A 70,819-nucleotide genomic window follows, 5' to 3' on the forward strand; every position below is an offset into this window, starting at 1 on the left:
CGGCGGCTTCGCTCGCAGGCCGGCTTGGAACAGCGTCAAACGCTGTTTCCGAGCTCTCCACAGGCAGAGAAGCTGTTTGCAGCACGGCAAGTGCTTCTCCTAGCCTGGGGAAGCGAGCAAACGCCGTTTGGCCGCGCCGAGTGCACTCTCCGGCGCTTCGCTCGCAGGCCGGCTTGGAACAGCGTCAAACGCTGTTTCCGAGCTCTCCACAGGCAGAGAAGCTGTTTGCAGCACGGCAAGTGCTTCTCCTAGCCTGGGAAGCGAGCAAACGCCGTTTGGCCGCGCCGAGTGCACTCTCCGGCGCTTCGCTCGCAGGCCGGCCTGGAACAGCGTCAAACGCTGTTTTCCGAGCTCTCCACAGGCAGAGAAGCTGTTTGCAGCACGGCAAGTGCTTCTCCTAGCCTGGGAAGCGAGCAAACGCCGTTTGGCCGCGCCGAGTGCACTCTCCGGCGCTTCGCTCGCAGGCCGGCCTGGAACAGCGTTCAAACGCTGTTTCCGAGCTCTCCACAGGCAGAGAAGCTGTTTGCAGCACGGCAAGTGCTTCTCCTAGCCTGGGAAGCGAGCAAACGCCGTTTGGCCGCGCCGAGTGCACTCTCCGGCGCTTCGCTCGCAGGCCGGCCTGGAACAGCGTCAAACGCTGTTTCCGAGCTCTCCACAGGCAGAGAAGCTGTTTGCAGCACGGCAAGTGCTTCTCCTAGCCTGGGAAGCGAGCAAACGCCGTTTGGCCGCGCCGAGTGCACTCTCCGGCGCTTCGCTCGCAGGCCGGCCTGGAACAGCGTCAAACGCTGTTTCCGAGCTCTCCACAGGCAGAGAAGCTGTTTGCAGCACGGCAAGTGCTTCTCCTAGCCTGGGAAGCGAGCAAACGCCGTTTGGCCGCGCCGAGTGCACTCTCGGCGCTTCGCTCGCAGGCCGGCCTGGAACAGCGTCAAACGCTGTTTCCGAGCTCTCCACAGGCAGAGAAGCTGTTTGCAGCACGGCAAGTGCTTCTCCTAGCCTGGGAAGCGAGCAAACGCCGTTTGGCCGCGCCGAGTGCACTCTCCGGGCGGTTCGCTCGCAGGCCGGCCTGGAACAGCGTCAAACGCTGTTTCCGAGCTCTCCACAGGCAGAGAAGCTGTTTGCAGCACAGCAAGTGCTTCTCCTAGCCTGGGAAGCGAGCAAACGCCGTTTGGCCGCGCCGAGTGCACTCTCCGGCGGTTCGCTCGCAGGCCGGCCTGGAACAGCGTCAAACGCTGTTTCCGAGCTCTCCACAGGCAGAGAAGCTGTTTGCAGCACGGCAAGTGCTTCTCCTAGCCTGGGAAGCGAGCAAACGCCGTTTGGCCGCGCCGAGTGCACTCTCCGGCGCTTCGCTCGCAGGCCGGCCTGGAACAGCGTCAAACGCTGTTTCCGAGCTCTCCCAGCAGAGAAGCTGTTTGCAGCACGGCAAGTGCTTCTCCTAGCCTGGGAAGCGAGCAAACGCCGTTTGGCCGCGCCGAGTGCACCTCTCCGGCGCTTCGCTCGCAGGCCGGCCTGGAACAGCGTCAAACGCTGTTTCCGAGCTCTCCACAGGCAGAGAAGCTGTTTGCAGCACGGCAAGTGCTTCTCCTAGCCTGGGAAGCGAGCAAACGCCGTTTGGCCGCGCCGAGTGCACTCTCCGGCGGTTCGCTCGCAGGCAGGCTGGAACAGCGTCAAACGCTGTTTCCGAGCTCTCCACAGGCAGAGAAGCTGTTTGCAGCACGGCAAGTGCTTCTCCTAGCCTGGGAAGCGAGCAAACGCCGTTTGGCCGCGCCGAGTGCACTCTCCGGCGCTTCGCTCGCAGGCCGGCCTGGAACAGCGTCAAACGCTGTTTCCGAGCTCTCCACAGGCAGAGAAGATGTTTGCAGCACGGCAAGTGCTTCTCCTAGCCTGGGAAGCGAGCAAACGCCGTTTGGCCGCGCCGAGTGCACTCTCCGGCGCTTCGCTCGCAGGCCGGCCTGGAACAGCGTCAAACGCTGTTTCCGAGCTCTCCACAGGCAGAGAAGCTGTTTGCAGCACGGCAAGTGCTTCTCCTAGCCTGGGAAGCGAGCAAACGCCGTTTGGCCGCGCCGAGTGCACTCTCCGGCGGTTCGCTCGCAGGCCGGCCTGGAACAGCGTCAAACGCTGTTTCCGAGCTCTCCACAGGCAGAGAAGCTGTTTGCAGCACGGCAAGTGCTTCTCCTAGCCTGGGAAGCGAGCAAACGCCGTTTGGCCGCGCCGAGTGCACTCTCCGGCGCTTCGCTCGCAGGCCTGCCTGGAACAGCGTCAAACGCTGTTTCCGAGCTCTCCACAGGCAGAGAAGCTGTTTGCAGCACGGCAAGTGCTTCTCCTAGCCTGGGAAGCGAGCAAACGCCGTTTGGCCGCGCCGAGTGCACTCTCCGGCGCTTCGCTCGCAGGCCGGCTTGGAACAGCGTCAAACGCTGTTTCCGAGCTCTCCACAGGCAGAGAAGCTGTTTGCAGCACGGCAAGTGCTTCTCCTAGCCTGGGAAGCGAGCAAACGCCGTTTGGCCGCGCCGAGTGCACTCTCCGGCGGTTCGCTCGCAGGCGGCCTGGAACAGCGTCAAACGCTGTTTCCGAGCTCTCCACAGGCAGAGAAGCTGTTTGCAGCACGGCAAGTGCTTCTCCTAGCCTGGGAAGCGAGCAAACGCCGTTTGGCCGCGCCGAGTGCACTCTCCGGCGCTTCGCTCGCAGGCAGGCTTGGAACAGCGTAAAACGCTGTTTCCGAGCTCTCCACAGGCAGAGAAGCTGTTTGCAGCACGGAAAACGCTTCTCCTAGCCTGGGAAGCGAGCAAACGCCGTTTGGCCGCGCCGAGTGCACTCTCCGGCGCTTCGCTCGCAGGCCGGCCTGGAACAGCGTCAAACGCTGTTTCCGAGCTCTCCACAGGCAGAGAAGCTGTTTGCAGCACGGCAAGTGCTTCTCCTAGCCTGGGAAGCGAGCAAACGCCGTTTGGCCGCGCCGAGTGCACTCTCCGGCGCTTCGCTCGCAGGCCGGCCTGGAACAGCGTCAAACGCTGTTTCCGAGCTCTCCACAGGCAGAGAAGCTGTTTGCAGCACGGCAAGTGCTTCTCCTAGCCTGGGAAGCGAGCAAACGCCGTTTGGCCGCGCCGAGTGCACTCTCCGGCGCTTCGCTCGCAGGCCGGCCTGGAACAGCGTCAAACGCTGTTTCCGAGCTCTCCACAGGCAGAGAAGCTGTTTGCAGCACGGCAAGTGCTTCTCCTAGCCTGGGAAGCGAGCAAACGCCGTTTGGCCGCGCCGAGTGCACTCTCCGGCGGTTCGCTCGCAGGCCGGCTTGGAACAGCGTCAAACGCTGTTTCCGAGCTCTCCACAGGCAGAGAAGCTGTTTGCAGCACGGCAAGTGCTTCTCCTAGCCTGGGAAGCGAGCAAACGCCGTTTGGCCGCGCCGAGTGCACTCTCCGGCGGTTCGCTCGCAGGCCGGCTTGGAACAGCGTCAAACGCTGTTTCCGAGCTCTCCACAGGCAGAGAAGCTGTTTGCAGCACGGCAAGTGCTCTCCTAGCCTGGGAAGCGAGCAAACGCCGTTTGGCCGCGCCGAGTGCACTCTCCGGCGGTTCGCTCGCAGGCCGGCTTGGAAAAGCGTCAAACGCTGTTTCCGAGCTCTCCACAGGCAGAGAAGCTGTTTGCAGCACGGCAAGTGCTTCTCCTAGCCTGGGAAGCGAGCAAACGCCGTTTGGCCGCGCCGAGTGCACTCTCCGGCGGTTCGCTCGCAGGCCGGCTTGGAACAGCGTCAAACGCTGTTTCCGAGCTCTCCACAGGCAGAGAAGCTGTTTGCAGCACGGCAAGTGCTTCTCCTAGCCTGGGAAGCGAGCAAACGCCGTTTGGCCCCGCCGAGTGCACTCTCCGGCGCTTCGCTCGCAGGCCGGCTTGGAACAGCGTCAAACGCTGTTTCCGAGCTCTCCACAGGCACAGAAGCTGTTTGCAGCACGGCAAGTGCTTCTCCTAGCCTGGGAAGCGAGCAAACGCCGTTTGGCCGCGCCGAGTGCACTCTCCGGCGCTTCGCTCGCAGGCCGGCTTGGAAAAGCGTCAAACGCTGGTTTCCGAGCTCTCCACAGGCAGAGAAGCTGTTTGCAGCACGGCAAGTGCTTCTCCTAGCCTGGGAAGCGAGCAAACGCCGTTTGGCCGCGCCGAGTGCACTCTCCGGCGCTTCGCTCGCAGGCAGGCTTGGAACAGCGTCAAACGCTGTTTCCGAGCTCTCCACAGGCAGAGAAGCTGTTTGCAGCACGGCAAGTGCTTCTCCTAGCCTGGGAAGCGAGCAAACGCCGTTTGGCCGCGCCGAGTGCACTCTCCGGCGGTTCGCTCGCAGGCCGGCTTGGAACAGCGTCAAACGCTGTTTCCGAGTTCTCCACAGGCAGAGAAGCTGTTTACAGCACGGCAAGTGCTTCTCCTAGCCTGGGAAGCGAGCAAACGCCGTTTGGCCGCGCCGAGTGCACTCTCCGGCGCTTCGCTCGCAGGGCAGGCTTGGAACAGCGTTAAACGCTGTTTCCGAGCTCTCCACAGGCAGAGAGGCTGTTTGCAGCACGGCAAGTGCTTCTCCTAGCCTGGGAAGCGAGCAAACGCCGTTTGGCCGCGCCTAGTGCACTCTCCGGCTCTTCGCTCGCAGGCAGGCTTGGAACAGCGTTAAACGCTGTTTCCGAGCTCTCCACAGGCAGAGAGGCTGTTTGCAGCACGGCAAGTGCTTCTCCTAGCCTGGGAAGCGAGCAAACGCCGTTTGGCCGCGCCGAGTGCACTCTCCGGCGGTTCGCTCGCAGGCCGGCTTGGAACAGCGTCAAACGCTGTTTCCGAGCTCTCCACAGGCAGAGAAGCTGTTTGCAGCACGGCAAGTGCTTCTCCTAGCCTGGGAAGCGAGCAAACGCCGTTTGGCCGCGCCGAGTGCACTCTCCGGCGGTTCGCTCGCAGGCCGGCTTGGAACAGCGTCAAACGCTGTTTCCGAGCTCTCCACAGGCAGAGAAGCTGTTTGCAGCACGGCAAGTGCTTCTCCTAGCCTGGGAAGCGAGCAAACGCCGTTTGGCCGCGCCGAGTGCACTCTCCGGCGGTTCGCTCGCAGGCCGGCCTGGAACAGCGTCAAACGCTGTTTCCGAGCTCTCCACAGGCAGAGAAGCTGTTTGCAGCACGGCAAGTGCTTCTCCTAGCCTGGGAAGCGAGCAAACGCCGTTTGGCCGCGCCGAGTGCACTCTCCGGCGCTTCGCTCGCAGGCCGGCTTGGAACAGCGTAAAACGCTGTTTCCGAGCTCTCCACAGGCAGAGAAGCTGTTTGCAGCACGGAAAACGCTTCTCCTAGCCTGGGAAGCGAGCAAACGCCGTTTGGCCGCGCCGAGTGCACTCTCCGGCGGTTCGCTCGCAGGCCGGCCTGGAACAGCGTCAAACGCTGTTTCCGAGCTCTCCACAGGCAGAGAAGCTGTTTGCAGCACGGCAAGTGCTTCTCCTAGCCTGGGAAGCGAGCAAACGCCGTTTGGCCGCGCCGAGTGCACTCTCCGGCGGTTCGCTCGCAGGCCGGCTTGGAACAGCGTCAAACGCTGTTTCCGAGCTCTCCACAGGCAGAGAAGCTGTTTGCAGCACGGCAAGTGCTTCTCCTAGCCTGGGAAGCGAGCAAACGCCGTTTGGCCGCGCCGAGTGCACTCTCCGGCGCTTCGCTCGCAGGCCGGCTTGGAACAGCGTCAAACGCTGTTTCCGAGCTCTCCACAGGCAGAGAAGCTGTTTGCAGCACGGCAAGTGCTTCTCCTAGCCTGGGAAGCGAGCAAACGCCGTTTGGCCGCGCCGAGTGCACTCTCCGGCGGTTTGCTCGCAGGCAGGCTTGGAACAGCGTCAAACGCTGTTTCCGAGCTCTCCACAGGCAGAGAAGCTGTTTGCAGCACGGCAAGTGCTTCTCCTAGCCTGGGAAGCGAGCAAACGCCGTTTGGCCGCGCCGAGTGCACTCTCCGGCGGTTCGCTCGCAGGCCGGCCTGGAACAGCGTCAAACGCTGTTTCCGAGCTCTCCACAGGCAGAGAAGCTGTTTGCAGCACGGCAAGTGCTTCTCCTAGCCTGGGAAGCGAGCAAACGCCGTTTGGCCGCGCCGAGTGCACTCTCCGGCGGTTCGCTCGCAGGCAGGCTTGGAACAGCGTTAAACGCTGTTTCCGAGCTCTCCACAGGCAGAGAGGCTGTTTGCAGCACGGCATGTGCTTCTCCTAGCCTGGGAAGCGAGCAAACGCCGTTTGGCCGCGCCGAGTGCACTCTCCGGCGCTTCGCTCGCAGGCAGGCTTGGAACAGCGTTAAACGCTGTTTCCGAGCTCTCCACAGGCAGAGAGGCTGTTTGCAGCACGGCAAGTGCTTCTCCTAGCCTGGGAAGCGAGTAAACGCCGTTTGGCCGCGCCTAGTGCACTCTCCGGCGCTTCGCTCGCAGGCAGGCTCGGAACAGCGTTAAACGCTGTTTCCGAGCTCTCCACAGGCAGAGAAGCTGTTTGCAGCACGGCAAGTGCTTCTGCTAGCCTGGGAAGCGAGCAAACACCGTTTGGCCGCGCCTAGTGCACTCTCCGGCGCCTCGCTCGCAGGCAGGCTTGGAACAGCGTTAAACGCTGTTTCCGAGCTCTCCACAGGCAGAGAAGCTGTTTGCAGCACGGCAAGTGCTTCTCCTAGCCTGGGAAGCGAGCAAACACCGTTTGGCCGCGCCTACTGCACTCTCCGCCGGTTCGCTCGCAGGCAGGCTTGGAACAGCGTTAAACGCTGTTTCCGAGCTCTCCACAGGCAGAGAGGCTGTTTGCAGCACGGAAAGTGCTTCTCCTAGCCTGGGAAGCGAGTAAACGCCGTTTGGCCGCGCCTAGTGCACTCTCCGGCGCTTCGCTCGCAGGCAGGCTTGGAACAGCGTTAAACGCTGTTTCCGAGCTCTCCACAGGCAGAGAAGCTGTTTGCAGCACGGCAAGTGCTTCTCCTAGCCTGGGAAGCGAGCAAACGCCGTTTGGCCGCGCCTAGTGCACTCTCCGGCGCCTCGCTCGCAGGCAGGCTTGGAACAGCGTTAAACGCTGTTTCCGAGCTCTCCACAGGCAGAGAAGCTGTTTGCAGCACGGCAAGTGCTTCTCCTAGCCTGGGAAGCGAGCAAACGCCGTTTGGCCGCGCCGAGTGCACTCTCCGGCGGTTCGCTCGCAGGCAGGCTTGGAACAGCGTCAAACGCTGTTTCCGAGCTCTCCACAGGCAGAGAAGCTGTTTGCAGCACGGGAAGTGCTTCTCCTAGCCTGGGAAGCGAGCAAACGCCGTTTGGCCGCGCCGAGTGCACTCTCCGGCGCTTCGCTCGCAGGCCGGCTTGGAACAGCGTCAAACGCTGTTTCCGAGTTCTCCACAGGCAGAGAAGCTGTTTACAGCACGGCAAGTGCTTCTCCTAGCCTGGGAAGCGAGCAAACGCCGTTTGGCCGCGCCGAGTGCACTCCTCGGCGCTTCGCTCGCAGGCAGGCTTGGAACAGCGTTAAACGCTGTTTCCGAGCTCTCCACAGGCAGAGAAGCTGTTTGCAGCACGGCAAGTGCTTCTGCTAGCCTGGGAAGCGAGCAAACGCCGTTTGGCCGCGCCTAGTGCACTCTCCGGCGGTTCGCTCGCAGGCAGGCTTGGAACAGCGTCAAACGCTGTTTCCGAGCTCTCCACAGGCAGAGAAGCTGTTTGCAGCACGGCAAGTGCTTCTCCTAGCCTGGGAAGCGAGCAAACGCCGTTTGGCCGCGCCTACTGCACTCTCCGGCGATTCGCTCGCAGGCAGGCTTGGAACAGCGTTAAACGCTGTTTCCGAGCTCTCCACAGGCAGAGAGGCTGTTTGCAGCACGGAAAGTGCTTCTCCTAGCCTGGGAAGCGAGTAAACGCCGTTTGGCCGCGCCTAGTGCACTCTCCGGCGCTTCGCTCGCAGGCAGGCTTGGAACAGCGTTAAACGCTGTTTCCGAGCTCTCCACAGGCAGAGAAGCTGTTTGCAGCACGGCAAGTGCTTCTCCTAGCCTGGGAAGCGAGCAAACGCCGTTTGGCCGCGCCTAGTGCACTCTCCGGCGCCTCGCTCGCAGGCAGGCTTGGAACAGCGTTAAACGCTGTTTCCGAGCTCTCCACAGGCAGAGAAGCTGTTTGCAGCACGGAAAGTGCTTCTCCTAGCCTGGGAAGCGAGCAAACGCCGTTTGGCCGCGCCTAGTGCACTCTCCGGCGGTATGCTGCAGGCTGGCTGCGAACAGCGGCTGGGCGCGGTTTCCGTGCTGCCCACAAGCAGAGAAGCTCCTCCAGCACCGAAAGTGCATTTTCGGGGCTGGGAAGCAAGATTTCACTTATTCATTATCTGCAGTGCGCTTACCTGCTCGGCGTGCTTTGCGGCGGCTGAGATCCTCGAGGAGCGGCAGACACGCGTCTCCCGGGCCGGGAAGCGTGGCCTCGCTGTTTCGTCACTTCCGGTGCTCCTGCCGTGCGTGCAGCGCTGTGCAGAGGCGGAGGAGCTCGAGGAGCGGCGGCCACGCCTCTCCGGGGCCGGGATTGGAGAAGTCGCTTGTTCGTCACCTGCCGTGCGCCTGCCGTGTTCGGCGCGCTCTGCAGTGGTAGAGAAGCTCGAGCAGCTGCGGCCGCGCGTCTCCTGGGCCAGGAAGCGAGAACTCGAGCCCGATGAGGAGTGTCTGCTTCTGCTTTTAACTTGTGGAAAGTTCAAAGCCTGTGGCTGTAAAATTAGCAGCAATACTGGTGCCTTCTTTTATCGCTCAAGGTCACTGGCCAGCAGGGAACAAGAAGTGTCCCAGGACTTGTTGGTGCCCTGCCAGAGAGAGAAGCAGCAAATGGTGTTGAGAGAATTTCTGGGAGTGCATGTGGGATCCTGCTTTTCTTGACAGCTTGAGAAATGATCTGAACAGAAAAAAATATCTTTCTTTTTACAGGAGAATCTGATGTGGAACATGGGACCAGGATGACTTGCTGTGACTTCTTGAAAGCTGGAAAGAAGGCGATGTTAATCTTTTTGGCTAGAGGCAAAGTGTCTGCAAAGCCTTGGAAGAAGCCTATGCCAGGTAAGTGAGGACACGAACAGGAAAACACCTGGAGGCTGTGATGTGATTTCACGGAGGGTTATGGATTCCTGTCTCAAATGTCCATGTGTCAGTAGGGCTGGATCCAAGTGCCCTGGTGGAGAGGCAGGGTTGTCCTGCATTCCAGCTTTTTAGTGGCTGGAGTTTTGCCCAAGGAAGAGCAGCATCCTGATTTTGCTGCCATGTTCAGCCAGCACAGAGCTGTTGGGTGCCTCCGTCCAGGAGCAGCAGGAGCCTGGATTTCTGTCCCTGGGATTGCCTTGCTGTCCAAGACGAGGGCTGAAGGTGAGGGGCAAGGCAGCGCTGGGAGCTCTGGGAGTCAGGAGTGCCAGGCCTTTCATCTCCTGGTGCTGCTCAGGTGTTCACCAGAGGGTTTTTTTGACGGCCTTTGGCTTTCTGGATGGAAGCAAAAGGGTCCTTTCCCCTCCCTGCCTTCTGTCATTCCCAGGTCAGCCCCTGCTCTTTGCTGGCAGGCTAAATAGCCTCAGGAGTGGGCCGAGGAAGTGCTGCCTGATCTGTGAGGTTCCACAGGAGATGGGAGCAGGCTTTGCGCAGAGGTTCAAGCACCTTGGGACTTCCTGAAGGCCTGAGGCCTGAAGCAGAGTCTTGAGGCAAAGCTGACCTCTGGGTGAGCCTTCAACCCAGATGTTGTGTTTGTATCCTGTCGGCAGTGCGGTAGCCAGGATCATTAGTGTTCTGGGCTAGGTCCGTGCTCATTAGTGAAACATGGCTTGACCTTTCTGTGTTCAGAGGCCGGACAGGGCCCTGAGATGAGTCCTGTGGCCTTGTTGGGAGGAGCGGGGCCAAAGGCAGCTCCTGCATTGCTCCTGAAGCCCTGGCCAGGCTTTGGGGCGACGCCGGAGGAGGCTGAGCCCAGCTGTTCCCGCTGTGGGAGTTGTGTGCGCCTGTTTATTGCAGCATTTGCCCGACCTGGGCCCTGTCCCGGCACAGCCGGAGCCTCTTGGCCTGCGGGCGGACGCACCCGCGGGAATTGCCAGTTCTGGGGGGGCTCTCCAGGGCTGGGTTGTGACAGGGGATTCCCAGCTGCTGGGGGTGAGGCTCAGGGTCCCTGGTGCTGGATCTCAGTCCCTGTAGGTCACCTTGGGTAGCAGTGCTGGGGAGCATTGCTGAGCTTCTCCTTGGGAGGTTCTTGGCTGCTCTGAGCTGTCGCCAAAGACCCTGAGCTCCTGAGGTTGGTGTCTGTGTCTTTGGTGCTGACCCTGCCCCCTGGCCAAGTTACTTTGGAGGGTTTGAAGGGTCTAGGGCTGAGTGCCCTTTGGGCAGTTTGCTGCCAGTCTGGTGTGCTCCTGGAAGTGCCGCTGACCTGCCAGGACTGAGGAGCTGCTGGCTGGGTGCTGCTTCTGTTCTGCAGTGGGAGCAGGTAGCCACAGGGATACAGGGGGAAAATGGGCTGCTGAAATGAAGGAAACAATATGCTTCTAACAGCAGCTACTTTCTTGTGTACATAAAGCTACAGTTCCAGTTTCTAGCACTACTCTTCATGGGTACAGGTGTCTCTCTCAGTCGGCTAAGTTATTTCTCCATCACGCAGGCAGGCAGGAAGGCAGGAACGCACGCACGCATCTTTCAGGGCACTTAATTGGTTAAGTGTCCATCACCGTGCTATGTGTCTCCTATCTGAGTTCTGCATTTCTTGGAGAGGCTTTCCTAGGCTCTTATTTTCAGAGCTGTTGTTGTTCCTGTAGCCTTGATGAATTCCTGCGAACTCTGGAAAAGAAGACTGCAGGTGTCATCTTCACTACAAACAGTTTGGCTGATACAGGGAATGGCCCAAGTTATTCAGATACATTGCTACACCGGGAGGGCTTAGAGAGAAACCTGGAGATGGGTTGTGGAAGCCTGAAGTGGGATCTTCTCCCCTGCCGACCCTTGTGTAAGAGACGGTCCGAAGATCCCTCATCTGCCTCACGACCATCGTCAAGGACAGAGACTGAAACCCCTAAAAGGGACTTGAAAATCTCAACACAGGAGTTCTGGCCTGGCTGAGGTGGGATGGTGGCCAAGTGCTGCCTGCAGGTGTGTTTGATGGAAAACACCCAGCACCCATATGGGAACATCAGAACCTGAGCAGAAACAATGGGCAAGTCACGGTGAAGTGACCGCGCCTGCTGACACTGCACCTGCTGACTTGGACTGGTTGACACTGTACCTGCTGATGACCGACTTGTTCTGGGTTCTCTGAATGAACACACTGCAATGATTTCCCCCAGCTGTTTGGCCAACTGCCTGTCGCTTCGGAGAGGACTATAAAAACCCTGGAGACTCCCGCTCACTTTTGAGATCTCCCCACTGGAGAAGATCGCGTCTATAGGCATCTTCAAAAGCCTCGAGGACTCGACCCTCCATGTTGGTAGCTATAATCCCCTTCCCCTCTTTTTCTGTCTTTCTTACTATTCTCCTTTTCTCTCCCCACTATCGCATTTGTTGGCACTAAATAAAGGTGCATTTGTGATTGAGTAAACTGAGTTTGTCCCCCGCTGTGTCTTTTGCGCTCTGAGATCCCTAAAACGAACCATCACGAACCCCGCTTGTGTGAGCGGATCGTGACAAGTTTGCATGTGAATAAGTTCATTTGTGTACCTTTTCCGCTCTCCCTCACCCCCCATTTCGAGCCGGTGTCCATTTTGAAACTGTCTCCTTCCCGTGGGGCCGTGCTCCCGCTGCTCCCCTCACAGCCCTGATGGCGACACGCAAACCAGAGAACTCCCTGGGACTGCAGTGCCCACAGGAGGTGGAGTGGACGCCTAAAAACCCCTAGGGCCGGTGAGCCATTAGCCAGACAGGACTCCAAACTACCCCAGTGAGCAGGGAGAACATGGGGCTGCTTGCTGGGGCTCCGTGTCTTGTCGCCATAAGTCAGATAGTGCCCTCTCTGCGTGACTGCCCTCGGCTTGTCAACGAGCCTGTGCTTTCCTGCGGCTCTCGTGGGGACGCAAGCCCCGGCTCTGTCGGGCACCTGGCAAAGCTGTTTCACCTCCTCGTCCTCATCGCTCCAGGGAGCAGTGGCGGTGTGTGTGACCCCTTGGGTTCCCCGCCCAAAGCTGTCCTAATACAGGCATTTAAAGGGAGATTTGTCTCCTGGCCCACTCATAACAGGTGTGGTCTCACTTGGATGTGCCTGCAGTCCTGGAAGCTTGACTAATCCTTTTTCTGCCTCATTTGGACCTTGAGGTTGTTTCATGGTGGTCTCACTTTCATGTGTCTGCAGTTCTAGAATGTTGGCTACCCTTTTTTCTCCTAGAATTAAACTTTGAGCTTGTTGGGGGGTGGTCCCACTTTGATATATCTGCTGTCTAGGTAGCTTGACTGCCCTTTTTTCTCCTACATTTGGACCCTGAGCTTGTTTGTTGGCATCTCACTTTCATGTGTCTCTGCTCCTGGAAGCTTGACCACCTGATATTCTTCTGCAGATAAAACTGGAATTGGTTTGGGGTGGTCTCACTAATGTATGTCTGCAGTCATGGTGGTTTGAGTACCCTGTTTTCTCCAAAAACTGGATCTTGAGCTTGTTTAGGGGCTCTCCCTTTCATGTGTCTGCAATCCTGGAAGACAGACTACCCGTTTTTCTCTTAGAAATTGGTTTTGAGCTTGTTTGGGGGTGGTCTCACTTCCATGTGTCCTGCAGTCCTGGAAGCTGGACTACTCACGTTCTCTTCCAAATCCACCTGGGCCTCGTTGGCTGCTGTATTTGGGGAGTGCAGGTACCATGTACTGTTGACACATGGATGGTTTCATCTGCTCAGGGGGGTTGTTCTCTGCGAGCAAACAGCTTTAGGATGGATGCCCTCAGACTTGATGTTGTATGGGGCACTCATCTAGCCTTCCAAATCAGTTAAATCGACCGTGGAGGTCAGTGAGGTGATGGATTTTTCAGCCAGACCGCCCTCACGTTCCACTTGGAATAGCGACCCTTGTTTCTGTAATACAGAAAAGCAAGGTTATGTCATTTGTGGCTGTCATTGTTTTAGCATGTAAATATCATTACATTTGAGGCTTGTATTGTACAAAGTTTTGCTCTTCACTCCTGGCAAAGGCCTTCTACGTTTTGTGTACAAAGTTCTTGCCATTTTTTCATTTCATGCCCTGTGTATAGTGTCTCTGGTATGTCGGGATGCAGAATAAGGTTTGAAATTGCCTACAGTTCTGATGTTGTACATGCACAGTGTGTTTCTGCTGATTGTCAGTGATGTGCTGTGGAAAATTTTGCCCTCTTGACTGTGCTTGTAGTCAAGAACTTGACTCTCTACTAAACAAAGAAGGTTAAGACCTTCATGTTTTAGACTGTAAGGAGAGGAATGAGGTGGAAAAAACCATCAAAGCTATCACAAGTATATTTAGAAATAACGAACTCTGATTTCATTTTGCTCTTGGAATAAGTCTGCTACACCTAATGACAGGTGGGTTTTCTGGAGGTTCTGAAATGTGGTGACAGGAAGCTTCTCTGAGTTATATCTTGGGCATAAAGGGTCCTCATGCATGCTAGACTGGGGAGAGAGAAAGCAGCAAGAGCCTGACAAGACAATGTGGTAGGAAAAAGGAGTGGGCAGAACCGACACAACCAAATAGGAGTTTAGCAGGGTAGTGCCACTAAATCGGAACAGGGAGTGAAAGATTGACAGTAACTGGGAAACCAAAAAAGTGATGGTTTCCTTCAGTGAGCTGCCAGGTACTTGTGGCAGTAGAGGATGGAGCTGCATAGGAATTGTGGGGAAGTTGTAGGTGTGGGACTTATGATGCAGGATTTGTAGAATTTGTAGATGTAGAATGATGTTTGCTTTCAAAGGAAAAGGCTGAATAAATTTAGGAAAAGGAGGGCAGACAAGCCCTACTTGTACTTTAAACTCATCCAATATTTCTCTGATGTCAAACATACGTCAAGATAAAAAAAATAATTTTAGCCAGAAATGGAAATTAAAAGTTTTCAGACTGCAGTACAGTGGAAGGTCTACAAATAGTCCCTCTGTGTAACAGGGCGGGAATATTGTGTTTTGGTAAAAGTTCCTTTTTTGACTAGAAGATCACTAATGCGACTGACTTGTCAAGTAGATCTTGCTCTAGTTACAGGGAACCGTTTTTTGCCCTTTGCGTTGTAACTTTGCATTGGGCAAAAAGTGATTTGTGGCAAAGTCACTGTAGTAAAAATTAGCCTATTCTCATTTTTTGTGTACCAGAGAACACTTTTCTTTTTTAACACTGTTGTGCCATTTTCAAACCTTGATACAGTACACAAGAACAGACAGCTTTTAGTGCACGTAGTATTCTTTGTATTAGAGCTTAATTTGAAATGTTTGCCACTTTGGAAAGGAGAGAGTGAAGGAACCTGGCTGCAGATTTCAGGGTGACTCATGAGCTTTATCTTTCTACTAAAAATAGAGAATTGCACAAAATCTACTAAATCAGCAGAAAAAACCTGGCATTTTGTAACACTGAACAAAATCCTGTATCTTGTGCCGCTGGCAGTTCTTAGCTGTGTTGGCTTAAATACAGCTCTCTTAAATGTGCTTTGAGTTTTGTTAGTTGACTTTTGACTTCCCTGTGTCTGCTTTTCCTTTTCCATTCCGTGCTGAGCTGGGTTGACAAAGTTCTGTTTACCTGCAGCTGTTTGTGTGTGTAATATTTAGACACTCATCTGAAAAAAAAAACCCTCAGGTAGTGGTGGATGGTTGTGAAGGGGTTCTCCTCCATGTGACAAACTTGTGTCTTAACATGGAAATGACAAATTTCAGTAAAATAGTTTCCACATAAAGTAGAAGCTTGAAGCTTCCTAGAGAGAGTTCAATTTGCTGCTTCTGTGGGGTGAGAATTTTCTCTTTTCTCTACCTTTGCATTGATATCATCTGAAACTCCGGTGTGATCCTTCAGATAGGCAGTAACAGGATCCTTTAATGCCCTCTGGATTGGACACTTGTGATGTGATATTGATCACTGCAGCTTTGAATCATCATTACAGACGTGAGCTAATACCTTAGGCTGAGTTTGATGGTGGATGATAACTCCTGTTTTCAGGCTAGAGCAATCTCTTTTGCTTACACCAGGAAATTAGAAAAGGCAGAGTGGCAATGAACAGTGTGACTTTGTCTTGCTTAGTTGGGAAAATATTGCTGTGTTCTGCTGTGTTTTGAAACAAACAAAGAAAAAAACCCAAAACAAAACCCAGTGCTTGTTTTATTTTTCTGAAGTTGTTGTTATGCTTTGGGGAACTCGGGGATGAAGCAAGATATTATCATAGAAGTGAAAAACTGTTCATACTAGAAGTAGTATTAGAACCAAAACAATTTGTAGGGGAATTCCTCTTACTTTACAGTCCTTGCAGTGTTCTCTTAATCTTGTTTTCTTTCCCTGTTAATGTGCAGAGGTTTGTATGTGGAGAGTTTTCCAGAACGTAGGTTCTCTATAACACTGCTTTTGGGGAATGAGAGAGGAGGAACTTTGTCTTGAAAAGTATTTCAAATCTTCCAGCTGATGGCTCTGTCTGCAGAAACACAGTTTTTCCCACCACTGCTAAGCTGCAGCTAAAAACGGTGGAAAGCCTGTTTTTTTGGGAGCAGAGGACACTGCAGCAACCCTGCAGAACAGCTGAGAAAACTTGTGGAAATGTTTGTTTTGCAATTTTGCCTTGTGACAACTTGCAGTTCCAGCATTTTCCTTAAAGAGAACGATTTGAGGTTGTGTGGACTGCTCTTATGTTTCCAGGATTGTCCTAACAGTCTTCAAACCATTGTTTTTACTTGTTACTTCAAGAGACAGGAAACTTGGACATCTAGTTTTGTCCAAACTCTGGATGAGGCCTTTGAAGGAGTATCTTTAAAAACACATTTCCCAGGCCTATGGAGACATGGTGTCCTACAGTCCTTAAATGTCCTGTAGGAAATAGTACTTTTTGTTACAGACTTCAGCTTGTATCGAGATTTAATATCAATGCTTTCAATAGATTCAAAATAATTTTCTGTCTCTGGTGGTGCATTCTTTTTCAGAGGTTTTTGTCTCACTGTTCTGCCTAACAGTGTTCCGAAGAAATGAATTTTTAACAGGAATTGAGAAGTTGTGGTTTTGAATCTTATTTCAAGGAGGCATCTCCAGGGATCAAGTTGAAGTGCATTACATTGGTTTGTTTCCATATCTGGGTTAGTAATTGGACAAATACGAAGACAGTTGGAAACACAGAAATAGGGTTTTTTTTCTTTTTGTATTGCTTCAAATTTAATTATTTTAAGAAACCAGATTTTGCCATAAGTTTTGTTTTTCCTGACTCCTGTCTATCCTTTCTAATAAGCGTTTTTCACTTTTTTAGGGCCGCTTTTTCTTGATGTTTAATTGTAGTGTGTCCCTTACTTGGCAATATTTTGCTCAGGGTGATTTGCAGACTAAAGTAGCTTGCTGATGAAAGTTAATTTTTTATCAGGCCTGTAGAGCCATGTGCTTGTGTGTGGGGGTGAGAAGAGGGCAGAGAAAGGGAAGAAGGCAAGGATTAAGTGAGTCGATACATGTGCAAGAGGTTGCCTGAACTGCAGAGATTAAACAAACCAAAGAAGGGCTCTGTCTAAAATGAGGAATTAAATGTATTTGTGACAAATATCAACATCTATCTCTAATTTGTTTTTACTCAAGAACTAGGCCCTTAGAGACTTGTGAAATCTACTGGCAAACATCATGACTACATTTTGAGAGACAAGAAATGTGTAAAAGGAAGAAAAAAAATGGGGAAGGGAGATGGGCAAGAGAATTATTCTGGTCTGAAGAGGATGGATGACTTTCTAGAGCCTATCTGGAAAAAATATTGACAGATTCAACAGCAAATAGCACATGGATGAGAGGTTTTTCTCCAAAGTAATTGGTGCCAGATGTAGCCCGTCCTTTAACTTGATAAAATAATAGTTTAGGTGTAGGAAGTTCATTATCTACACTTAAGAAACATGTCTGTGTAGTACTCTATGGGAAATTACAAAATAAGGCGTTAAAATGGTGGTTGGTAAACTGGACAGGGAATGACTGAAGGGGAGAGCAAGAAGCTGTACTTGGAAGGGAAGAATTGGTCTGTTAATACAGATCCTCAGGGTTTGTCTTGAGGCTGTTCTTCAGGATGAACTAAATGCCATGGCACAGGATTAAGAGACTTTGATAGGCGGGAGGGGCAGATAATTCCTGGAAGAACTGGATGGTCTCGACAGCCTGGAATGTAAAGCAGGGCACAGTTGAGTAACATAGAGTGAAGTTCATGTGCTAGTGAGAATTGTTGTGAAGGAGAAGGTTCAAATCAAAAAAACCCACCCACCCAACAACCAGCTGTGAAGGTGCTGGCTCACAACAGGCTGGCCATAAGCAGGGAATGTGTTGACGCTGTGAAAAAGGTTTGGTTTCAGTGGAAAAGAAAACCAAGCTGTTTTAAGATGGAGAGCTGACAACACTGTCAGGCCACAAGTCACATGTGGGATTGGCACAGGTTGTGTACAGCGTGTTTATGGGATTTTTTTGCTGCTTCCCCTCACCAGATATACTGGAGTTGTTAATTTTTGCCCAAAGCCTAGACTCAAAACCCCCCTGTAATACTGTAACATCTACACCTGAAATGTATATTCAAATGTAGGCTAAAGAACATAAGTTCCAAATGGGCTTCTTATCCTTAATGTTCTTCTGCTGCAGTTCAAGTAAATGTAATGTATTAGTTGCTCATTGAATGCAGTACCACTTTTAAAAATTCAATTTGCTGTGCAGGATTTTTCCCAAGGTCCATTAGATAATGTCAAGTTTAAATCTGTCCGTGAGTCTAGAGAGATCGCCATGCAGATGGAGCTGTGGAAAGCCAAATGAAAGATTTTCATATAAGCACATTGGGCTTAAACAAATCTGTTTAATTTGTTTTCCTCCCAGCCCCTGTTTTCAACAACTTGAATTCCTCAGATATTCAAAGTTGTTTTGGAAGTGTTTAACACAGAAAGTGAAAATGCAGCCTGAACAAAAGGATTGTTATTTTAAGAGAGGAATATTTTGGAAGCGGTGGGAACAAACAAAGGTACAAGTTCATTATGACATGAATTTAGTCTCAGACTAAATGGTTTTCTTCTGTGTCCATGCTAGGACAAAGAGATTGCTTCCCCCAGTTTGTCCTCCCCTTGCTGCATGAGGAAACTTCAGTTACCAAATACAGGATCTTGTGCATCTTCATCCGTCTTGGTACATAATGGCAGTTTAAACACTTTGCTTTGTGTAATTTTGCCAGCGGATGGGATAGGGAGAAAAATCTGATTCGGATGATTCCTAGATATTTTTATCAGGTCAGGGCTGTAATATTGGCCACTGGTGAGTGGTAATTTGTGTTAGGGGAGATTTCTTGTGTTTCATAGCTCCCCTAGATTAGTGTACAGAGGATATTGAGAAAATGCTTGGGCTGAGGTTGGCCAGAGTCTCACGGTCAGTCACGAGGTATTTCTAAGGGTGTTCTGAGCTTCTTTGCGCCTCGGTGTATCCCATCATGCCCTGCGGTGCCGCTTTGCGCCTCGGTGTATCCCGTCATTCCCTGCGGTGCCGCTCTGCGCCCCGGTGTATCCCGTCATTCCCCCGGCGCCGCTTTGCTCCTCTGCGTACAAATGACGTCACCGGCATTTATTTCGACTCTCATTTGCATAAATTTACATGAGGCTGGTGCCTCGGTGAGGTGGGCGGGGTCTGAGTCACGCCCAGGCCCCTCCCAGTACAAACCAGTAACTCCCAGTCCCCGTGGTCAGTGACGTCATTCGCGTTTATTTGTGCTCTCATTTACATAAATTTGCATCTCGGTGCGGTGGGCGGGGTCAGAGCCGCGTTGGCCCCTCCCACTCCCTCCCAGTACAACCCAATAACCCCCAGGCCCCGCCCAGTTTGTCCCGCCCTTGTAGCTCCATATAAGGGAAGGGGGCGTGGCCTGATGAGGGGCGTGGTCGGTTCACCTGTGGGGGGAGGGGCAAAGGTTACACCACGCCCAGAAACCCCGAAACCAGTATAAACCAGTATAAACCAGTCACCCCCAAACCCACTCCCAGTCCATCCCAGTATAAACCAGTGACCCCAAACCCACTCCCAGTCCATCCCAGTATAAACCAGTGACCCCAAACCCACTCCCAGTTCATCCCAGTATAAACCAGTAACCCCAAACCCACTCCCAGTCCCTCCCAGTATAAACCAGTGACCCCAAACCCACTCCCAGTCCCTCCCAGTACAAACCAGTGACCCCAAACCCACTCCCAGTCCATCCCAGTATAAACCAGTGACCCCAAACCCACTCCCAGTCCATCCCAGTACAAACCAGTGACCCCAAACCCACTCCCAGTCCCTCCCAGTATAAACCAGTGACCCCCAAACCCACTCCCAGTCCATCCCAGTATAAACCAGTGACCCCAAACCCACTCCCAGTCTATCCCAGTATAAACCAGTGACCCCAAACCCACTCCCAGTCCATCCCAGTATAAACCAGTGACCCCAAACCCGCTCCCAGTCCATCCCAGTATAAACCAGTAACCCCAAACCCACTCCCAGTCCCTCCCAGTATAAACCAGTGACCCCAAACCCACTCCCAGTCCATCCCAGTATAAACCAGTGACCCCAAACCCACTCCCAGTCCATCCCAGTATAAACCAGTGCCCCCCAGTCCCCGTCCCAGTGCCCTCACCTGTCCGTACTGGTTTGAACTGGGATCTCTCGACACTTGGCGGCCTCCAGGGAGCGGCTCAAGGTCAGAGCCCGGCGCTGGGGGATACTGGGAGTTACTGGTTTATACTGGTTTGTACTGGTTTGCACTGGGTTATACTGGTTTGTACTGGTCTGGGGGTTTTCCTTACTGGTTTGTACTGGGAGGGGGTTTAGGGGTCACTGGGATGAAGTGGGATGAACTGGGAAGGGATTTGGGGTGACTGGTTTGTACTGGTTTATACTGGTTTGGGGTTTTTCTTTACTGGTTTGTACTGGTTTATACTGGGAGGGGGTTTGGGGGTTTTGGGGGATTTTTGGGGAGAATTTGGGGGATTTTGGGGCATCAAAAATCCCAATTTTTAGTCAGAATTTTTGGGTCATTTTTTGGGATTTTGGGGCTCGGAAATCCCGATTTTTAATGGGAATTTTTGGGGTCATTTTTGGGGCATTTTGGGTGAATTTTGGGGGATTTTGGGGCTCTAAAAGTTCCGATTTTTAGTGGGAATTTTGGAGTGATTTTGGGGGATTCTGGGGCTTTAAAAATCTCAGTTTTGGGGGGGAATTTTGGAGTACATTTTTGGGATTTTGGGTGGAAATTTTGGGGGTTTTGGGGTTTCAAAAATTCCAATTTTTGGGTGAATTTTTGGGATATTTGGGGCTCTAAAAATCCCAATTTTTAGTGGGAATTTTGGGGTTTTTTGAGGGATTTTAGGTGGGAATTTTGGGGTGAATTTGGGGGATTTTGGGGCTTTAAAAATGTCAGTTTTCAGTGGAAGTTTTGGGGTCATTTTTGGGGGTTTTGGGTGGAAATTTTGGGGTGAATTTTTGGGATTTTTGGGGCTCTAAAAATTCCAATTTTTGGGGGGAATTCTGGGGTGATTTTTGGGATTTTGGGTGGAAATTTTGGGGTGACTTTTGGGGGTTTTGGAACTTCAAAGATTCCAATTTTGGGGATCTTTGGGGCTCTAAAAATCCCAATTTTTATTGGGAATTTTGGGGTAAATTTGGAGGGTTTTGGGGTGATTTTGGGGTTTTTTGGGACTCACCACCAGCTCTTGGTTCTCTTGGAGCCGCCGGAGCTGCCCCCGCCGGGGGGGGAGGGGCGCCCGTCTGGAGGGGGGGAGGGGAGGGACAAAAATCCCCAAATTTTTCCCCTCAAAAATTCCCAAATTTCCTCCCCAGAGCATTCCCAAATTCTCCCCTCAAAATTCCCAAGTTTCCCTCCGAAAATTCCCTGATTTTCTTCCCCCAAAAATGTTCCCGCGTTTTCCCTTCAAATTTCCCAAATTTTGCACTCCCAAAATTCCCCAAATTTCTCCCCAAAATCCCCGAACTTTCCCCCCCAATTCCCAAATTTTCCCCCTGAAAATTCCCACATTTTTATCCCCAAAATTCCCACATTTTTATCCCCAAAATTCCCAAGTTTTCCTTCCTAAAATTCCCAAATTTCCCCCCAGAATTCCCACATTTTTATCCCCAAAATTCCCAAATTTTCCTTCCTAGAATTCCCAACTTTTCCCCCAGAATTCCCACATTTTATCCCCAAAATTCCCAAATTTTCCCCCAAAATTCCCACATTTTTATTCCCAAATTTTTATCCCCAAAATTCCCAAATTTTCCCTCTAGAATTCCCAAAATTTTCCGCCCAAAATTTCCTCCCCGAATTCCGGGTTTTTCCCTCCCAAGAATTCCCAAAATTTCCAACCCAAATTCCCAGAGTTTCCCCCCCACAAAAAATCCCAAATTTTTCTCACAAAATTCCCAAATTTCCTCTCCAAAATTCCCTATTTTTGCTCTCAAAATTCCCAATTTTCCCTCCCCAAATTCCCAAATTTTCCAGCTCCAAATCACCAAATTTTTATCCCTAAAATTCCCAAATTCCCGCCAGAAATTCCATCCTCGAATTCCTGATTTTGCCCTCCCCAAAATTTCTCAAAATTCCCAATTTTCCCTCCAAAGCTTCCCAAATTTTCCTGAAAATTTCTTAAATTTCCCCCCAAAAACCCCCAAATTTCCCCCCCAAATTTTTATCCCAAAACTCCCAAATTTTCCCTTCCCAAAAATTCCCATTTCCCCCCGCCCCAAATTTCCAAAATTTTCTCTCCAAAACCACCAAACTTTGTCCCCAAAATTCCCAAATTTCACCCAAAATTCCGAATTTTCTCCCAAAATTCCCAAATTTTCCCCAAATCTCCCAAAATTCTCCAAAATTTCCCCAAAATTTCCGGGTTTTTACCCGAAAAGCTCCAGTCAGGGAGGTCCCGCAGGGGGCCGGGCCCGGAGAAACTCGGGGAGAGCCCAAAGCTGAGGGAAAAACCCCAAAATTTGGGAATTTTACCCCAAAATTCCAGCAGAAATCCCCTGGAATCCCAATGTTTGGGGAAGAAACCAAAAAAATTTGGGGAGAAAAAATCAAAATTTGGGGGAAAAAATGCCCAAAATTTGGGGGAAAAAATGCCCAAAATTTTGTTAAAAATCTAAAAACTGGAGAAAAAAAATCCCAAAATTTGGGGGAAAAAATTCCCAAAATTTGGTTAAAAATCTAAAAAACTGGGGAAAAAAATTCCCAAAATTTGGGGGAAAGATCCCAAAATTTGGGGGAAAAGATCCCGAAATTTGGAAGAAAAAAAATCCCAAAATTTGGGGGGAAAATCCCAAAATTTGGGGGAAAAAATCCCAAAATTTGGTTAAAAACCTAAAAAACTGGAGAAAAAAATTCCCAAAATTGGGGGGGAAAAAAATTGCAAAATTTTGGTGAAAAAATTCCAAAATTTTTGGGAAAAAATCCCTAAATTTGGGGGAAAAAATCCCAAAATTTGGAAGAAAAAATCCCAAAATTTGGGGGAAAAAAATCCCTAAATTTGGAAGAAAAAATCCCAAAATTCGGGAATTTTAACCCAAAATTCCAGCCGGAATTCCCTCAGATCCATCCAGGATCCCAAAATTTGTTGGGGAAAAAAAAATCCCAAAAAATTGGGTAAAAATCACAGAATTTGGGGGAAAAAATCCGAAATTTACCCCAAAGTTTTCCAAAATTCCCCAATTTTTCCCCGATTCCACCCCAAATCCTGGGAAATTTCCAAAAAACTCCACGGAACACCCCAAAAATTTGGGAAAAACTCAGAAATTTTGGGACAAACTTCAAATTTGCTGGAAAAAATCCCAAAATTTTGGGGAAAACCTCCAAATCCAGGGAAAACCGTCCCAAATCCCGGAAATTCCCCCAAAATTCGAGGGAAAAAAAACCCCCCAACAATTTCCCGCCAAATCCCCTCACGACGAAGCACGCCCCCTCCCTTAAAACCACGCCTCGATCCTGAGGCCACGCCCTCTTTTCCCCCCTCACCTCTCTCGCCATTCGCCAATCCGCTGCGGGGGGCGTGGCCAGGGCCGGGCAGCGCGCGCCTGCCGCTCCGCTGGGGGGGTGCCAAACGTCAATAACGCACAAGCCACGCCCCTTCTTTCAAAACCCCGCCCAAATCGAGATTAAACCACGCTCAACCCCCTCAGACCACGCCCACTCATTTGCATCTCATTAAATCAGCGCCTCCCGCCCCCCGAGACCCTCCTGGAGCTTTCCCGGGACGAACCGAGCCGGAGGACTCTGCGCGCCGCCATCTTCGCCATGGCAGGAAGTGATGTCACCGCGCGCATGCGCACGTCACCGAAACATCCGCTCGCCGCCATGTTGTACGGAATGACCGCGAAGCGCGGCGCCATTTCGCACCGGAAGTGCCATGACCCAACTTCCCCTTCGTGCGCCGCCGTCTTGTACGGAACGAGACGGGAGCGGCGCCGGCGATTAAACGCCAGAAGAGAAATAAAATTAAAATTAAATTAAATTTCAATAAATTTTCAGATCGCCTCTTTTTGTTGTTGTTGTTTTGCTGTCGCCGCGGGTTTTTTTTTTTTGTTTGTGGGAGTTTGAGGTGGTTTTGAGGAAAATTTTTCCCCTCAGGTTTTGCCGATTTGGGGATTTTTTTTCTTTTTAAAGCGATTTTTTTCCCCACAAAATTTCGTTTTTCCCTCTAAAATCCCCATTTTCCCCCCTAAAATCTCCCTTTTTTCCCCAAAATCTCCATTTTCCCCCCAAATTTCCGTCTTATCCGGCAAAACCCCCCGCACCGCGCCGCCATCTTGTACGGCAACCGCGAGCGGCCAAACCACCCCAAACCCGACAATTTTTCCCGTTTCCCAACCAAAATCTCCATTATTCTCTCTAAAATTTCTTTTTTTTTTTTTTTAAATCCCATTTTTTCCCCCAAATCTCCGTTTTCTCAATTTTTGTACGGCAAAAAACCCCGCGCGCCGCCATCTTGTACGGCAAGATCCTCCGGGCGCCGCCATTTTGCCGTCCTCTCCTCACCCCTCACACCGCGCCGCCATTTTGTACGGCAACCCCCAGCGGTCAAACCGCCCCAAAACTCCCTAAATTTTGCCCTTTTCCCCCCAAATTTAGAGTCGGAGATTTCCATTTTTATCTCTAAAATCCACTTTTTCCCCCAAATCCCCTTTTTCCACCCAAATCTCCGTTTTCTCCATTTTGTACGGCACGATCCTCAAGACGCCGCCATTTTGTCGCCCTCAAGTCTCCCTCAAACAGCGCCGCCATTTTTACGGAAACCCCCAGCGGCCAAACCGCCCCAAAACCTCCCGATTTTATCCGTTTTTTCTCCAAATTTAGAATCAGAAAATCCAATTTTTATCTCTGAAATCCCCTTTTTCCCCGAAATCCCCTTTTTTCCTCCCAAATCTCCGTTTTCTCTATTCTGTACGGCGAAATCTCCGAGCCACCATTTTGTCGCCCTCACACCGCGCCGCCATTTTGTACGGCAAGCCCCGGAGGCCAAACCGCCCCAAAACCTCCCGATTTTATCCGTTTTTTGCCCCAAAAACGAGTCGGATATTTCCGTTTTTTAATTCTTTTGAATTTTTCAGGATTCCCCCCTCAGCCCAACGTGTCTTTCCAGGGTCTTTTCGGGGTGTCTGAGGGCGCGGCCGGAGCGGCCCCGGGGGAGCTCAGCCGGTTTTGAGCGAAGGTTTGCCGGAGAGGGCCTGATTAAACAAACAAAAAAAACCCGAAATAAATAAAAATGTAAAAATATCATTCTGGGGAGGGATTCCCCCTCCCCCCAAATTTTTTGGGGTTTTTTTTGGGGGGGGTTTTTTTGGTCACCTTTGGCCGCCAGCTGCAGGTGGTTCCGGAGGCGCCAGCGGCGCTGATCGGCCTCGTGCGTGGCCTTGGCAAATGAGGAGACAGGGGAAGGAGGCAGCTCTTAGGGACAGAATTATTCCTTTTATCCTCTCTATGCCTGTTGAAGTACTGCCTTCCCTTAGGGGCATAACTCAAGCAAACACCTGTTGGATGCCATTGTGTTTTCAGGGATGATTTAGGGATGGCTGCCCATTTCTAGTGATCCTGTTCAGAAGTGGTTTAAAATGTACAGTAGTGTAGGCAGAAAGTCAAGCTAGAGCTGCTGTGACAGTGCTTCCATCATCTGTCAGCATCCTGAGTGTTGTGAGCTAAACCTGAAATTTGATTTGAACTGCCTGATATCTGCCAAGGGGCAGGATATCATTGCTGGAGAGAAATCCTCTCATCTTCCGCGACTCCATCCCCAGTCAGATGGAAGAACAGGTTGGTATCCAGAGGTGAATGGCACTGGACCTTTACGGGGCACAGAAATCATCCATATCCCCATGCTTTTAAGGAAAAGGATTCTGAGCAGAGGGCCCTTTGGCTCTGCGGCAGAAACTGTTTGGAAAAAGTTGCTTTAATAATAAGATTCTGACTGAAGAGTTTTGCAGACGATGGTTTGCTTATGGAAATGGTCAAGCGGTCGTTCTGGTATTTGGACACCAGGTTACAAAAAGAGAAAAACTACTGTATCGGTGTACATGAAGTGAATGAAAAAGTAGATTAAAGGAAAAGTTCAGAAGCCAAAGCTGGAGAGAGGTTCAGAGTAACCCAAAATTGCCATCCAAGATCTTGGGGAGGAGGGTTGTAACCTTTCTGAGGTATTACTGTGCGTGTACTCCCTAACGAATACATTGGGTATGTTAGACCAAACCAGACAATTAATTTTTAACACAGAAGGACTTTGAGGACAACTCTGACACCCAGAGGAAAGAAAAGGCTTAATGGAAAGTTTCCATCTTCGAATCACTGCTAAAGTAGAAGTGCTGTTTTGTTAGTGGAAAATGTCAGTGAAATTTCAAATAATTGTGTATTCCTGAGAGGTGTCACTACAGTAAATCCCCTTTGTGGAATAGTTAAGTCACAATTGAAATTTGGTGCTGTGCAGTAGTCCATTGTTCTGGTACTTAAACTCTTTAGGGAACAGTCCCCATAAGGGGTAATGATTTGCTGGTGGCCAAGAAATGTATTTTCTGTATGATCCAGGTGGAGAAGTAAAGGAAGAAATGCTGTGAAATAGACACATTTTTTGTACACCTGAAAAGAGACTTGGATGTGATATGCAGGCAGATATCAGCTTTAAATTCGATGTAGTCAATGTTAATGGTATTAACATAGAGATCTTTATCAGCAGAGGTGTATTCAGGCTTCTTCTATTTTCCTGTCCATTTGCTTCAGTGTAGCAGTGTGAGATGAAAGCCCAAGGCTTTGCAGACTGGCTCCTCATTTGTGCCCCAGTTACTGACAGCTGGGACAGTGGAAATTCTCCTTGCAGTGGCCTTGTTTTAAACACCAAGATGAAAATATAATGCATGCTTAGAAGGTGCAAACAATGTCTAGTCTCATTTCACTCAGTGAAATTTGCTCAGCTTCATCTTGGAGCACTGGAGATATTTTAGTATTTCAAAGTGTATCAAACTATTTGCCCAGTATTTGGAAAAGCTACTCAGATTTAGTGGAAATGTTTCTATTTCAGACCCAAACCACTTTGATATTTGTTAATTTTATTAGTGTATTGAAGTTCAATTGACACTGGGAAAAGTGATCCTGTTTCTTCAATTGATAACACCACAGGAATTGCCTTTTTATTAATCTTTATTTGGATGCCTCCCTGTCCCTATGGAACAATGGGGTTGAAGATGCAGTGAGGGAGAACAGTGGAAGGAAAAGGCCAGACTAAATATTCCTTGAAATAAATAGGCCTCTTTCCCTTGACTTCAAAGGAAAAAAAAAAACCAACCTAATTAAATACAATTGAGGGGAAGAGGAAAAAAAAATGAGAACCTTTGATTTGAACACACTTTGGAGCAGAGCATGGAGAGATAGGAGAATGATCTCTGTGAGATGAATAAGTTGCCTCTCCTGCTGCATTTGTTTTGGGGTGGGTGAATCATTTCTTGAGGATTCTGTTTTTAAAAGTTGGATTTGACTTGGTTGATATTCCTTTCAGCATCTAGATTTTCTATTTTGGCTTGTATTTTTCATACAAGAACCATGTCGTTAGAGCAGATAGCTGGTCCTGCAGTACAGGCAGATCTCATAAGGGTAGGAGGATAAGGAAATACACCGGAAAGGACAATATTGAAGATTTTATCAAGTTTGACCTCCTGGCAGTTGAAGCAAGTTGTTCCTCAAGGTCTTGTGGCAGCTGTTTCAAGTGAAGAGAGCACGAGTCACAAACACTGTGAAGTTCTCTGACTGATTCTAAACAGGGTAAAGAATTAGCCCCTTCACCATCACGCCTGGATTTTTACCTGGGGAGAATGTCTATGGAAAAAGATTGTGGCTGTTGTGAAGGAATAATGTCCAAGGCAGCCGAAAATCTGCGTTGGCTGATGTGTTGTGTGTCCTCCCTCCTCCCAGTGTTTTCAGTCAGTGTGTCAGAGCCTTTCCTGGCATGTGAGACATTCCTTGAAGTGTTGAAATGGTTCCTTGGGACTCCCTCACTCTTGGCAAAAAAAGTAGGAGGAGTGTTGGGGGTTAGGTTTGTTCCTTCTTTCTCTAAAGAATTTTTTCCCGACACGTTACCAAGGAGACCAAGTGTTGGATACTTGAGAGTACTTAACCGAAACAAAGAGGTGGACAAAGGTGGAAGGGGGAGATAACGCAGGTAAAAGACAAAGCTTGAGGCAGCTGCGGGCTTTTCTTTCTCCGGCGTTCGGGGAGACGCGTGTCTGCCGCTCCTCGAGGAGCTCAGCCGCCGCAGAGCACGCCGAGCAGAGAACGGCTGTTGCTGGCTGGAGGAGTTTCACTGTGGCCAAAGGGATCCAGTCCTGGGAAATCTACTATCACCAGTTCAGCCTGAATCCTGAGTTTTCCCGGCCACCTGCGGGAGCTGGTCCAGGCCCTGCCTCGCCTTCGGCGCTGCTCCTCTTGCTGCAGCGTGACCCTGCACCCCTGCGCTGCCGGGACATCCTGCCCCTGCCTGCCGGGACACCCTGCCATCCCAGCGACCAGCCCGGGACTTTTCCACTGTTACAGCTTGGTGCTCTGAGGATCCTGCAGGGACAGCGAAACCAAACTGCCCTGGGTTTTGTGAAACAAAGCCCTCAAGGTTCTTGGTACTGTTGTCGTTTGTCATTAATGCTGCAGTTGTTTGGTGGGGGGGAGTTTTTGTGTTTGTTTGCTTTGTATTACATACTAGTAAAGAACTGCTATTCCTATTTCCCAAATCTTTGCCAAAGAGCCCCTGATTGTAATTTTACCTGGCAGATACCTGTCTTCCCAAACCAAGACAAGGAGGAAGGACAAATCTCACTCCCTCCGCTTCCAAGGAGTGTATATTGTGTGTTGTATACTCCCTTGGGGTGTTTGCCACCTTTCCTGAGGGTGAACTTGTAGGATTTGTTGCAAATTTATTCACAAGAAATGTTGTGTGTACCTATTAGAGTTTTAGAGTGAGTTAGGGATTTGGCAAAGGTGAATTGTTTAAGTTGAAAATAATTTTTGGGTGTAACAGATCAACCCCTGCATACTACAGATAAAAATACTTGCAAGAACCTTTCCCTTTTTCATTTATCATTATGCACACTGCTTCACTGGAAAAGGCCTCACAGGATGTGTTTGGAGAGGAGCCTGCTTTTCCATTAAACAACAAGGAATATTTTACTTTTGAAAGAAAGAGACAAAAACATGCCATTTTTTTTTTTAATGGCACGTTCTTAGTTATCAGATTAACAACATTTTTGGAGGGGTATTCAAGCAAGTATTAAGCGTAAAACATACAAATAAACGTACTCTGACTTTCAGCAATCCTTTAAGAACTGGAGACTTCTCTTAAAGCAGGATCCCTTTCCTTCTGGGTGGATCACCTTTAGGTATTCCTCCAAACAAGCTGCAGCTGTCCCATGTGACACTGGCAGGGGCAGCTCTGGGCCGTGGTGCTTCCCCAGGAGTTTTTGGCGGCTGACTCTTGCTTAGGTAATTTAGTAATTGTGCTGCCACCTTCGGGATCCCCAAAAGGTCTGTCTCCCACATGCCTGCATGTTGCAAGACTCTATTTCATTTCCATATGTTCCTCTTTTCTGTGCACGATTGGTCTTTGGACGGATAAAGGAGGGGTTTTAGCACCTGTTAATGAATTAATTAAATGGTGGATGTACTGATGTAATCTCTACAAAATGATTCTGTTAGATACTTTGGAGACTTCTGTTTTGCTTGTGTGATCTTTACTATTTGAGGGAAACTTTGAAACTCCTGATGGGCCTTGAGTGATTTTTACTTCTTGGACAGACCGTGCTTCTCTTGTCTTTCTACTTGTTGTCCCCTTAATTTTAGCCCCTAGAGGGCTAAACTTTACAGTTTCATTAAATAAATCATAAATACTTCAGTTTATAAATAATATAGATGTTCATTGTATATTTTTATATAATTTAATTTTGTCCCCTACAGGGCTAAAATTTGGAGGGTGAGTGCTGCTCTTCAGGAAAACCTGGTGATGGAACAAATGAGGTGCAGCTGGCATCAGTCAAGGTTTCAGTTAGACAGAGTGGAAACTCTGCAGTTGGACCAAGTGCCTTCATCAGAGCAGCAAGTTCCAGAGCTCCTTCACTGTGGCACCTTCGGGCTTGGTGGTAGGAGAACCTGACACAGTGAGTGTAAAGCAATGACACCTGGGCTTGCAGAGTCTGGCTGAGTAAAATCTGGTCTAAGTTCTGTTGTTTTACAGAAGAAAAATGTTGTAGCTGATCTGTCAAACACAGTAGACTCAAAGTGAGGGCCTGGCAGTGACTCTGTGAGAAGAAATGGTTTATAAAACAGGGTAAAAAAGTGGGAGCTGGCTGCTGAAGATTGATAGCAGAGATTTTTTTTGGCTTGGTTGTCGCACTAGTGATTCCACGTGGTATATTTTGATGCTTTTCAGTTTAGATTGCTGTACAAGTATGAAGTTAAGGCATTAAAAAAAGACCCTCAAATTTGTCTCTTCAACGGGCTCTAGTACAATTACGTGGTAGTAAATGCATCAACAAATATTGGTTTTAGTTATTTTTTGAAATAGCTCTTAAAAAGCATCCCATATCTTGAGAATTCATTGGAGCCTTCCTTAATTGTTTGGCATTTCAGTGTGTGTAGGCAGTAGAGCATGTGAGCAGCTGTAACCACGTTCGTGCGGTCAGTTTTGCAAATACATGAAAAAACTTGCTCATGGGAGAGTCACAGCCCACTTGTGTTTACAACCTGAGACTGGTACAGTGAGTAAAAACAAGCTGGGATACTTGTAGGAACAACAAAAACCCAGGAAACCTTGAGAAATCTTTGGAATCAAAATCATTGTGTGTTTATGGCCAATGCAGTGCTAAGAGAGCCAGGACATGTGGCATGTTAATGTTTGGGTTTGGTTTTTTAGTGTCCACTTAAAATTAGTAACATGGCTCAGATTTTTCAATACAGATCTCTTAGGTACTGGAGGTAGTTAAGTGTGTCATACTAAACACTCTGGGAGTTGAAAATGTTGCTTTGTGTGAGTATTTATATTTTCTGAAACTCAGCTGTGCATGCTTTTTGTTCGCCGTTGAAATGCTGTAACCACAGCTGAATTGAAATTGGTCGGTCCAAAGGAGCTGATACAATTTTATCTGTTTGCTCATCTAACTTAGAGCAAGAAATAGGCACAGACTATGGACTGAGGGATGTTCACCGGTATGTTTGAAAATTTGTGTTTGATAATTGAAGTTAAATATCATGAGAAAACCTCATAAACAGGGGTGAAATTCAACATGTAAAGTGCTTGTTTTCCTTTGTGGCCTCGTGTGAACTGTCTTGCAGATCAAACTTCTAACTCCTTCTATGTGAGTTAGCATTAGCAATAAGTGGCAAAGTCCATCCTGTTGTTAAGAATTTGGATGCTGTGTAGGGTAAATCCACCTTTTCCCCCTATTGTTTGGCCTCTCTTCTTACCATTTCTGTAATCATCAATGATTGAGTAAATCCCCAGGAGCATTTTGTGGTAGTGATGCAACCACACTTGCCATTTTGTGAGTGTGTGATAAATACGTATTAAATGGTACCAAATGAGCTCAGCAGAGATAACAGGTTGTGTGCTTTTCTCTAGAGGCAAGAACACCAGGTGTGGCCTGGTGTTGGGATCGTGGATCACAGGAATCAGTCGATGACCTCAGTTTTAAAACACCAGTCTGGCTGCATTTGGTCTGCTCTGCTGTCCTCTGGAATCTCTGCTGTATGTGCAACTACAAACCCTTGATTTATAAATTTACTTAAAACATTACAAATCTCATACTGATGTAAGACTGCTCCTGCGAGGAAAGGTTTATTAAAGAAACAAATCTTACGTGAGAAGACTGCAGAGAAGAGATGCATTTTGCCATAGCTGTATGGCTGAACCTATGGGGGTGGACAGAAATTCTGAATCTTTTCTTCCGGCCCCTGTGTTGGAGGAAGGGTTAGGTTGGAATCCTGCAGTTTTCTAAAGTAGTGTCTTGGAAGAGAGAGGAATGAGTCCCAGGCTGAGCCTTCCTTTAGGAGAGGAGCTGCAGGTATCCCGTCATGCCGTGCGCCGCTTTGCGCCTCGGTGTATCCCGTCATGCGCCGCGCCGCTTTGCGCCTCGGTGTATCCCGTCATGCCCCGTTCCGCCGCTTTGCGCCTCGGTGTATCCCGTCGTGCCCCGCGGCGCTCTGCGCCTCGGTGTATCCCGTCACGCCCCGCGGCGCCGCCTTGCGCCTCGGTGTATCCCGTCATGCCCTGCGGTGCCGCTCTGCGCCCCGGTGTATCCCGTCATGCCCCGCGGCGCCGCTTTGCTCCTCGGCGTACAAATGACGTCACCCGCGCTTATTTCGCCGCTCATTTGCATAAGTTTACATAAGGCTGGCGCCTCGGTGAGGTGGGCGGGGTCTGAGTCACGCCCAGGCCCCTCCCAGTACAAACCAGTAACTCCCAGTCCCCGTGGTCAGTGACGTCATTCGCATTTATTTGTGCTCTCATTTACATAAGTTTGCATATCGGCGCGGTGGGCGGGGTCAGAGCCGCGTTGGCCCCTCCCACTTCCTCCCAGTAGAACCAAGTAACCCCCAGGCCCCGCCCAGTTTGCCCCGCCCTTGTTGTCGCTCCATAAAAGGGAAGGGGGCGTGGCTTGATGAGGGGCGTGGTCGGTTTACATGTGGGGGAGGGGCAAAGGGTAAACCACGCCCAGAAACCCCGAAACCAGTTTAAACCAGTATAAACCAGTAACCCCCAAACCCACTCCCAGTCCATCCCAGTATAAACCAGTGACCCCAAACCCACTCCCAGTCCATACCAGTATCAAACCAGTAACCCCCAAACCCACTCCCAGTCCATCCCAGTATCAAACCAGTGACCCCAAACCCACTCCCAGTCCATCCCAGTATAAACCAGTGACCCCAAACCCACTCCCAGTCCATCCCAGTATAAACCAGTGACCCCAAACCCACTCCCAGTCCATCCCAGTACAAACCAGTAACCCCCAAACCCACTCCCAGTCCATCCCAGTATAAACCAGTGACCCCAAACCCACTCCCAGTCCATCCCAGTACAAACCAGTAACCCCCAAACCCACTCTCAGTCCATCCCAGTATAAACCAGTAACCCCCAAACTCACTCCCAGTCCATCCCAGTACAAACCAGTGACCCCAAACCCACTCCCAGTCCATCCCAGTACAAACCAGTAACCCCCAAACTCACTCCCAGTCCATCCCAGTACAAACCAGTGACCCCAAACCCACTCCCAGTCCATCCCAGTATAAACCAGTGACCCCAAACCCACTCCCAGTCCATCCCAGTACAAACCAGTGACCCCAAACCCACTCCCAGTCTATCCCAGTATAAACCAGTGACCCCAAACCCACTCCCAGTCCATCCCAGTACAAACCAGTGCCCTCCAGTCCCCATTCCAGTGCCCTCACCTGTCCGTACTGGTTTGAACTGGGATCTCTCGACGCTCGGTGACCTCCAGGGAGCGGCTCAGGGCCAGGGCCCGGCGCTGGGGGATACTGGGAGTTACTGGTTTATACTGGTTTGTACTGGTTTGTACTGGTTTGGGGGTTTTCCTTACTGGTTTGTACTGGGAGGGGCTTTAGGGGTCACCGGGATGAACTGGGAAGGGATTTGGGGTGACTGGTTTGTACTGGTTTATACTGGTTTGGGGTTTTTCTTTCCTGGTTTGTACTGGTTTGTACTGGGAGGGGGTTTGGGGGGTTTTTTGGGATTTTTGGGGAGAATTTGGGGATTTTGGGGATCTAAAAATTCCAATTTTTAGTGGGAATTTTGGAGTCATTTTCTGGGATTTTGGGGCTCTGAAATCCTGATTTTTAATGGGAATTTTTGGGGTGAATTTTTGGCATTTTGGGAGGGAATTTTGGGGATAATTTGAGGGATTTTGGGGCTTCAAAAAACCCCATTTTTCAGTCGGAATTTTGGGGTCATTTTTTGGGATTTTGGGGCTCTGAAATCCTGATTTTTAGTGGGAATTTTTGGGTCATTTTTAGGGCATTTTCGGTGAATTTTGGGGGATTTCGGGGCTCTAAAAGTTCCAATTTTTAGTGGGAATTTTGGGGTGAATTTTGGGGGATTTGGGGGCTTTAAAAATCTCAGTTTTGGGAGGGAATTTTGGAGTAAATTTTTGGGATTTTGGGTGGAAATTTTGGGGTGAATTTTTGGGAATTTTGGGGCTCTGAAAATCCCAATTTTTAGTGGAAATTTTGGGGTTTTTTGATGGATTTTAGTTGGGAATTTTGCGGTGAATTTTTGGGATTTTGGGTGGAAATTTTGGGGGTTTTGGAACTTCAAAAATTCCAATTTTGGGGTGAATTTCGGGGATTTTTGAGGCTCTAAAAATCCCAATTTTCAGCGGGAATTTTGGGGTAAAATTGAGGGATTTTGAGGCTTAAAAATTTTCAGTTTTCAGTGGAAATTTTCGGGTCATTTTTTGGGATTTTGAGTGGAAATTTTGGGGTGAATTTTTGAGATTTTTTTGGGATCGAAAAATTTTAATTAAAAAAATTAAATAAATAATTATTTAGTTAATTTAATTAAAATTAAAATAAAATTAAATTTCAATAAATTTTCAGCTCGCCGGTTTTTGTTGTTGTTGTTTTGCTGTGGCCGCGGTTGTTTTTTTTTTTTTTTGTGGGAGTTTGAGGCGGTTTTTGGGAAAATTTTTCCCCTCAGGTTTTGCCGATTTGGGGACTTTTTTTCTTTTTAAAGCGATTTTTTTCCCCAAAAAATGTCGTTTCACCCCTCTAAAATCCCCATTTTCCCCCCTAAAATCTCCCTTTCTTCCCCAAAATCTCCATTTTCCCCCCAAATTTCCGTCTTATCCGGCAAAACCCCCCGCGCGCCGCCATCTTGTACGGCAACCCCGAGCGGCCAAACCACCCCAAAGCCGACAAATTTTCCCGTTCCCCCCCCAAAATCTCTATTAGTCTCTCTAAAATTTCTTTTTTTTCCCTTAAATCCCATTTTTCCCCCCAAATCTCCATTTTCTTCGTTTTTGTACGGCAAAAAACCCCCGCGCGCCGCCCTCTTGTACGGCAAGATCCTCCGGGCGCCGCCATTTTGCCGCCCGCTCCTCACCCCTCACACCGCGCCGCCATTTTGTACGGCAACCCCCAGCGGTCAAACCACCCCAAAACTCCCTAAATTTTGCCGTTTTCCCCCCAAATTTAGAGTCGGAGATTTCCATTTTTATCTCTAAAATCCACTTTTTCCCCCAAATCCCCTTTTTCCACCCAAATCTCCGTTTTCTCCATTTTGTACGGCACGATCCTCAAAACGCCGCCATTCTGTCGTCCTCACGTCTCCCTCAAACAGCGCCGCCATTTTGTACGGCAACCCCCAGCGGCCAAACCGCCCCAAAACCTCCCGATTTTATCCGTTTTTTCTCCAAATTTAGAATTGGAAAATCCAATTTTTATCTCTGAAATCCCCTTTTTCCCCGAAATCCCCTTTTTTCCTCCCAAATCTCCGTTTTCTGTATTCTGTATGGCGAAATCTCCGAGCCGCCATTTTGTCGCCCTCACACCGCGCCGCCATTTTGTACGGCAAGCCCCGGAGGCCAAACCGCCCCAAAACCTCCCGATTTTATCCGTTTTTTGCCCCAAAAAACGAGTCGGATATTTCCGGTTTTTAATTCTTTTGAATTTTCCAGGATCCCGCCTCAGCCCAACGTGTCTTTCCAGGGTCTTTTCGGGGTGTCTGAGGGCGCGGCCGGAGCGGCCCCGGGGGAGCTCAGCCGGTTTTGAGCGAAGGTTTGCCGGAGAGGGCCTGATTAAACAAACAAAAAAACCCCGAAATAAATAAAAATGTAAAAATATCATTCTGGGGAGGGATTCCCCCTTCCCCCAAATTTTTGGGGGTTTTTTTTGGGAGGGGTTTTTTGGTCACCTTTGGCCGCCAGCTGCAGGTGGTTCCGGAGGCGCCAGCGGCGCTGATCGGCCTCGTGCGTGGCCTTGGCAAATGAGGAGACAGGGGAAGGAGGCAGCTCTTAGGGACAGAATTATTCCTTTTATCCTCTCTATGCCTGTTGAAGTACTGCCTTGCCTTAGGGGGATAACTCAAGCAAACACCTGTTGGATGCCATTGTGTTTTCAGGGATGATTTAGGGATGGCTGCCCATTTCTAGTGATCCTGTTCAGAAGTGGTTTAAAATGTACAGTAGTGTAGGCGGAAAGTCAAGCTAGAGCTGCTGTGACAGTGCTTCCATCATCTGTCAGCATCCTGAGTGTTGTGAGCTAAACCTGAAATTTGATTTGAACTGCCTGATATCTGCCAAGGGGCAGGATATCATTGCTGGAGAGAAATCCTCTCATCTTCCGCGACTCCATCCCCAGTCAGATGGAAGAACAGGTTGGTATCCAGAGGTGAATGGCACTGGACCTTTACGGGGCACAGAAATCATCCATATCCCCATGCTTTTAAGGAAAAGGATTCTGAGCAGAGGGCCCTTTGGCTCTGCGGCAGAAACTGTTTGGAAAAAGTTGCTTTAATAATAAGATTCTGACTGAAGAGTTTTGCAGACGATGGTTTGCTTATGGAAATGGTCAAGCGGTCGTTCTGGTATTTGGACACCAGGTTACAAAAAGAGAAAAACTACTGTATCGGTGTACATGAAGTGAATGAAAAAGTAGATTAAAGGAAAAGTTCAGAAGCCAAAGCTGGAGAGAGGTTCAGAGTAACCCAAAATTGCCATCCAAGATCTTGGGGAGGAGGGTTGTAACCTTTCTGAGGTATTACTGTGCGTGTACTCCCTAACTAATACATTGGGTATGTTAGACCAAACCAGACAATTAATTTTTAACACAGAAGGACTTTGAGGACAACTCTGACACCCAGAGGAAAGAAAAGGCTTAATGGAAAGTTTCCATCTTCGAATCACTGCTAAAGTAGAAGTGCTGTTTTGTTAGTGGAAAATGTCAGTGACATTTCAAATAATTGTGTATTCCTGAGAGGTGATTTACTACAGTAAATCCCCTTTGTGGAATAGTTAAGTCACAATTGAAATTTGGTGCTGTGCAGTAGTCCATTGTTCTGGTACTTAAACTCTTTAGGGAACAGCCCCCATGAGGGGTAATGATTTGCTGGTGGCCAAGAAATGTATTTTCTGTATGATCCAGGCGGAGAAGTAAAGGAAGAAATGCTGTGAAATGGACACATTTTTTGTACACCTGAAAAGAGACTTGTATGTGATATGCAGGCAGATATCAGCTTTAAATTCGATGTAGTCAATGTTAATGGTATTAACATAGAGATCTTTATCAGCAGAGGTGTATTCAGGCTTCTTCTATTTTCCTGTCCATTTGCTTCAGTGTAGCAGTGTGAGATGAAAGCCCAAGGCTTTGCAGACTGGCTCCTCATTTGTGCCCCTGTTTGAGGCAGGGAACAGGTAGACCTGAGAAACAGTGAGAATGCCAGCACAGGGGCTCCTGCTGCACGTGCTGATGCGTCCCTTGTGTGGGATGGAGAGTGCCCACTTGGTTTGAGGATTTGCTTCCAGGCATCTGATTTCTCTGAGATGGTGTCATTTTCTCTGTAAATGTGCCTCTGTGGCTGTAGCTGCCAACAGTTTAGTCTGAACAGTATTCATCGGTTTGATTGTTTCCTGCTCCCTCTGACTTTGTGGTGCACAAGTCGACCTAAATGTCTCAATAATGAATTATTGCTGGGTGATTAATCAGCTTCCCCTGCTTTAGACAGTTGCCTCCTAGAACTTACCATAATTCACCTCCATCAGCCAAGACATACATAATTGCCTCATAATATTGTCAGGAAGATGTCAGGTAGTACTGACAGGGTGTGAGTGCGTCTCTTTGATCTAAGCAAATTTTGTTAGTGTTTTGCCCCTAATCTCATTCTACACATTTATCTTGCCGGTGCCACGAGCTGGACTGAGGACACATCATCAGGGTGCAGTCAGGAGCAATCTGTCCAAATGAACAGTGATTTCACATTTGCAGTGGGAAGTGAGTAATTCCCCAGCAGGTAAGTCACAAAACCAGTTACTGACAGCTGGGACAGTGGAAATTCTCCTTGCAGTGGCCTTGTTTTAAACACCAAGATGAAAATATAATGCATGCTTAGAAGGTGCAAACAATGTCTAGTCTCATTTCACTCAGTGACATTTGCTCAGCTTCATCTTGGAGCACTGGAGATATTTTAGTATTTCAAAGTGTATCAAACTATTTGCCCAGTATTTGGAAAAGCTACTCAGATGTAGTGGAAATGTTTCTATTTCAGACCCAAACCACTTTGATATCTGTTAATTTTATTAGTGTGTTGAAGTTCATTGACACTGGGAAAAGTGATCCTGTTTCTTCAATTGGTAACACCACAGGAATTGCCTTTTTATTAATCTTTATTTGGATGCCTCCCTGTCCCTATGGAACAATGGGGTTGAAGATGCCGTGAGGTAGAACACTGGAAGGAAAAGGCCAGGCTAAATATTCCTTGAAATAAATAGGCCTCTTTCCCTTGACTTCAAAGGAAAAAAAAACCCAACCTAATTAAATACAATTGAGGGGAAGAGGAAAAAAATGAGAACCTTTGATTTGAACACACTTTGGAGCAGAGCATGGAGAGATAGGAGAATGATCTCTGTGAGATGAATAAGTTGCCTCTCCTGCTGCATTTGTTTTGGGGTGGGTGAATCATTTCTTGAGGATTCTGTTTTTAAAAGTTGGATTTGACTTGGTTGATATTCCTTTCAGCATCTAGATTTTCTATTTTGGCTTGTATTTTTCATACAAGAACCATGTTGTTAGAGCAGATAGCTGGTCCTGCAGTAGAGGCAGATCTCATAAGGGTAGGAGGATAAGGAAATACACCGGAAAGGACAATATTGAAGATTTTATCAAGTTTGACCTCCCGGCAGTTGAAGCAAGTTGTCCTTCAAGGTCTTGTGGGAGCTGTTTCAAGTGAAGAGAGCACGAGTCACAAACACTGTGAAGTTCTCTGACTGATTCTAAACAGGGTAAAGAATTAGCCCCTTCACCATCACGCCTGGATTTTTACCTGGGGAGAATGTCTATGGAAAAAGATTGTGGCTGTTGTGAAGGAATAACGTCCAAGGCAGCCGAAAATCTGCATTGGCTGATGTGTTGTGTGTCCTCCCTCCTCCCAGTGTTTTCAGTCAGTGTGTCAGAGCCTTTCCTGGCATGTGAGACATTCCTTGAAGTGTTGAAATGGTTCCTTGGGACTCCCTCACTCTTGGCAAAAAAAGTAGGAGGAAGAAGGACAAAACTCACTCCCTCCACTTCCAAAGAGTGTATATTGTGTGTTGTATACTCCCTTGGGGTGTTTGCCACCTTTCCTGAGGGTGAACTTGTAGGATTTGTTGCAAACTTATTCACAAGAAATGTTGTGTGTACCTATTAGAGTTTTACAGTGAGTTAGGGATTTGGCAAGGGTGAATTGTTTAAGTTGAAAATAATTTTTGGGTGTAACAGATCAACCCCTGCATACTACAGATAAAAATACTTGCAAGAACCTTTCCCTTTTTCATTTATCATTATGCACACTGCTTCACTGGAAAAGGCCTCACAGGATGTGTTTGGAGAGGAGCCTGCTTTTCCATTAAACAACAAGGAATATTTTACTTTTGAAAGAAAGAGACAAAAACATGCCATTTTTTTTTTTAATGGCACGTTCTTAGTTATCAGATTAACAACATTTTTGGAGGGGTATTCAAGCAAGTATTAAGCGTAAAACATACAAATAAACGTACTCTGACTTTCAGCAATCCTTTAAGAACTAGAGACTTCTCTTAAAGCAGGATCCCTTTCCTTCTGGGTGGATCACCTTTAGGTATTCCTCCAAACAAGCTGCAGCTGTCCCATGTGACACTGGCAGGGGCAGCTCTGGGCCGTGGTGCTTCCCCAGGAGTTTTTGGCGGCTGACTCTTGCTTAGGTAATTTAGTAATTGTGCTGCCACCTTCGGGATCCCCAAAAGGTCTGTCTCCCACATGCCTGCATGTTGCAAGACTCTATTTCATTTCCATATGTTCCTCTTTTCTGTGCACGATTGGTCTTTGGACGGATAAAGGAGGGGTTTTAGCACCTGTTAATGAATTAATTAAATGGTGGATGTACTGATGTAATCTCTACAAAATGATTCTGTTAGATACTTTGGAGACTTCTGTTTTGCTTGTGTGATCTTTACTATTTGAGGGAAACTTTGAAACTCCTGATGGGCCTTGAGTGATTTTTACTTCTTGGACAGACCGTGCTTCTCTTGTCTTTCTACTTGTTGTCCCCTTAATTTTAGCCCCTAGAGGGCTAAACTTTACAGTTTCATTAAATAAATCATAAATATTTCAGTTTATAAATAATATAGATGTTCATTGTATATTTTTATATAATTTAATTTTGTCCCCTACAGGGCTAAAATTTGGAGGGTGAGTGCTGCTCTTCAGGAAAACCTGGTGATGGAACAAATGAGGTGCAGCTGGCATCAGTCAAGGTTTCAGTTAGACAGAGTGGAAACTCTGCAGTTGGACCAAGTGCCTTCATCAGAGCAGCCAGTTCCAGAGCTCCTTCACTGTGGCACCTTCGGGCTTGGTGGTAGGAGAACCTGACACAGTGAGTGTAAAGCAACGACACCTGAGCTTGCAGAGTCTGTGGCTGAGTAAAATCTGGTCTAAGTTCTGTTGTTTTACAGAAGAAAAATGTTGTAGCTGATCTGTCAAACACAGTAGACTCAAAGTGAGGGCCTGGCAGTGACTCTGTAAGAAGAAATGGTTTCTAAAACAGGGTAAAAAAGTGGGAGCTGGCTGCTGAAGATTGATAGCAGAGATTGTTTTTGGCTTGGTTGTCGCACTAGTGATTCCACGTGGTATATTTTGATGCTTTTCAGTTTAGATTGCTATACGAGTATGGAGTTTGTCTTGCCCTCTCTTTGTTGGGCAGCTTTATGGCCATGATACTCAGTAAATGATGAGCTTTCTTTAGGTTGATTTATACTGTTGGCTGGGGATTATTTGTGGGGTTTTTTTCTGCTTGAGGTCTCAACCATTAACAAACGTGTGCTGGACTTCAGCTTTGTACATAAACCTCCAAAGTGGGAAAAAGGCCTCTCATATTTCCTGTATTTCTGTTATAAAGTAGCTATAAGTGGTACAGTTTTGGGGGTGAGTGACTCACTTCTTGAGGATTTTATTTTTAAAAGTTGGATTTGACTTGGTTGATATTCCTTTCAGCATCTAGATTTTCTATTTGGGCATGTATTTTCCACGTTGACTTTAATGATCATAGTGTCAAAAAGTCAACATGCTGTTGTAGAAGTGAGAAGTTTGCCTGAGTGCTTGATTCCAGGGAGGAGAAATAGAAGAAAATAAGTAAATACTGTTGCAATTTGTTTATTTAAAAGCTCTATTCAATACATTTTTTACCGTGTTGCTTGCTGAGTTTAATCAGAGTCCGAATAGATTTCAAACCTTCTCTCCAGTTTTAGGAAGCTTGGAGATGGCAATTTCAAGATTACCTCATCTTGTTGGCGTGGTTTCTTTCTAGGAAGTCTGAATGGTACATCAGAATCTACTTTGTTTTTCCAGAAGCATCAGTACTTCATGGTATTGTGGAAAAGTTCAAGTCATTACCGTGCCAACCCGTCACAGTTAATTTTTTGGCAAAATGAATCCATACCAACACATGGTTTCAATCGATTTCTTATGCAGATTCTGCAGTAGATGTGCAGATCTGTTGATTAGCTCAGCCTGTTGGAAGAGTGGGGTCTGCCCCATTTGTTGTCCTTGGGGACAGTCATGGCTGGGTTATTTCTGTGGGCCTGTCCGCTCACAAGGAAATTCCCTTCAGCTCTTACCCTGACTCAGATCAGCATGAGGAACATCATGACATTATAGTTATTTTTTTAAAATGTTTTTAATGTATTTTCAACTTGTACTGGTGCTGCATAAATTCATTCAGAGTCTCTGTGGAATGCTGAGCACGGTTGTGGTAAATGAGTTTTGCAGGTGTGGATTGGTGGAATTGCAGTTTGCCCTGCAGTGTGTTTTAGTCTCCTTTGTGAGTGTTTCCCCACCCCTCACCTGGCTGTAACATGTATAAGTGCCCAAGTGAGCAGTTATTTACCTGTGGCAAGTCTGTTGTACCTAAACTCAGGAAATTGTGCACCTCCTGGCCCTATTTACCTTGATCTTATTCCATAAAATATTCCTGCTCATAATCTGTGCAGCTCAGAGGCACGGAAAGATGATCTGCAAAAAGAGGGAATACTTGCTCTGAACTCTATGGAGGCCCTCAGGAGTCATTCTGATTGATGTCTAGGGATTTCACAAGGATTTGACCTGCTTGATCTTGAGCTTGTAATTAATTGTCAGAGCTGCTATCAGCTTTAGAAATGGGTTTCTACTAACTGGCCCAAAATAGCGATGTTGGGCTTTGAAACTGTTGCCGTTTATGTGTGAAATCAATTGCACCAAGAGCATGTTGTTTTCATCAGTAACAAAAAGGATCCTGTTCTGTAATGTCATCCCATCTGTTAGAAAATGTTAGCACCTCTCATTTCACAAGGCTTTTTTTTTTGTACACGGCAAGGATGCCTTAAATTTAGTCACGTGCAGGAAGAAATCTGCACCTGGATACTCGTTGTAAAGGCACTAGATATGTGTGATTTCTCTGTATTTTAACACTTACTTGAATACAATAGATGAAGCTGGTCAGATGATGAAAGGGCTCTTTGGCTATTGAAAGTCCTCTTGCCACCTCATCTCTCCTACTGTCAGTGTATGCCTGATAGTTAATAATAGCTTGACACTGGTATAGTTTCAAGCTATTTTTTGCCCATTTCCCTCTTGGTTGCCATCAAAAGAACAGGTTCTATTAGGGGAGCCTTTCTTCCTGCAAGTAAATCGATGTTTAGTGAAGAGAAAATGCATGGCAGTGGTGGAAACTTAGCAGAGCTTCCTGCTCCTGCTGCACTGCTCATCATCCCATTTATCCATGGGGAAGGAGGGCAGTGTCTCTTTAGGATATCATGCCCTGACTCGGGGAGATTTACCTGGTGGTCCCACCCCAGAATGGTCCATAGGAAGCCTGGCAGGCTGCCAATTTCTTGCTTAGACCGAGGAATCTAAGGGACTAAAACCAGGAGAATATGTTCTGTCTGTGTTACATGATAGACATGAGCAACGTGTTATCACAGAGATGTGACAGGGACCTCGTTAGGCCCAGCAGATGTTTTAGTCCTGGCTCTCCTACTCTGAATGTGAGAGCTGGAAACATGCTGGCAGTGTAGTGCACATCCTCAGAGGACGGAAGGTAATTTGACAGCTCACTGTAACCCTCTTCAATAATGTTGACTCTTCTGGCATCGGTTTGTTGAGAATGTGGCTTCTCATGTGGAAAACCGAGACTTTTTGTAGTAAAAATAAGGATTTCTTTTCCTGATTTGTTTTTTTTTTTTTTTCTGGCTTAGGTTAGAAGAGAGAAATATTTGAATGTAGCATTGACGTGTTTGATTTCTAAACTTTATTTGGAGACTTTGAAAAAGTGAAAATACGTAAGCATTATTGAAGGAATAAAGTGTTCTTGTTTGATGCATTCGACTGTTCTTTTCTTTCTGAGAATCTGTGTTTTTAGAGATACCAGGCAGCTCTTTTTCCTTTAGCAGTAACGGAGTCCTGCTGTCTGTCTCAAGAGAAGGCAAAAAAGGTCAGATAAGAACTGTTTAGATAAGATAGGTGGTGAACCAGATGAGGAGCTGCGCAAAACTGAAAACAGACAAGTAATGTTGCTCTGTCCCTGTCCCCCAAGTCCAAAAAATCCTCTCAATGCCCTCAAGCTGCTGTCTTTGTGAAGGGCATCTTTTGTCTTGAGTGCAAGTTTAGAAAATGTTTTGTTGTACTGGTTATGCTAATTAAAGCGATGTTTGTTTTCCAAGACTGCGATTCAGAGGGCTGTCCTGCTCTGCATAATTACCTGTCACAGCAAAGAGAAAATATTAAGATGGGAAACTGAGATTGGTGTAAAATTCTGTCTTATCTGCAAGGTGTATCAGCAGTGTATTTCATAGAGCTTGATTGTATCCAAGATTCCAGGGGGCTCCTGGTGTCAGGTGAGAATCCTTCTTTATGGAAAGCACTTGCTCTTTTCCTATTGATATTGGTGAGCCAAAGAAACTGTTTTTTGCTGCTTCTTGTAGCAAACCGAGTGGGAAATGTGAGATGTAACAGCACTGCCTAAGCCTCTCTGGCAGCCTCATGCAGTAGCCTGCTTTTAATATTGGTTGGTAAGATGACAGCACTTTGCTGCCAGTCTGTGAGGTATCCATGTAAGGTGGGTTATCTTTGCTCAGGTGCCTGGAGACTTGTTCTTACAAGAGATACAAACAATGCATTTGAGAATTTGGCACATCTGGGACGTTTTATCTTGCTCTTGGAGAAAAAGGTCAAATGCTCCACAGCCTGTTTCTCTTAAATAGCAGAAAATCCCAGCATGGATTGAAGGTTTGACCCCCATTAAAATACATCAGATCTAACATAGCTGTGTGGTTTTAGCTGTGTACATAAATACATAACTGCAGATGAATATTTAAGCACTCCTAGTGTAAATAGAAATACGCAGATGCACATGCTAGGCATCCTCATGCATGCCTACAGCTGCAGAGAAAATGTACAGCAGGCAAAGGACTTTCGGATACAATGAAATGAATGGCTTTATCAAGATCTTAGTTCCTCATTAAAAATACTGAGAAGTAGAACTTGTATGAAAGACTAAAGCTGGGATTTCAGATTAATGTGTGTGGATAGTCAAGATGAACTCAATTCTGAAACGTAAGAGTGTCTATGGAGATCTGTTGAACTGTGTTCATATATATCACTGTTTTTTCTTGTCCCAAGTTTTTTTTTTTAATTTGGGTTTGCCATTGCAGTTTTAGGAAGGTTAATATTTAGTGCAAGTTAGAAGTCCTAAAGAAAACAATTGTTTTAATACAAGACATTTCTCCCATTGTTTTAAGAGGAAAAAATGATCTTGTGTCAATGGTATGGACTCTTATCCTCCTGCTTCAGTATTCAATTATTTTGATTCTTCTAAATTTTCAGCATCATGTGCACATGAAATTGGCCTCTTAAGTGATAGATATTTTTTGAAGGTTTGCTCAATTGTGCGTTCAGATTTTTCATTCACCTTCTGGTGGCTTGGCTGGGTCTGCATCCACAAGTGCAGGAACTGAACTATCATTAGCAAGTGGTGGTTCAGTTTTTCCTCTTCTGCTCTTTGTGGCCTCTAAATTTTTCTTGTCTGCTGTCTTTGCAAACCAGTTTTTCTGCAGGGTCACTTTAATTTACCCAGTGTAACAAACCTGAGTATGACAAATGTGTGCATTAGGGAATGTGTCTTGCTGGTTGTGGCCATCAAAATAGGTTTCACATGGTAGAAATTTGATAGTATATCTACAGTTCTCAAATCTTACTTTTGCCAGTGTCCTTGAGTTCAGTTTTTTAACAGTCACAATGAGTTACTGACTAGCTGGCATTGAAAAATTTGACTTTATCCTCAGGGGCCACTGTAGGCTTTGTTCTGATAAATACTTGCCCAAACGTCCCCATTATTTTTTCTTCAAGACAGAAAATGTGACACAGGGTGCTGTGCCTGTTATCTCCCACCTAGACTTGTTTGGTTGTTTTACTTTCTTTTTATTGTTGTTTTTTTTTTTTTTCCTTTGAGAGAAACTTCAACCTTTTTATTCATTGACCTGGTAAATACTTTATCAATGTATTAAGGTCCTTTTGTTAGTGTGGATTTTTTTTAAAGTTTAAAATTAAAGTCAGTGAAATATTCTAATTGTATGATTTATATGGTTGGTTCTACTCTAGAAGAAAGCTTAATTGTTGAAATATTTCTGAGTTCCTGTGTGCTGATTTCTTGAGTAGTCTGTGCTAGGTCTTGAGCAGAAACTTGCAGAAGAGCTGCAGGATTGAAGGAGAGCAGAAGTGACACAAAGTAAAGCTCTCTTGGGAAATCTTATGGAGGTTAAGCAAGTGCAGCAGGATTTGAGCAATGCTGCTTAGTCCATTTGTTCATGTGTGGATGCCAGGGTGGAGGAGACTGGAACTGGGAGCCAAGATCGCTTAGAGGTGTGTCTGTGAGAGAAGCCAACTGCAATCTGCTGGTTTCTGGTGACTTTAGAGGTCCCTGTCCAGTATTAGTCCTGTCTCGTACTGGAGCAAACTATTGATCACCTGGCCAAAAATGTTGCTGCTTTAAAGAACTTCCCCAAACTTTAGGGAATAGTGGGACTGTCATTAAGAAAGAGATATAATTCCAAGCACTTTCTCTTGGTTTTAAATGCTGACTTCATGGGGTTTTTCCCCTAAGAGTAGGAGAGCTTCATGTAAGTCTTGAAACTGCTGGTGGTTGATAGGCTTTTATTTATTTAATCAGGGCAGTGCATGTTACAGAACTGACAGCAAAGGGATCAGGACTGGAAATATTTTTTCTAGACATCAACATGCTGCTGTGCTGTTGGGAGAAAGGGGAGATTGCTTTGCCAGCACCATCTGGGAGCCTCTGCTTGGCTGTATGGTAGGCAGACCTTTTGTGAATCAGAGGAGAATTGCCTTTGGAATAAAGCCTCTTGGTGGCAGGTTTTTTTAATCTGCTGCACTGACAGAATTGCTCCATCTTGTCCTCTTACTGCAAGCGTGTGTGCCAAATCTGCCTGAAGGGCTCTGTATCCAGGAGAGAAGGAAATGGTGATGCCTCTGAAAGGTGCTTGCCTTCTTTTGCGAGACCAAATAAACTTTTGGTGGCTTTGTGGGGCTGCAGTCGGCGCTCTTGGGTTATATATTCTTCTTATATAAATGTAGTACACACTTTAAATTTATTGTTGGAGGAAAGAATAGAAATGTTGGCTGTGACTTGCAGAGGCAAACAGCGTATGCTGTGTGTATAATTGTCAGTTTCCTTAAAACTTATGTTTCAGAGTCTGTTGCTCCTCAAGATGGTGGCAGAGATACCGGAGTGCCCCTGGTGGGCTTCAGGGGTGGAGGGACGGATGCAGTGTTTGCCTGTGGAAAAGGTGGGGTGGCGAATATATCGAGTTGTATGAAATGGCATTTACAGAACTTGCAAATAAGAGCTTCAGCTGTTCAAGCTTCCTGCCCTGAAGTGTTTGTGATTTAGTCTCTCCTCTCTGAAGAGCACCTAGGTAGGTTTTTTTGGTTTTTTTCCCCTGTGTGGGGCAAGGTGGAGAAGAAAGAAGCAGGTATGAAGAGAGCAAATTTAACAGCCAATATTGCCAGCAGCAAGTAACATCTTCAAAGTTTACCTGCAGCTTGTAAATTAAAAATGCCAACTCTTCCTTGCGCTGAAGTCAAGCAAGCAGCCACCAAACATACACCTGGTGAGTGCAAGGAGAGATGGCAGACATTTTAACTGGTACCTTTTTCCAGTGGTCTTGAATTAATGTACTTCCTTGAATGATCCAGGAGCATTTGTCCACAAGTCCTGAAGGCCATCTGCAGTTGCTTAAAGTATTTCCAGTGTTTTTCTTTACTGCAGCTCCAAGTTGGTTGGAACCAGTATTCTATCTGCCTTTGGAAAAAATGTAGTAGATTCCAGCAGAAATGAAATTTCTCTATGGAAATACGAGTGAGGAAATTGAGGCTTGAAAACACTCCAATTCAATTGTGATTGAAGTTCAGTCACAATTTGAGCAATGAGCAACACGCTGGAACGTTCACATCTAAGTAGCATCTGATCTTGTAGGGCTTGGTAACGTGTTAGGGAAGATTTGAGTGGAATCCAGGTATTTTTGGGCAGTGACATTATTCTGAGGGAGTTTTGGATTCTCTTAGGCAGCAGTAGTACCCTAGTACAGCTCCTGCAGGCAGTGGTCTTGTTTCAAATACATCAGAACTTCATTTGCTTTACTGAATATGGAGCAATGTGGTATGAGGAGAAGTGGGTGCAGTTTGAAATAGAATTCCCGTATTTGTGGAATTTAGGTGTTATGCTGGGGAAGAGCCACCAAAAGAACCGTTAGACAAACAATGAAAATAGGCAAAAAGGTGTGGATTTTTGGTGTAGCTTGTCTCCCTGTTGAGCTAAAGAAATATTTCCAGATAATGTAGAAAGGGGCGATGATCTTGCTGCTGAACTACTCTGCCTGCAACAGCCTTCAGGGCACAGTGCTGAGCCAGATCATCAGTGCCATTTTGTAGCCTGTGACTGATAATCCAGGTTTCTTCTTTTCAAGGGATTGCTGAAGAAAGCATGCCTGAATTCCTTTAAATATTTGTGGTGACCAGTAGTTAAACAGGAGAGTGCGCACTTACAGATGTGTCAGTTGGAAAACTCCATATTAAGGAAGGTGAAAATGACTTTAAATACAAATATGGAACTTGGATGTTGACAGAAGTGCTGTAAAAAGCATTAAATGTTGGGAGTGTTTAGAAGACATGAAGGCATCAGGGGTAAGTAAGGAGCAGTGGGAAATGTCCCAGTGGCTCGTGAGAGCTCCTTGTGAATGGGCAGGAATGTTTAGAGCATGACTGAACATCATGAATGATGGGAAGGCATTGTATCCTGTGTGCTTTGTTTTAATAGCCACAAGAACACTATCAGTACTAAGGAAATATTCCAGTGAAAGCACTGCTGGAATAGTTTCAGAAAGTAATAGTCAGAACAGAGGATCTTGTAACCTTTCAAATCCTATTTTGTTGTATGACACTTCTTCGGATGGGAATGTTTTAAAATTGCTCTTAAGTACACAAAGATAACAAAACCTATCCAAACAAGCAAACTCCATGTACGTTTACAAAAAACCCCCCAAAAACCTATGAATAGAAGCCTCCCATCAAAGGGGTGAAAATATTAGGACGAAGAATTCCCCCATGTAGAATAGCATTTCCAGGAACAAGAACTCATTGCTTAGAGCACCAAACAAATAATTTGTTTGTAGACAGAATCCAGAAATGCAGATCATTGTGTGCTATATCTTTGAAGCTGAGCGATATTTTCTTCTGATCATTACAAGCATATACACAAGCTATTTATACAGCTGGTACTAATGACTTAAACTTGTGATCAGTCAGACTTTTCTTTGGCAGTGTATCTGGTTTAAGGATAAATGAGCACAGGTGGTTGCAGAGTTAGAGCTGAAGAAGCAGAGCATTAGTAAGTGTTTGGCTGATCTTGATTGAGCCACAGTCAAGAGCAAAAGACCCCTATGAGCAATTACAGACCTATTGTTTCATAATTTATAATCACTCAATTGATTCGAATTTGATGGGCAGCTACTCTGACAACTTGTGTTTTGCTTTTCTTATTGCTTTTTCTGGTTTCTCTAACTCTGAAATGATACAAGATAGGAGGGCAAAGTAGCTCCTGTCAGTTCTGTTAAAAGGTTGTTCCACTTGACCGTTACGTACTATTTTTCCATCTTTGAAATCTTGGTTGAATGGATTATGGAATCACCGTTACGTATCAGTCATCAACTTAGGATATTTTTAAGTTTGTTTATTAGTCTTTGTGCTGTAAAGTAAGCAACTCAACGTAAAAACTAGTGATGAGGAAGAGTTGCTCAGTTATGGTAACCTACACTTTTCCCCTTCAATCCCTGTTTGTCTTTCATTGCAGTGACTCTCAGTATTGTTTCCAATAATCCTCTTTCCAATGGCAGAATAATGTTTTTAGTCTGAATACAATTCTTGCTATCATGTTTGATCAGGGATGGGCCTCCTGTTATTCTCCATGACCAACCACATTCTGCCCAAAAGATGTGTTGAAAATGTGCACTTTTTTGTGTGTCGGGCCAAAAAAAATCCCCAACCGAACATTTGTTAATCTTTGTGCTTTATGGGAACAGGTTGCTCCGTTGTCCTTAATAGTTGTGATGGAATGACCAAGCAGATTGTGGGTAAAGATACTTTTGGGTTGAGGTGGTTACACAATTAAATGAATAAAAGGTGATATTTCTGCATTGCCAATACATCAAAAGCTTAGAGCTTTTGTAGTAGAATTTTAATGAAATCCATAAGACACTCTCGGCTGAATTGACAAAGCCAAAACTATGCATCACCACTACTTCTGTCCATTTAAGTATTACAATAAATGTAAAAAGAAAGTCATCATTATCATTCAGAATGCTATGAATAGAAATTGGACGCTAACCTGGCTGGTGTAAGCATTTATAGTTCTAAGAGAGCGGAAATAAATCTAAATCCTCTTCCAGGTTTAATGACCAGGCAAATGTAGGGTAAAGGAAAACTTTGAAAGTTGTCGTAAGTTGAGTTTTGTTGCGTCTTTTTAGTTCTTGAATATCTTTTAAAGAAAGTCAAATCTCAGAGCTCTGAGACCACCTGTAGATACAAAGCCTTGAATCCTGTTTGCTGACTCCCAAATTCAAATCTCAACTTTGTGTGGACTGCCTGAAGCCACGAATGACACAGTGAGAGCATTCAGGCTCAAATACTCTCTGCTTTTCTCTAGCTCTAGGGGCAGATTAGGCAGCACTTCAAGTCATTTCTCTGGTTTCAGTCCTTCCACTCTTGTAAAATTCACTCTCCGTGCAAGCTGGCCACTTTGTTAATGACTGTATTGGAGTTCAGGCTGTCTTGTGGCAGTAATGAATGATAGTATCTTCAGAGCATGAGCAATAAGTTTTTTTCTTCATCTTTTAAGTGTTTAAGAAAACATGTTGATTGAAATAAGCTCGTTGCCATCAGTGAGACAAGAGAGAGAATGGTGTGCTTGCAAAAGAAAACAGTGCTCCAATTTTGTACTGTTCAGTAGGTGTTCTCGGCAATTCCCTTCTTCCGAGTGGCCAAGGATCAGAAGAGAGCTCCTGACCTTGTGCAGTTTTGCAATTCATAGATGTACAGCATGATTTAGGATTTTGGAATTAAATGGCTTGAGTTTGCTAAGTTGTAATTGAGCTGTTGGATTTCATTCACTAAACATAGTCTGGTCAAACAACTGACCCGTATTTTGGTTGGTTATTTGATGTTCTGAAAAATAACCTGCCTTGTGAAATGCAAAATTGAGGTCAAGCCTTTCATGCGCCTCATTCAAAGGAGCTTTTTGCTCAAAGTCACTTGAATTGAGCCATGTCTTGGTACTGTGGGCAGTTTGTCTAGAGCTAAGGATTATGGTTTATTGTCTTTGAAATCTATTTTTCTGTTAAATTCTCAATGAATACCCTCATCTGAAAGTAGATGTAGTGGTGGCATTTACCGTTAAATTTCTACTTCTTGCTCAAAAGGTCTGTCTGAACTTCTCTGTCTGGTATTGACAAAGTTTACCTTTTTGTCTGAAAAGATCCTTCATAGCATTTGGTTAGGTATTGTTCCTGCCCCATCCCAATATAAGCTTGCAAAAGAAGGAGGTCGGAGAGAGCTTTTAGGGATATGTTTCTCCTCCCTTGCAGTACTATAGTGAGAACAGTTTTTCATGTTTTGCTTCATTGCAGGGAGGTACTCTTTTGGGTAGGTTGTATAACGTGTAAAACCTTTCACTTGCGGGTATAATAACTATGGTAAGGAAAGAGCAGTGAAAGGCAGCCCTGTTCAGTTCATGTCCCGGTCAGCACTGACAGTTGTGCTTCATGCAGATTCTCACTGGGCTGATGGGCTTTGGTACCAAAGCACTGGGTCTCTCATCCTTACGCTATTGATGGTGTGACTGAACTGCTCCCTGCTCTGGCTGTGCAGTTTGCTTTCTTGACAAATATCCCCTGCTCAGGAAAATGGGCACTTCTGAGGGAGCTGCTGCTGACAAAATACCTTCAGTTGCTTATCCTTTTGAAGTAAGGTTTCTTGAGAACCTCAGGGAAACAGTCTGTTTAACTTTTTTCTCTTCGCAGACAGTCATGTTTAGTGGAGAGAAGTATATCAGCCAGATGCCGAAGTGGTAGTAGTAGTTTAGGCTGTAAATTCATAAAAGTCACACCAAACCATGTGCTCTGTGTTGGTAACATCAATACCCTTGCTGGTTTCTAAAAAGTATTTGTATTTCTGCGTAAAAAAAATAGCTTCTATGAAAGTTGACTCAACTGCTTTAGAAATCTTGTTTTGCTTCCTTTGGATTCACTGTGTGTTTTAGAAGCTCTTAGGAAGGGACATGGTACAATCTGGTCACACTCGTAAATAATTTGTAAATATACTTCAGGTATAGAAGCTGGAGAATCATTTTCCTCTTTGGGGAGTGCATCTGATTTTGTATCAGGAGGTGAAAATGATCTGATGAGTGTGTTACTTATATTAAAAGGAAGTGTGCTGCCCTGTGGTGGAAAGATTGCTGTTCAAACATCTGAAGACCAGCCTTTCAAATTTTTGGAAAGTAAGATAAAGCAATTTTACAGAGATTTATGCACCTTGAGAAAAAGTAGATGTTGAAAAAGTACCATTAATATTGTATTACCTAGTAATCAGCAGTAATGAGGTAGAAAACCAATTTGTGATGCATTTTGTGGTCACAATTTTTGCAAATGAGCCTTCAGTAGCAGAGCTAGATATAAACCATTTCTGTCAGTGTCTTGGAATTGAGATTTGTGAAGTTTTATCTGTGGTGGGTTTTGTTACTGTTTTCTTACTTCCTCTGGCAACTTTTGTAATTTTGTGATACTCTAAAAGAAAGCACAGTTATCCGTGTGTTTTCAAATGGACCAAGAGGCTTTTCGTTCATCTTTGAAAGGTTTACAGTAAAATGAATTTGATTGAATCTTTCAGGGGGTTTTTTTGTATGCACAATTCAGCAAAAAAAGTCTTGGTAATTAATTGCTGTTTCTGATCCACAGGCTGTTTTTCTCCAGTCAGACAGTGGTTCAATACCTGCTTTAGATGTTTACAAATCAGTGAATCAATGACACTCAGCTGTGCATTTATTCTCACTGGAGCAGTGCCCATTCCTACAGAAATGCCCAGGAGAAATACCCAGCATAGAGCAAGCAAGACCAAATGTCACTGGTCAGAAAGGGGGGAATGCTTGAGAAACTGCTTAAAGCTTTCTCTCCTGTCCCTTAAAGTGTGGGAGTGCCTTCCTGTCCTTTCCCAAATTCCTTGGTGTTTCAGGCATTATTGAAATCACTGATTTGGATTTCGTGGCGAGTGATGGGTTTAAACCTCCTACAAACTAAACCTAAATGTCAGTCTTGGATAGTGCAGAGAACAAAGCAAGTGAATTGTGTGGACAGCTTCAAATTGCTGATGTCCACCAACAGAATTAGTCAGAGGGAAAATGTTAATTACTTAAAAAATTTAGTAATTCTAAAAGCATAAAGGAGAAGCTGTTTTCAGAACGGATTAAGCCAGTCTTTGAGATAGGACAATTACTAGGATGCTCAACAAAACCAGCATTTGAAAGAATTGTCTAATGTAGCAATTGCACTTAGGGTAGAATGCAGTTTTCTCTCGTTCTGACAGTATGCTGGATGTAGGAGGAACAGTGAAATTAAATGTGGAAAAATTTAAGTTAGTCACCTTAGCAAAGACAGTTTTCTGCACCCAAACAGAGGAATTTGCAATTCTGCATGGAATCCATGAGGGACTTTGCTCCCAGTACTTCCCCTTCTTAAAATGGCTGCAGATATCAGGTAATATGGGCATTTTAAACACTGGCTGGGTAAATCATCACACTCTACACAGAGCAGCTCCTGTGCATCAGCTGCCTCATGGGAAGAGTCCCTGAGCAGCCACTGGCCTTTGTTCCTCACAGTTTGTGCTGTGGAGCTGCTGATGTGCAGATACACTTGTCTGGTTTTCTGTGAAATCCTTACAAACGTGGATCCCAGTGAGTTTGGATTACAAAAATAACTCGTTCCTTAAGCCATGTTGCAACTGATTTTAAACCTAACTGCTACCCTACATTGACATGTTTGTAAGGCAGCTGTGTAGAGTACACTGAACAAGCAGAAAGGACATCCAACTACAGAATTGCCGTTGTTATGCCCAATGTCATCCATGTTCACGTGCATAAACATAGTGTACAGCAGGTAATTTTCCATCTTGCTTGCCTGTGGTCTGTAAAAATATTACAGTTTCTGGTTGGGACTGAGACATTTGAAAGCATCCACGTGGTTAGTGGAAATGAACGGCAGCTTTAATGATTAAGCCACTCGGATACTTGCTGGCTGGCACACTTACTAACATTTTATAACCAGTTTTAGTCCACTCCTCTTTATGGGAGTTGGGAGGGAGAGTAAAATTCAGGTGTATATTTTTTAAGGAGAAATAACTGATCAATAGGGAAGTTCAGTCAGAACTTGAGAGAATTGCTCACCTACAATTAAATTAGTTCAATGTGATGCGTAAAGCTTCATATGCAGTGAATGTCTTCTACCAACATCAAACCAGGAGTGTTTCAGCTGGAGTATGTAACAGCTCAGTTACAATTATGTGCTGGTAAATTAGTGTCTCATCTTCAAAAAAAGAGCTTTTGTTATTTATTTATTGGTAATACTTGGATTCTGTGTCATCCTGAAGTTGTGACACAGTTTGGAAATCAATCCTTAGTGGACCTAGAGGTAGAACAGACTGCATGAGTTGTAGGACATGGCTGTGATTTCTCTGAAGGGGGAGCAGTTTTTAGTGTAGCTTAATGACACCTGCAGTTCTTGGGTTTGGTGAAAATACACAGGTATAAACAAGCCCTTCTCTTAAGTAACTGCAAATTGCATAAATCTACATCTCCGAGTCTGCTGTATTATCCTACCACTAGTGATTTAAGGCTTGAAATAACAAGTATTTGTGAAATGGATTTAGAAAAGTTGCCTTATCACTGAATTTATATTTTTTTTTTTTTCTCAAAGCCTTTGACCTTTGGCATTGATATTTTATCATGGGGGAAGGTGTTTCCAGCAGGCAGTGCTGGTGTGGCTGTGCATGCGGGTGTGTGCACACAGCCTGGTGTGGACCCTTGTTTGTTCTGCAGGTGTCCTGTTAGCTTGGCTGTTTCCTTCTCCTTCAGCTGTAGGACAGGATTTTCTCATTGGCTTGTTCCCTCCTTAAACTGTCTTTCTCCCCCCTCTGAGGTGTCGCTGTGCTGCAGTCTCCTTGTGAGGTTTAACAGGCTGCAATTAGCCCAGACACAGGAGTCGGGGTTGTCTGGGGCAGCACGATTCCAGTGATGAAAAGGCATAATAATAATTCCCCCTCAGTTCACTTGCACTTGGTGCTGTTTGATCCTGCGACTCAATCAGGAGTGGACAACAGAGCTGTATTTTCTGCTCACTTTGCCTGATAGTGACTGATCTGATTTCCCCCATGTCTGTAATTAATTTTCCCACAGAAGTACGCTTAGGTTTATGGCTTAGATAATAAGTGCTGGTGACTTGTGCTACTGTCTACTTGTTTTAATCCTTTTCCACGTCTAGATGGACTAAACAAATGCATCGTTGTTGCATCTGCCCTGCTGTAATGATTACTGTGGTGAAGACATTTTTTTTTAATTTTTATAAGCTGCTGTTTTATTTTGCAAGAAGTTATTGAATTACTCCTCCAGAAGGCTACTAAAGTAAGAGGTTTATGGCTTTTATTGTTTTTCTGTTATATCAAGAGTTAATGGACAAGTAGGTAGAAAGTACTGAAAATTTGGGTTCTACTGTAAAAATGGCATCAAACCCAGTCTTTCCTGGATACATTTATTGAGGTGTATAGTCCTGTGTAAAAAAATCCCAAGCATTAAAACCTGAAGCAAAATCGCCCAAGTCACGAGTAGATATCGAAGATAGAAGGCAATTAATATTTGGGAGAGCCAGTGAATGCAGCACGATGAGCGTGACAAAATGTCCTGGGAGTTGGGTGTGTGTAAGAGCCAAATCTGTGCCATTGGTTTATACTCCGAGTTTTCTGGATGAACTGGAAAGAAAGGCAGTATTGTTGTTGGGAAATGTAAATTGCTGTATTATTTAATTTCTCTCCAAGGGAAAACTTGTCTCTTCAGGAATTTCCCATCCAGTATTTACAGCTGATTCTATCACTTCTGAGTAAAGTTACTTTTCAAATTGTCTTCTTAGTAAATCTTTTTTAAAAAGTTGACTTTTTGCTAGAGTAGTTCAAAATGTGATGCTGTTTTGTGTGGTCAAAGATAGTTATGCTTGTTCTAGAAATTGTTTCATTTCCAAGGAAAACTTGTTGTAGGAGAATTTGAGTGAAATGACTATTTAAAGCTACTTGTCACAAGAGGAACTAGCTAGAGATTAACCTGTTGGAGCAGGACTTTTTTTTCTCTCAACTTCCATTTAGACTTCAATTTTATTATCCCTTTCTTTGGCATGAGTTCGTTTTCTTGTGTGCTTGCAGATAATAGTGACATCTGACTTCTCTCAAGACGCTTAACCTGCTGTGTTAGAAGGAAAATCTCTCCTGTTTCCATCAATCTTGTATGGCTGATGAAGAAAAAACAGTGGATATGCTATATTAGGGGGATGTATTTTTGTTCTGCTGTTTTGTTGTTGGACTCGTGTCTGTGTTGCAGTGTAGTTGTGAAAGAGATATATATTTATCCTTAAAATAAATAACTTTTAATATGCTGAAGTAAAAGTGAATTCTCATGCTAGGTCGTATCTATTTATCAGGGATAATTTGGTTGGTAGAAATGCTGAACACTGATTATGTGGCTCCTCTAACTGCCAGTGGGTTTCTGGACCTTGTCCTATAAAGAAGGTAAAGCTGAGGATGCCCTGGTATATTTGAAACGCTACTGAAACTTAACAGGCTTCAGTCACAGCTTTTAGGAGTTGAAGGGAGGTACTTCTTTCCTAAAATGCCCTGTTCCATTTTACAAGTGGCACAAAGCATGAGCGAGGCCAGGTCTGATAAAAAACCACCGTACTTAAAACTCTAGCAAGACCAAGTTCCTTTGCAAGTGAAGTTCTTGTATGTGGTACCAAGACCTGCATTTACATGCTTAGAAAAATCCTTTTTTAAAATTTATTTTTCTGTGTTTAGAAACTACCCTTGTTTTGCCACCCTAGTCAGCATAGAACAGTGTTTTGTGGGCTAGGTGATTTTGCTATTAAAATCTCATGTTATTGTTTTAAATGTGTTGTATTGAACAAAATAAAGCACTTGGCTTTCAGCAGTAATTTAAATAACAAATAGTTTATATATAAAGAACATTTCTTAAAATGCCTCCCTGAAAGTAGATGTTCCTAAATATTCAGGGACACCTTACATCCTTTGTGATTAAGTAGTGCTGAAATTATTTCAAAACCTAAATTTTTGAAATGCTGCTGTAATTAATGATTAATAGGGAGCTTAAATCCAGCTAAGTATCTGCCTGAGAAGTGCCAGTGCTGCTTGGTTTTCTGTGTTTGCCTCTCCTAGCAATGCTTTTTGTGTTCACGTCGAAACTGGAGGTAAACAGTTTACAGATAAAATGGAGCCTCCTCCATAAAACTGCGGCACTGGGGAGATGTCAGGATACATCCAGGTTGGAAACAACCCCTGACTGTTAACAAGAACAAACAAAGCGTGTGACCCATGCCGTGCAGCTGGCGAGGGGGCTCGGAGACTGTGCAGTGATTCTCCCAGCCCCGGTAGCTCTGGCAGCAGGGCTGCAGCACATTTTTGGTGTGGATTTCCTGCAGGGCCGTGTTTATGTTGGAGGCGGCACACAAGCTGCTGTGTGGACATCAAATTATTCTATTGGTTTGAGGATTAATGAGGTTAAATTAGCTCAGTCGTTTACTGCACGTTTTGTTGAGGTTCAAGCTGTCCAGGCTGTTGCAGTTAATAGGAGCAGCCCAGAATGCTGCCGGTTAAATGTGAGTTACTCACCAGGGATCCAGAGTTCATTATTGGAAGGAATAGGACAACTTTACTCCTGAAAAAGTTCAGCTTGTTGGGAATACTCTTCCCTGTGTTGTTTGAGAGGCAGAACTGGAGAGAGTATCATTGATCAGCAGCACAGCAGGATACCTTGATGATAGGTTTAGGGTGGATGTACTGCTCTCTTTATACCTGTTGTACAGATAGAAGTATTGGTGATAAAATAAACTCCTTTGGGCCTTTGATTTGCATAAAAAATAATGTCCCGTTCACTAATGAAAAAATTATTTGGAGCTAGAGGGAAGTGAAGAGCTTGGAATGAGTATCTCTGCTTAAAAACCAAACCAAGGTAAAGGCAGCCAACTGAAGTGTCTGTCAGAAGAGCTGGGCCCTGTTTGGGAACACCTGGAAGAGACGTTCTTTTTGTCTTAATCTTCTTCCCTTTCTTTTCAGAAATACTACTTTTAGAGCTGTCCTGATAATACTTCCTAAGCCTAAGTGCATTGTATAACACATGGCATAAGTGATGAGAACATAGGCCATGGATCTGGTTCAATATTAAGGAGAGATTCTTGAATATACCACATTGGGCAATTCTTTCCATTTCTGGATCCTTGGCTTCTGTTGAATGGCAGTGCTACAATTGAGTGCGATTATGTGGGATATGTCAAATAGAAACTTTGACTCTATCACTGAATTAGGAAGGCAGAATAATACTGTGTTTTAGACTCTGTAAGCTTTCCTAAGCATTAGTTTGGTTGGCCCTGGGTGCTTGCTATGGTTTTTTAACAACAATTTGCCTTCTGTTTTTTTGAAGTTCAAAGACTCTCCATGGTTTGTTTGTGGGTTTTTTGTTTGTTTTAAATTTTTTATTGTAGTTTATTTGCTTTGCCATTTCTGTGCCTATTACAAAATACTGAGAAGCTGCTGGAGAGCTTAGTGATCCATCAGGACAGTTGGTGCGGTCAGTGACAACAAAGCCATCACCTTTGCAGGTCAGACAGTTTGGAGAAGTGAGTTCAGGAAGCAACCTTGAACACAAATTGTCCTCCTTATGAAAATGATGTTAGTGAGGCTGATGGAGCTGACAGGCAAAGTCTGCTGAAGGCTTTTTTTCAGGTGTTGTCCCTTTGTCACTTCTTAATTGATGCTCACGTGGGAGATGCTGTTAGTTCTGTCTAACTCTTCAAATGGGTTGGGAAGGTCTTCCTTTACTACGTCTTTGTGATCTCTTCTCTTACCTGTTTTACCTCATCAGTCCAGAGTGCTTCTGGACCAGAAAGCAGATATCCCATAGAATGGATGTACAAAAGGAGCTGAGCAGAGGTTTTCTGGTGAAACAGGATTTATCTGGAGTGGGGAAATGTGATTTCATAAAAATGGGAGCTTGTTTTGTATACTTCATTTCAGTGAAACTTTAAAGAGGGCAACCCTGCCACTCTCCCAGTTCCAGACTGTCAAATGTAGGAGGAGGGAAAGGGGAAGAGATCAAATCTTACATGTCATGCTTCTAGTTAATGCTCTGGCTTATTAAACCAGACTCTTGCATATTTCCTGGGGGTACATGAGAAGCAACCTAAAAACTCTGCACTCCTTTGGGAATAGTGGCCTTTCTGTGACTCGTGGAACAACTTCTGATCCTCCTGAATTTCATTCCATGTGAATGAAGGCAAGATAAAATCTCGGGCAAAAACTTACGGAATGTTGGAACAGCTCTGTTAAAAGCTCAGTAATAAAAAGTAATAAAACCGTGGGAGCTTTAGTTACAGCTTTTCAAAAGTTGCTTAACAGTGTTACATTTTAATTGATATTGACTTGGAAGGAAATGTTTTCTGAACAAAATTTAGCATATTCTTAATATTTGCAAAAGTCTGTTGGCCTTTGTAGCCACAAAGGCACAATGCTGGATCATGTTCAGCTGCTGTAACGAGCATCCCCAGGTCCCGTTTTGACTGGGCACTGTCCAGCAATTCTGCCCTTTTCCTGTAGCACTCCAGGAGGTTGTTGGGAAAAAAAAAGGAGGAAAAAAAAAAAAAAAAAAAAAAAAAAAAAAAAAAAAAAAAAAGAGGAGGAAAATAAAAGAAAAACAAGCAAACCAAAAAACACTGGCTCATGCAGCAACCCACTTGGATGTGTCTGCAGTCCTGGAAGCTTGAGTACCCTTTTTTCTCCTATGAATACACCTTGAGCTTGTTTGGGGGTGGTCTCACTTCCACGTGTCTGCAGTCCTGAACGTTTGACTACCCTTTTATCTCCTACAAATGGACCTTGAGCTTCTTTTTGGCAGTCTAACTTCCATTTGTCTGCAGTCCTGGAAGCTTGACCACCCTTTTTTCTCTAAAAATTGCACCTGCAGCTTCTTAGAGGGGTGGCACTTTCATGAGTCTGCTGTCAACAAGCTTATGGTCAATTTACAAATGAAAAAATGGTAGTCAAGCTTCCAGGACTGCAGATAGAGAAAAGCGACACCCCCCCAAAAAAAAGCTCAAGGTCCATTTGTATGAGAAAAAAGGGTAGTCAAGCTTCCAGGACTGCAGACACATGGAGGTGAGACCACCCCAAACAAGCTCAAGGTCCAATTTTTGGAGAAAAAAGGGTAGTCAAGCTTCTAGGACTGCAGACATATGGAAGGGAGACCCCCCCCTAAACAAGTTTAAGGCTTATTGTAGGAAAACATCAAGTAGTCAGGTTTTAGGATTGCAGACACATGGAAGTGAGACCACCCCAAACAAGCTCAAGGTCCAATTTTTGGAGAAAAAAAGGATAGTCAAACCTCCTGAACTGCAGAGACATCAAAGTGAGAACACCCTGGAAGTTTTGCTCCCCGTTTTTCTCCTACAAATGGACCTTGAGCTTCTTGTTGGGGATCTCACTTCAGTGTGTCTGCAGTCCTGGAAGCTTGACTACCCATTTTTCTCCTACAAATGGACCTTCAGCCTGTTTAGGGGTGGTCTCACCTCCATGTGTCTGCAGTCCTAGAAGCTTGACTACCCTTTTTTATCCGACAAAAGGACTTTGTGTTTGTTTTTGGGGGTCTCATTTCCATGTGTCTGCAGTCCTGGAAGCTTGACTACCCTTTTTTTTTATTATAAATGGACCTTGAGCTTGTTGGGGTTTTATGGGGACTAAAATCTCAAAACAGAAGGTTCATATAAAGTGTCTACTTAAGTAATCACAGTGTTCCGTGTTGTAAATGTTTGTATCAATTGTTAATGCTACGTCACACCTGTACCCTTGTTAATGCTCGTAGTTGCTCATGTCCCATTCCGTAGGGGCGTAAGTTACTGTTCCACGTTTACTAGGTTAAAGACATATTTAAAGACTTATCCATTTGTATCCGTTATTGTTCCAAGTTTGCATGTGAATAAGTTCATTTGTATACCTTTACCGCTCTCCCTCACCCCCCATTTCGTACCGGTGTCCATTTTGAAACTGTCTCCTTCCCATGGGGCCGTGCTCCCGCTGCTCCCCTCACACCCCTGATGGCAACACGCAAACCAGAGAACTCCCTGGGACTGCAGTGCCCACAGGAGGTGGAGTGGACACCTAAAAACCGGGGCAGCGGCTTGAAGCCAGCGCGCCCGTCCCGCCCGTCCGGCAGCGGCTGCGCCCTGGGCAGCGGCTTGAAGCCGCAGGGCGGGCGCCTGCGCCCCTCCCGCCCCGCCGCCGGCCGCTGCCTGTTGGCCGCGCTCCGGCGCCTGATGCGGAGCAGGATGTCGGGGCGGTCGCGGCGAAACCAGGGGTTCCTGTAGTGGAGCCAGGTGCCGGCATCGCCCGGCGCGGCTGCGCCAACCCAGCCCGGCCCCTTGCGGAAGCCGTAGCGGTTCAGCTGGCGCAGGAAGCTGCGAAACTGCGTGGCCCGGAAGGTGTGCGGGGCCGGCCCCTGGGAGCCGCCCGGGCCGAGCAGCTCCCGCTCCAAGAGGGAGCGGTCGATGAGCAGCCCCCGCGCCTGGCTGTCCCAGCGCACAGAGCGGACGCGGGGGCTGTTTGCCAGGCGCCACAGCTTGGCGGGGAAGGTGCCGGCGCTGAGCCCGGCGGGCAGCGGCAGCTCCGCCATGGCGTCCATCGCCGACTGTGGCCACAACGACCGGAGACCAACGGCCGCGGCTCGGCTCGGCTCGGCTCGGCTCGGCTCGGCTTGGCTCGGTTCGGTTCGGCTCTGTTCGGCTCAGTTCAGCTCGGCACGGGAAGCCCCTGGGCAGGGTGGGCTCTGAGAGCAATGGTGGACTCTGTCCCCACGCTGCATCCTGTGCCTGGATCACCGTCGGTGACGGAGGAAAAGGCCATTGCTTTGTCTTGGCTGGGGAAAGGATGAAAAGGGGACATTAGAAAGCATTCTTTTGGCCACCTTTTCAGCAGACTAACTGTTTTTTTCTCGCCATGTCTGCCTGTTTTTTGCAGAGTTGGAACATTTCTCATGATTCGCTGTCAGCAACAGCAGCAGGAAGGGGCAGTGATTTTGTCAGCATTGTCATCAAAACGCTAGTGCTGCCCCATGGATGGATGTTGCTTTATGCCAGGGATGAAAGGCCTTCACTTGTAGGGAGCTCATGCCGGTGTTTTCCCAAATGACGTTGCCATTTTCTTTCCTCAGGAATCGCTTCTTCTGTTTTTCCCCCCATCTGGGGAGATTTCCAATGCAAATGCCTCCTGCAGCCAGCTCCTGCCAATGCAGACTGACCAAGGAGATCTTGCAGTGGACAGAGACTCCCTAGAGCTGGTGTGGAGAGGTGAAGGGGGAAGGTTTGTCCTTTAGTCTTGAAGTCTTGTTGGGGAGCTGATTGTGCTTGGGGGGACTGACAAAAATGATGTGTCCTGAAAAACCACAGAGACTTTGGGGTTGTCATGTTGGGGCAGAAATTTCTGTCTGAGAACTTTTTGAAAAGTTTCAATTAACCTTTTTTTTTTTTTTTTTTTTTTTTTTTTTTTTTTTTTTTTTCTTTTTTTTTTCTTTTTCCCTGCAGAGATCCTTTTCCATACCTTTTGGGGAACTTCCCTCTGCTGGTCTCCCAGGTCAGGCCATTTCCCAAGGTTCCTTCCCAAAGTGAGGAGTAGCCCATGGCCTCCACTCTCCACTGGAACCAAAGGAAGCACAGAGCTTGCTGTTGTGGGAGAAGAGCTTCTCTTTCCTTTCCCTTTGGGGCAGGTTGGTATGTTCTCATTTGATAAAGGGAGGTTTAAACTCTGGAGGTGTTGCATTTCAAACTGCTCCAGCCTCGAGCTCTAGTGTGGGTATCCTTGGACAAAAGGCCTCCCTGTGTGAGCTCCCAGTGGGCTGGTTCAGTAAGGAAGTTGATATTTCAGGCTTGTGACTGCTGAAAGCAGTTGGTGTCTGGAGGTGTCCGGAGCTGAGAGCGACTACTTTTCTCGCCTGGCTGCAGAAAAGGTAGTTGGAAAGTGGGGATTGCACTTGCAGAGATGGCAATCGGGTGTTTTCCAAGAAATGGGCTGGCAGGGAGGCAGGTCTTGTGCTCAACTGGCTGTGTGTTTGTTTTGGTGGTGGGGAGATGTTGTAATGAATCAGCCGAGACTCCATATCCTTCATGCAGATAAAGCCAATTCTTTATTCACATCGCTTCTTTTGTCCAGTTTTCAGGGACCTCATGCACCACACCCGTTGGCGGGTAGTTTCCTTACTGCCTCATTTATTGGTCAGAAGGTCATTTGTGTGTATATGCTAAGTTTCAGGTTGTTTCCATTTTTCCTTGGTGGGTTCTGATGGAACAGAGCTAATATTTATGCAGATGCACTTGTTTTTCTCCCTAAGAATAGGCAGTTGTGTGAACAAACTTCTCTTTCTCTAAACAGTTTTCAACTGGGAACTTGCAAGCTATTGCTCGCTGCTTAGCTAAAGTAGCATGGCCTCATCCATATTCCATAAGACCTTTCTTTAATAACATTTTTTACCTGTCTGCAACAGGGAGAGTCACAGACACAGACACAGACACCAGCTGAAGCAACAGTGTCATTTACTATCATGCAGGAGTGCAAAGACAAATCAGAAAAGAAGGTGGTAAGCAATGCACCTTATCACTGGTACAAAAGGTTGCCTCTAGTGGTTAAGAAAGATACATCAGCAGACACCCTTTTTACTTTATCCTTCATCCAGATCCACTCATCAGGTGGGGAAAGCTGTCCCAGCAAAGCTCGGGAAAGTCACTGCGAGGAACTAGGAAATCCTACACTGCCTCCCCCTTTCTTGGCCACCAGGCTTCTGACTGCACTGTGAGAGTAGCCCAGCTTTGACAGTGGTGAACGAGCAATCTGACAGACCTTCTGGGGCAGGAGATCTGATTTCCTTCTCCTCTTGGTTTTCTCCCTGAGCCTGTCCAGGGCTCAAGGAGGAACCAAGGCCAGATGTGGCCTTGTCTGGTTTCTTCATGCTGAAAGGTAAAGATGTGTTTCACCAATGAATGAATGCATAGATCCTAATGATAGTAACACTTGGTTAAGGAGCAGATCCATTGAAAGTTTGGTTGGAAGGGTCATCCAGAGGGCAGATTTAGCTCAGGGCCTGTTGTTCAGGCCTTAGTCCTTCAGTATTTTGTGGTGCAAATCAATGCCCTGGAAAGCTGGAAACAAATGAGTCCCTCTTGAGCACGTTTCAGAGCGGGAGCAGGATTAGCCCTGCAAGGCTGGGCTAGGGCCAAGAGCAGAGGGCCAGCAGGCTGCATTTGCCCAGAGGCAGCCGTCCAGACCAAGAAGGCCACTGGTGCCCAGGGCCTGAGGTGCCCGAGGCTGCCTCCCCGCTGTGCAGCTCTGCAGAGCCCGTGGAGCGCAGGGTCCCGGGCAGCCAGGGCGGCCTGGCTGCCTTGGAGCACGAGGAGTGTCCCAGAGAAGCTGCGGCCCTTTGCTTTTTAACTGTTGCTCAGAGTCTTGTCATTAGTCCACACTGTCTGACATGTTTTCCTTTCCTCTGGCATATTGAAGAGAGCTTTTTGAGAAAAGTGGCTGATGTAGCTTCTGCTGCTGCTGGTGCTTTTGTCTGCAGGTCAGGGCAGGTGGTTTGAACCAAGGACGGAGTCCGCAGTTAACACTGCAGTTTTGCCAAGCCAAGAAAACCATTCACAACTGGGTGACCGATGCTGAGCAGCTTTGCTAGTTTTTGGAAAGTTATCACCTTAAAAAACCCAACAAATGTTCCTACATGAGGGTACCAGCAGTGTACCAAAGATCCCAACTTTTTCCACCTCTTTTCTGTGTCTTTGGTGTTTCTAAGTTCCCCATTCCCCAGCAGGAATGAAAGCATGTATGATAATGTGAGTGATTTGAGAGCTCTGTGTTGTGCCCTGCCACATCAGCGTTGATGACAGGCTGGACATGGACAGGTGTGTCGAGTTCAATTCATCCCAGTTCTGTGCCAACAGCAGCCCCAAGATGCCGAGAAGAACAAGGACGGTGGGTGGGTGTGCACGCACAGCCCTGTGGCCTGACTGCTGTGTGGGCAGAAGGTTCTCAACAGCAGTACATCTTCACTCCCCCAAGTGGGAAGAATATATCAGATCTATATGAAATGAAAATATTTATGAAACTGCACTCAATGGTACATATTTATATGTATCATAGATGCAATTTATCAAATATAATGCTGCATATTCTATATTTTGATATGCCATAATCAATAGAATATATCAAATATAGAGTTGATCTTTCCCTAAGCTATTGCCTGTGGGTCCTAGAGGCCATCTCCTAGTGTTACTACATTTGTGCCTTCTGGTACTAGTTCTTACAGCAGCAACTCCCCTGGGAGTTCCTCCAGGGAACTTCACAGCAAGGGCTTCCATCACTGTCGTGGCTGTGGGAACTTGTTGCTTGCCATTTCTCCCCCAGAATCCTTGTGGATTCTGGAGCATGTCAGCACAGGTGTCCATGGCCCTTCCTTCATCGCCGGCCTGCAGCACTCACAGCCCTGCGGCCTCCCCCTTGCTGCAGCTCGTTTGCAAAGTGCTGCCAAAGGCAGCGGAGCTGGCTCAGGATCCCTGTTGGCTCCTGGGCTCCAGGATGACCTTCAGAGGGACACTTGGAGCACTTCCTGAAGAGCTGCCCATGGCATGGCGGGTGGATTTGTCCTCCCTGGGTGGCTCTGGTTGGAGCTGGATGCTTCGTGGAATCCCGGAGTTTTCTCAGCGGCCTTTGGAGCGAGTTCTCAGCCAAGGTGTGGCTCTGCTGCCATCCCAAATCTGCACCTGCCTTGCCCAGCCTGAGTGCAAGTGGGGCATGTGCTGGGCATGGATGGAGATTTCCATGGCCAAAATCCTCCAGTATATAAAACTGCTCATTGCTCTGGACAGCACAAATCACAAAACACCCATCGCAGTTGACAATTGTAATTTCTTGCAGATTCCTACAGCTGCGCTGCTGATCAACAAATACACCAGAATTGATTTCACATGGAAAATGTAATTTATTACAAATTGCTACACCTGCGCTGACAATACAGAACTATGCCGATGTCAATTTGAGTCTTAAAAAAAGGAATTTATTAGATTTTTACAACAATGCTATGTAAAAATATAGAAATATCCACTTCAGTTAAGAAAACTTAATTTATTGCCAACATCGACAACAAGTCACTAGACACAAAGATCAATTAGGTGTTTAGCAACTTAATTTATTACGTATTACTGCAAGCCTAAAGCCCATCTAGGAATACAAAAATATCAGTATTTCTATCTAAACAGTCGTCTACAAAGATCTCAATCGATACAATGACACAACTATACATCTCCAAACATGTTTAAATAGAAAGATACACCCAGATACACCCACCTCAAAATACAGAAGTCAATACACAGATGTAAATAGAAAACTAGATATATTTACTTCTAGGAATACCAATATACCTAATTAAAGAGCCATATAACTCCAACTGCATAAACAGAAATACCTACACAACTGTATTCATAGGAAATAGAATTAAAACACACATAGAACAGCATACTTACATATACATATACATATACTTACATCCATATATACATATGTTATTACAAAGATGTATGCATATATACAGACACATATATATGTAGCATACATTTATAAATATACCAAGATACATACAGAAATATTCCTATACAAATAGTAACTTGCATATATAAATATTCATGTAATTATTCCTCTCTATGCTACAGTCCATTTATCTTTAAACAGTAATCTAAGCAGAGGGATTCCTGCCACCCCATCTTCAAAGCCTTTCACTCTGTTCTTGCTTCCTCCCCTGCAGAGCAGCACCCCTGGACAAGGACAGCAGATGTCACTGGCTCAGGGGACAGTGCCTGGGGCCACCGGCAGCTCCCAGCGCTCCAGGGACAGCCGAGGCTGGAACTGCTGCTCCGCCCGGCCTGGCCGCCAGCTCGGACCCAGCACAGCAACAGGGGACACAGGGGGCACAGGGGGAGAAACAAGAGCTGAAACAGGCAGCTGAGGGGGGAAAGAGGTAAAAATGCAGCCTAGGCCTACACAAATATCACTCTATCCGTCTCTATCGATTCACAGACCGTCACAGGGCTTTGCTTTGTGATGTCAGGGCACGGTTGCCACGTGGTCGTGGTGACATCGCAAGGTTGCCTTGGTGCACGGAAGGCCTCAGGGGTGTCAGAGCAGCTCTTGAGCTTGCTCAGTGCAGGAACTTGGTCCTGTGCTTGAGGCTTTTGTCAGTGGGCAGCTGCTGACTGACAGGAGACTCCTTTTAGCTAGCGTTAGAGCGCAGTCTGCAAACTTGCACAGCAGTTGCCACAATGATTGGGCAACTCGCCGCTGCAGTTTTCACTGTTTATGGAGTTACTTATTCCTGCTATTTCCTGACTCACCTGGCAGGTAAGTCGAGGTTTTCCCTGGGTGTCACCTAACCTGGTTTTTGTGTCTTCCTGCTCTTTCTTAAGTGACTGAGTTGATTTGGAAACAGAAAGGCCATTGGGATGCCGCTTGGGTAAAGCTCCTGTCAACATGTTCAGCTCAAAAGGGGGTGTGTGTAGCCAGGGCCGTGCGGGCAGCATTTGCAAGGGAACCTGCAGGAGTTGCGTTCCCTCCGTGGGAGAGTCTGTGGCAGCAGAGTTTGCCAATTCCTCCATTGCTGGGTCGAGCAGGACAACTTTGAAAATGTAGACTGGGAGGCCTTCTTGGAAGGTCTTCTAAAAATGGTTGTCTCCAGTTTTCTCAAAGCATCTGCTTCATTTTCCCTTGCCTACTGCAGGTCACCTGAGCCGGGTATTCAGAGGTGCTGATCCTGAGGTGAGTAAGGAAAGAACATTTGATGTTCCTGGTGTTTAAAATTGTGCAGCAAGCTGTGAGCTTGGCCTGTGGCAGTAGAGTGTAGAGGGCCAGCTGAGTAGGCTGCAAGAAAATCCATTTCCATGTCTGCTGCAGCAAGAGCAAAGGCATCACTGCCTATTTCCTAATTTTCCATTCCAGAGCTTTAAAAGAACTAAAAGATCAGCTTTGCAGAGAGAATGGTGCTTCCTGATAGTAGTCAGGGGGGAATATGTAATTTGGAGCAATTTGCAGTGTCCAGTTGAATCAGCCCATTAGAATTTAGTCAGAGTGACTTAGAATCCCCTTGCTCTCCAAGTTGATGATTTGTGCTTAGTAGAGCTGGTTCTAGAGCTGAAGAGAAAGAAGGTTCTAAATGATGGGTCATGGCCTGTGTCTCACGCTCCTGTCTGTCCACAGATCCCAGAACCAAGAGCAGACTCTCCTCCGGCTTCCTCTGCTCCTGGACAAGAAGCCGAAGAGGAGCCAAATGACCAAAAGGCTCCAGCTGTGGTCACACCACAGCCGGAACTTTCCCAGACAGTAAGTGCCACTTCTGGAGGGTGCTGTCTTTAGTGCGAGGCAGAGCTGCAAGTTTCTGAGCAGCCAGCTCTTGCTGTTGGTGGCTGAGAATGCTGAGTGCTGCAGTCCTGCCAGACCTAGCCATTCCCCTCAGCCAGTGACAGCTGGAAAATGGGCTTTGAGCTGCCATGTTTAGGCCCCAGCTTGCTGGGATTCTGATAGGGGCCAGCCTGGAGCAGGAAGGTTCCCTGTCTGCAGAGGAGGGAGCATGTCAAAGGCACTGTGCTCAGCCTTGGTGGATACGTAGGGGACGCTGTGGTCTGGGGACACCTGTCCCCCTCCACAGACGTGCCAAGTACCCACAGGCACCAAAAGTCTTGATCTGACAACACAAGCTCTTTGAGGTGGTTTGTCCCCGTGAGCTTCTTGGCTGTGCTTACCCGGGAGCATTTCAGAGACACGCTGGGGACGTGGAGTTGCTGTTTGAAGACAGGGATCTTGGTGCCTTTGTTGCCAGGTTGTTCTTTTGCCTCTTCAGGCAGAGCAGTCAGTAGCAGAGCTGGCAGGCACTCGGAGTCCACCTGTCTTTTGGCTTTTAATAAGCTGCTAAGAGATGATGTGTTGTCCGTGAATCTTTGGGGGGCCACTCTTCTCTTGTGTGGTAAAAGACACGTTCCCTGTCAGCTTCCAAAGAGGCTGTTGGAGCTTCAGCCCCAGATGGAGGCTGATTGTACTGCTAGTGTCACAGTGGGACAGAGTGAAGGGCAGGGAGAGGGGAATTCAATGGAGCTCTTGGGACTGAGGAGGCCAGGAGTCCCCCAGGCACTGAAAGCACAGAGCCTTGTCATCTGCAGAGATCAGCACTGGGACAGGAGGGTTACAGTGGAAGCAGAGGTGGGCAGGGAAGCAGAAAGAAGTGGCTGAATGAATATGATTTGTACGCTGAAAAAGGAAAAAGCTGAGCCTGATGGCATCTCCCAGTCACTTGCTCTGCATTTGTTTGTACAGAACGTGGAGGCAGAGGCACAAGCAGAACCGCCCAAACCTCCGAGTGACACGATGGCAGCGAGGAGGAAGAGCAGGGAAGACATCAGAAGAACTGAGGATCAATGGAAACTCCATCAGGAGAGGGGCAATCAACAAAACCATGTAAGCGGAGGAGTAGTAGCCACTCCCCTGATGGAAGGTTCTGTCTCCTGTTCTTTACGGAACTTTGGAGACAAGCTGCAGGCAGAGCTGCAGAAAACTCGGGCTAGGATCAAGGCACGGGAGAAGAGGCTGGAGGAAGAAATAGAGATTCTAGCAGAAGACCGAGCGAAAATTTGTCTCCTCCTTGAGAAGCGAGAGGCTCTACAGAAACAAGTGAGTGAATGAGCAATAGCCACTGCAGTCACCAACCTGGTGCTTTCTGCCCTTCTTGCCTTTCCCCTGCAGAGCAGCAGGGGGGTGGGGTGATGCCTCTGAGTGCCATCCTGCTCCAGTGTGTGCCACAGGCACTCTGAAGGACACTCCCTGCTCTGCTGAATCTCAGCTGCTGCCCTGCACAGTGGCACTAGTGCTTTGGCCTTTTGGCCAGCAGTCATCTGAATGCATTCCTGCTGGCCTCTTCCTGCTCTCCTTGTTTCTTGAGGTGTTCTTGCAGGTGAACACGGTGACCCAGATGGATCTGGAAAGAAGCTGTCTGTATCCCTTGTGAATCTGGTCCTCTCCCTTTCCTCAGAGTCGATGACTCTTGGCTGACAGGGACAAGCTGGACTCTCTGACTGCTTTGCTCTCTTTGACTTGAGGGTGGAAGTGTTGACATCTCGCCTGGCAGCCTGCAAAGATTTCCATCAAGTGACTGGCAGCAAGGAGCCCCAAGATTCCTGTGAGGCACAGAAACTGTCCCAAGCAGCAGCGCTGCCGGTTGGGCACGTTCAGAAGATGCCGGAGGAAAAGAGGACTCCATGGGAGAAGGTAGAACATTTGAACAAAGAGCTGCAAGTGTGTCTGCAGCCCTTGGAGGGGGAAAAGCGTCCTTGGGAGAAAGTGGAATGGTCATTTTGGCAGTCACCCTTCAGAAAACCCACGCAAATGCATTTTGGAGAAAATGGACAATGAATCTGGCCTTGCACTCCAGTCAAACCAGCCTTTGGCTTTGAGCCATCCAGTTTGAGGAGTGGACATCAGAACAAACCCATGGCAGAGCCCTGCATGTGGCTGACAGCATCTTGCTAAGGGCTTGCATTTGAAATGGGATCTGGGGCTAATCTCTGCCAGCCACTTTTCTTTCTGACACCAACTCCTTTGTTGTCTCAGATCTCCACAGGCTCTTCTGTTGAACCTGCAGGAGCAGCAGTGTCACCTGAAGGCACTAGTGCTGGCCAAGCTGTGCAGTGGAACCCGGGCAGTTCGTTCATCTCCAGCACTGACACGGCTTCTGCTCAGCAACAGGAGATGGAGGATGATGAGGATGAGTCCCTGGAGCTCCTGAGTATGTCTTGTGTCTTTCTTCTCTGAGGGACAGTGTATTGTGTGCACGTGTCAGCACAGCTGGACCCAATGATTCTCCTCCCTTTGGTGTCCCAGGAGCATTTAGGGCTCCCCACAGGAAAGGCTGTGCTCCAAGGCAGCAAGAGAGTGCTCTGGGTGTTCCCACTGCCTCTGAGGGCAGCTTGGACGTGCCTGGGGTTTGCCTGAGCTTCCCCAGCTGCTAAAGGCAGAAGCAGGGGTTGTCCTTGCATCAGCAGAAGGCTGTGAGCTAGCAAATG

General features: G+C 46.7%; 1 long non-coding RNA gene across 2 annotated transcripts; it reads left to right on the forward strand.

Moving 5' to 3' along the window:
• The first annotated feature begins 8,511 nt into the window (after positions 1-8,511).
• LOC136305478 (uncharacterized) lies at positions 8,512-23,545 on the forward strand. 2 transcript variants are annotated; one of them, XR_010725358.1, is made up of 3 exons: positions 8,512-8,761; positions 8,858-8,986; positions 23,232-23,545. It is a non-coding gene; the product is annotated as an uncharacterized lncRNA (long non-coding RNA). The 2 variants fall into 2 exon arrangements; XR_010725359.1 differs by lacking the exon at positions 23,232-23,545 and adding an exon at positions 9,453-9,732.
• The last annotated feature ends 47,274 nt before the right edge of the window (positions 23,546-70,819 follow it).

Source organism: Chamaea fasciata, unplaced genomic scaffold, assembly GCF_029207755.1.
Source record: "Chamaea fasciata isolate MVZ Bird 193981 ecotype frontalis unplaced genomic scaffold, bChaFas1.0.hap1 SCAF_433, whole genome shotgun sequence".
Classification (NCBI taxonomy): Eukaryota; Metazoa; Chordata; class Aves; order Passeriformes; family Sylviidae; genus Chamaea; species Chamaea fasciata.